We start from the raw sequence: 54,865 nt of genomic DNA on the forward strand, positions 1-54,865 counted from the left end.
GCCCGGGTTGCCGGCTTGATCCCCAAGAAGGGGCATGCAGGAAGCAGCAGCCTGATGTCTCTATTGATGTTTCTCTCTATATATATCTCTCCCTTCCTCTCTCTCTAAAATCAATAATAAAATTAAAAAAAGATGGCCTTAACATTCTTCCTCCTTGGGATTCCAGTAACTCCTCTCTCTCCTTGTCCCTTTGGACCTAGAGATTGTGACTGTCCTACTGCTGCTATTCACAGGTCTTCCACCATCGCTTGATTGCCATATATCCCTCCCACACCTTTAAAATTTGTTCCTTTATAGATCATTTGAGTGATAATTATTACCTGTTGGGACTTTGAATGATATACCTTTTTTTAAAAAAAAAATTATTGATTTCAGAGAGAGGAAGGGAGAGAGAGAGAGAGAGAGAAACATCAATGACGAGAGAGTCATTGATCTGCTGCCTTCTGCATGCCCCCAACTGGGGATCGAGCCCCATGTGCCCTGACCGGGAATGGAACCACGATCTCCTGGATCCTAGGTCGATGCTCAACTGCTGAGCCACGCCTGGCCAGGCAATACACCATTTTTATTTTGTCTTTGGTCTGTCACTTATTTGGAAGTTTGTTTTCAACTTTCCAAGTCATATATGAGTTTTTAAAAGTTACTATTTTTAAACTAATTTCTACTTTAACTGATCTTATGTCAAGAACATGTTCTATATTATAAGGATTCTTCAACATTTGTTGAGACTTGCTTTATGGTCAATTTTTATTTTGTTCCATGTGTGCTTGAATAAAATGAGTATTTTCTTTTTCTAAAAAATATGTTTTTATTGGTTTCAGAGAGAGGGAGGGAGAGGGAGAGAGAGAGAGAAACTTCGATGATGAGAGAGTCACTGATCAGCTGCCTCCTGCATGCCCCCTATTGGGGATCAAACCCACAACCTGAACATGTGCCCTGACGGGGAATCAAACCATGACCTCCTGGTTCATAGGTCAATGACCAACCACTAGGCCACGCCAGCTGGGCAAAAATGAACATTTTGTATATCTTTACTACTTTTACCTGAGAGAAGAGGGTTGTATAATTGTATATCTATCAAATTTCTTCTTTAAACATTAAATTTTGTTTATATATACTTGAGACCATGTTAAGTATATACAGGTTTAGAATTATTTTATATTCTTGGTGATTTGTTCTTTTCGTCATTATATAGTGACCCTCTTATCTCTGATACATTTGCTTTAAAGTCTATTTTGTCTGAAATTAATATAGCTACTCCAGCTTTCATTTCTTTAACACTACCTCTGTATATCATTTTTACTTTTCAACTTCTCTTTATCCTTATGTTTAGGTATATCTTGTGTCAACAGCATACAGTTGGATTTTAAAAACTATGTAATCTAATTACCTGTTCTTTTAAACAAAAGAAATATTGCCATTTTAATTTATAAGTACATTTATCAAGGATTCAAGGTATTTGGGTTCCAGGCTCTACCCTATTGTTGTGTGACCTTGAACAACTCTCGAACTCTCTGAATCTCAGAAGAGTCATAATAAAATAAAAATGTTTAATCAGTTTATCTTAAATACTCCATCTCATTTACTTTGTCATTCCATTAAATTACAGTAACAACTTGCAAATTGTTTTGAGACAAGGAATCTTAAACTCAGAATTAAAATTATGAACAAAATCCTAGAGTAATTTAGTGAAATAATTCAAATAGTTACTGATGCTTTGGGATATTTGTTCTTTGTCATCTAAAATTTCAATTTTCCATGGGGTGGAAAAAAGTTTGTAAAAAAAATAAATTGCCTTGGCCAGGTGGCTCAGTTGGTTGTGGGTTGGATCCCCAGTCTGGGTGCCTATGGGAGGCAATTGATCGATGTTTCTTTTTCACAACGATGTTTCTCTCTCTCTCTTTCCCTTCCTCTCTCTCTAAAAATCAATAAATATATCCTCAGGTGAGGATAAAATAAAAACTTAAAAAAAACCCCATTTCAATTTTCCATTATTCAATGTATAACATTTTTGCAGTTTAATTTCTTTTCTGATAATAATCTACGCTTTTTTAAAAATCTATTTTCCATGATCTAGGGGATTATTTAAATATATTTCCTTGTGATTCTAAATCTTTTTATGTTTTTTAATAATCAAAAAAAATCTTTTCAAAGTTTCGTTATTTCCAGCATCATTTTCTTTCAGCTGACCTTTTAATTTCTACAAAATGTTACTAGAATTGCAGATACTACAGTCTTTACTTTTTTACAAGATTAATCTAAAAATCACACCACTGTGTTTTTGAATTTTAAGACCTTGGGAAAAAAACTTACAGATCTCATTGTCAGACTTTCCACTCGACAGAGGTGCAGCCATAACTGTGTCTAGTTATTATAGTCAATGGTATTATACCATTTTATTTGGAGCCTGATTTTGCATGGTTGGCTATAGTGACACAGCCTTTAGAATTAAGGCCTTTAGGAAGGGAGAGATCACACTGTTTCTTGCTCTGGTTTTCCCTTCTTTTTGCACCTCTGGGTCAATGTGAACCAAACAGCTTCTCAAATCCATGATTGGTCCCTGGGATTCCTAAACCCACATAAAGAACTGCAGCAACCTGAAAGGTAGTGCCAGGACCAATCTTTGTCACTTAATTGATAATGCTCTTGATCAGGCGTCTGCCTTCTTATACACCAGTCATATCTTCCTGAAACTACAGAAGCCTATAGTTGCCTTAACTTGACTTGGTTATCGCTTCACTCACCCAAAAGCATATTTATAGACTCTTAGGATGGGTCAGTTTACCAGATGACTCATCCCATTTTTTATTGGACCATTTCCTATGTAGATGCAAAATATGTGGGTGGGGGTGGGAGGTGGGAAGCTAGAAACTAAACTGAGTCTCTTTAACTTTATTCTCAAGGTGGGGGATCACCAGATTTCAGTGTACCCCTATAACTGTTTTTAAATATATTTAAGCTCTGGTCAGGTGGCTCAGATGGTTGAAGTGTGTTCTTCTACACCAAAAGGTTGTGGGTTTGAACCCCAGTTGGGGTGCATATGGGAGGTAACCAATTGAAGTTTGTCTCACACATAGATTTTTTTTCTCTCTCTCTCTTCCCCTCTCTCTAAAAAATCAATAAAGACATATCCTCAGGTGAGGACTTAAAAAATACTTAAAATTATGTAAGTTAAATACAAACATCACCTTTGTTTAAAAATAAAGGATACCAAAAAAACACCTCAAAGTGCCCTTTCACTAATCCTCCTATTGCCTCCCTCTCTAGGGGTAACCATTATTGTTTTGAGGAAACCTTTCCACTACCCTTTCTATACATTTTTTCCTCTACTGTATATACACGTTTTCTTTTCACACAAATGACACCTTTTTTTTTGTAGGTGACAAAACTAAGTGAAACCTTGAGGGGAGACAAATTTACTGAAGGAAAGTGGACTGAACAATAGCTTATTAAAACCTACCTTGTGTCATACTCTGCACCCAGTGCTTTACTGGCACAATGGGTTCTGGTATTTTACTTCTGTTGGATGGGCTGCCGCACTAGGTTAGCTAAGCAATTGTTTAGAGGTTGGGAAGCCGGTGCAAAAGTGGCTTCAGTGTGATGATGTAGAATTTTATTTTGATGGGAGCTACAGGAGACCTAGCAGAAGGCTATGGAACTGCAAAAGAAGAAAAAAAAAGTCATGGGCAGTTGGGTCTGTCCAAAGGCTTGTGAAACTGAAACGCCAAAAGCCTTCTGCCAAGCCCGAAGATCTCATTCGTGTCTAGGAGCATGGCCTTGGAGCTTGGAGAGCGAGGCACCAGAGGTTGCAAAGGATGCGGTCGCAGGGAGCATCCAAACTGCCAACCGGTAGAGCAGAGCCCACTCTCAGCCCAGTCTGGAAGCGCGCCTGCGCCTACCGTCGCGGGGGGGCGGGGAGCGAGAGGCGGAGCTTGGTGGTGGTCAATGAGCCTGCGCAGACCGAGCGGCGAGGTGGGGGAGGGCTGTCCGTGTGTGTCTGTGTTGTTGTTCCGCGGCAGCGGCGGCGGCGGTAAGATGGCTGCCCACGGGGGCTCCGCGGCGTCCTCGGCGCTGAAGGGGTTAATTCAGCAGTTCACCGCCATCACCGGTAAGAGACGCGGTTACCGGAAGGCGGAGAGTGGGTTGTGGAGCGGGCGGCCGGTCTGCCCCGGGCTTCCCCTTACCTTCATGCATTCCTCCCTCGGGCTTTACCCGCAGCTCCCGTCCTCTCTCCTGAGGAAGAGGCGACGACGGCGCCAGGTCTCCGGGTTCAGGCGGCAGACTGCCACCCCCTCCCCCTGCCCACCCCAAACCCTCGTTCTCGGTCTCCTTGTAGTGTGGAGGAAGACTCCCCACCCCTTGTCAGCCCAGACCCGGAGAATGGGCCGAGCCCATTCGCCCCCGCCGGCCGAGGGACCTGGGGGCGGTAGAGGTGGGGGGCCGCACCCGGGCCACCGCCCTCTTCCTTCTTCATCATCATCTCTTCTCTGTGCATCCATGGGGTGCAGTGCATCCCCTTACCTCCTTGTTCCTTTCTTCCTCGGCCAGGTCATTCTCCCCCTGTCCCTGGCCTGCCCTTCCCTTTTCTGGGCCCCTCGGAGCCATCGCTGTGGCCCTGGCGTGTTCGGGCCCTCTTGCCTTAACCGCGAGGCTGGTGGGTTCGGCAGCGCCTTAACCGATCCCGCGGGATAGGCCGCCAGAAAGGCGGGGTGCTGAGGAGTACCTTCAAAGACTGAGGTTTTAAGAGAAGAATGAGGGGGACCCCCCTCCCCCCCACACACCTTAAGAGGAAAGGCCTGGGGGAATTCTAGGTGGCGTTTCCCACCTCCCCATAATAAAATCAAGACTGAGACCATGGCGCCGGGGCCTCCTGCTGATAAAATAGGGATGGCGGCAGAAACTTCTTTGAGAAAAAATCAGTTTCTGGATGTCAGCATCCACCAAATCCTCAGTTTTTCTTTTCGTTTGGACCCTTGCAAAAGGCACACGCAGAACCTCTAACCGCCTGGAGGAAAGGCCCTAAGCCATTCTATGAATTCTCTATGACTTGTTTCTCTTTGATGGTGCTGAACTTTTTTTGCATGAGTTATTAGAGGGCGGAGCAAATGATGAAGTTCTCTGTGGAGTGATTTGAGAGAAGTGTACTCCATGTGCCGAATGTAATTTTGCCGTTCTAGTTTGTCATTTTGGAAGGAGGTCAGACAGAATGTTAGTTCCCTTCCTTAGCAGATCTTATACTTTATCTGGTAATTTGTTAGATGCAGAGAAGGATTCCACTGTTAATGTACGTAGTGTTTGACGTGCAAGATCTGGTTAAGTAAAATTTTACATTGTTTTAACTACTGCAGGTTGTATGCAAGTTGCTGTTTTATAATTAAAGCTAGTTTTATTTTTTTTGCTCTGCAGTACTAGGTAGAAGATGTTTTATGCATTAGCTTGTGGGCATGAAACATTACATCAAAGTTGGTGAAGTAAAATTTGTAATTAAATTGGGATGAGGAGTGGAATAACTTTCCTTAATATTTTTAAACTTTTTGATTAAAGATATAATGCATTTCCCAATGGCTGAGCAGATCATTGTTATTGGGAAAATTTGGAAATTATTGTTGATAAGTTAATATTGTTGATTATGTTTATATAGAAAAATTTTTGTAGTGAATTAGATATTGAAGATGATTAATCTTAGTTTTTTAGAAGTGGTTTAATACGCTACCTGTTTAATTTCAGTTTTTATACTATCTACCACCCCTTCAGGAACTCAGATTGTTTTTTGTGTGTGTTTTTTTTAAAGAGTGTGGAAGGGAGGGGAGGAGGGTGAGAGAGAGAGAGAAAGAAAAAGAAACATCAGTGTGAGAGAGACATTGATGGGTTGCCTGGGATCAAAGCTGCAAGCCAGATGTGCCCTTGACCAGGTATCAAACCCACGACCCTCCAGTGCGCAGGGCAACGCTCTAACCACTGAGCCATGCTGGCCAGGGCAAGAACTCAGACTGTTTTAACTTCACATTATTTCTCCTAGCACAACATTTTTGTTAGATATAGACAAAACCCAGAGTATGGTGAGATGTAGTGACTCACTTAATTGCTTTAATTCTGTTTCTGTCTGCGAGTCTTCATGGCTTATTTCTTGGTCACAGGCCTTTCTATTTCTGAATTAAGTTGGAGACCCTCAGTAGACCATGGTATCTGGAAGTCTGCAAAAGGGAAAATACCTTACATTGTTCTTAGTGTATTATAAATTTCTATTAATAATTTTTGGGATTTTTTTTTTTTTTTTACAAATAGTGAACTATTAGAAACGTGATTGACTCTGTTAGTCTTTTTTCATGTATCTTAAAAATAAAATTTGGGTTCTGTCCACAAATATTTTAAATTGTATTTATGATAAAAGGGTATTTGATATTTATTCATTGCTGGATGAATTAAACTGACCTTAAGAGCTTAGGCTCTGATTTCAAAAAGATTTTACTTATCTGGAAGTTCTGGTAAAAGCAATGCATTTTTTAAAATGTGAGTCTTACCTTTTCTGTAGCATTTAGAAATAGAATAGAAAATTGAAAGAGTGTTGAGTCTTATTTCTCACCAAATAGAACAAATCTCTCTTTGTATGATACGTGAGTATGAAGCAATGACTATGATTTTTAAAAATTATTAAAAAGATATCACAACATGAAATACTTTTGGGGGAAAAGAAGAGGAAAAACTAATCCACTCGCACAACATTATTTATTATACATTTTTCCAATTCTTGTTTACATACTTTTACTTTTTTTTATTATTTTTTCATTGTGGATAATAGTATACATAATTTAGAATTCTGAAATATTTTTATATTTGTTTCTTTTTTAAAAAGAATTCTGAAACTTTTAGTTAACATGATATCAAAAACATTTTTTCCATGATCAAACTCTAATAAGCAAGTAGCCAATGGAAATGATGATCTTTGAATTAATCACATTGAGAATCTATATACCTTTACCATTGATGCTGTTAGAATAATTTGAAATTACATAGAAAATAGAAGACCAGTCCTGTTACTTTATAGTCTACTACATTTTATAATATTACTGTTTGATCTCCCTTGATACTCATCATACATGGCCTTGAATGACTTTTGACAATGCAATATAAGATGACGTATCATAGAAAGGTACACTCAAAACCTAATTTAATTAAAAGAAAATGAAAAGTTGTGTAAAAAAAGTCATATCAGTTCCCAAAATATGAGGAAAGCATGTGCTGCTGGGTCTGAAGGTAACACCAAAAGTACTGGTTTAAAAAATGTTTTGAACTGTGGCATTATCCATTAACACCAACTTGGGCTGGCATCCAGCCACACAGATACAGAATGCACAGGTGTAATCAGAATAATTCTTTTTTCCCCCCCTGCCTTACCGGAGGATGGATGGATGGATATATATATATGTACACATGTGTGTGTGTGTGTATGTGTGTATGTGTATATGTATATATGTATGGATTTTAGAGAGGGAGGAAGGGAGAGGGTAAGAGGAAAACATTGATGTGAGATTGGTTGCCTCCTGTACGCACTCTGACCGGGGATCAAACCCACGACCTGGGTATGTGCCCTGACTGGGAATCTGGGAATCCAACCCTAGACCTTTTGGTGTACGGGATGACACTCCAACCAATTTAGCCACACTGGCCAGGACAATCAGAATAACTTTTGAGATAAGGGCTACACAGACACAATAGAATAGGTAAAAATTAATAGGTAATTAGAAGATAAGGACAAAGTGTGAGGGAATAGAAAGTACTCTGAGAAGACGAGTTTGCGAATATAGAATTCTAAAGCTTTGTGCTTAGTAAGGCATTCACATATTTAATGCAGGTATAGAACTTCAGCTGTAAAAGAAACCTTAGTTCACTATTTTTCTCAAGTTGTTGAATGAATGTATATTTGTTATAGAAATTAGAAACTGATGTTGTTGTGTTTGGTTTTGTGGCCAATTTCCATTCATAGTCTTTTCTACAATACATTTCTCTTGGTTTAGTATTAAAATGTGTTTAAGTTCTCTTTCAGGAAACGTGGCTGCAAGTGTTCTAGATATTAAAAGAAAACTCTTTTGGAATTTTAATAACTATTTCAAAAGGTGATAATAGCATTTGAACAGAAATTTAGGGAGGCCCAGCCGGCGTGGTTCAGTGGTTGAACATTGACCTATGATCCAGGAGATCCTGGTTCGATTCCCGGTTAGGGCACATGCCTGGGTTGTGGGCTCAATCCCTAGTGGGGGGGGGGGCATGCAGGAGGCAGCCGATCAATGACTCTCTCTCATCATTGATGTTTCTATCTCTTTCTTTCTCTCGCTTCCTCTCTCTGAAATCAATAAAATATATATATACATAAAAATTAAAAAAAAGAAATTTAGGGAGGTAATTTATTTTTGAGTTCTGAACAGAATCTTAATAAATTCAGTATTTATTGATAGACTGCTGTGTGCCAGGCATTATTCAGATCCAGGGGAAAATGCTATGAGGAGGACAGGGTGTATGTCCTCAGAAAGCTTAAAGGTTAATGGGAATGCAGACACATATATCAGTATTGTAATACAGTGGGAAAATGGTAAGGAGCAATTATAAAGCACAAAAGTGGGAGGTCAAGAAAGTGTTCTCAGAAGAAATAACTTCTTAGCTAAAACCTAGAGGAGAGATGTTTTTAGCAGGAGGGGCATGTGCAGAGGCCTGGAGGAGATAGGGACAGACATATACACATACAGAGACAAGAAAGCAGAGACAATAGGTTTAGGAAATTGATAATTCCAGTGAATAGAGCATAGCTAATGGGAGATGCAGTAAATGGAGCTGAATAGATTAATTGGGTGTCAGATTAGGAAGGGCCTTGTAACCCATGTTAAGAAATCTTGGATTTATTCTGAGTGTAGTGGGAATCAATGAAGTTTTAATTAGGAGAGTGACATAATCAGATTTGGATTTTTTAGAAAAAAATAGTGAAGAAGAGGCAGGCAAAGAGATCAGTAGAAGACTTTTGCATTAGTCCAGGAAAGACAACTGGTGTCCTGAAATAAGTTAGTGGCAGAGAAGTGGACTCTGAAAGATATGGGAAAAAGTCAGAGGAGTCAGAATGAAGCATAGGATTCTGTTTTGGACATCGAAGCACACAATGCTGCTTTTTGTGAAGGTGTGGGATAGTAGAAGTTTGGGTGGGAGATGATTAGTTCAGTGTTAGGTTAGTTGCTGCCTGTGGGACTTTGGATTGGATCTGTTGAATAAGCAAATGAATATTTGGGTCTGGAAGGAGTAGTGACTAAAGAGTCTGTCATGTTGATGGCAGTTGAAACTTTAAAAGTGGATGGCAGCTTGCCAGGGGAGAGTGTAGTATGAGAAAATATTAGGCTCAAGAACACAAAGCCTAAGGAACACTAGCATCTGACAGACGACAGAGATAAACCAAACATGGAGGAAAACCAGGGTAATGTGATGGTACTGCCAACATCAGGAGTATGGAAATACCTTAAATATGTAGGCACTTTAGTAAACCAGAAATCACTGATTATAAATACGTATCTGTATTTTTTTTTTGGTTAGAGCTGGATGGTATCTTAGAAACCATCTCGACCCATTTCTGAGTTAATCAAATGAGAAATTAAAGGTCCAGAAAAGTGACTTAGGTCAGTGCTTCTCAAACCTATTAGTAGGAAAGGGACCTTTAAAAAATAAAATAAAATCTTGATGGACCAAAACTTTTGTAAAAAAACTAAAATTAATTGCTTGAGCATGAAATAAAGATAAGAAAAATACAAGCCCAAATCTTTAAAAATTAAGGTATAATTTGCATTCAGTAAAATCTAACCTTTTTAGTGTATAGTTATGAGTTTTGATAAGTGCATACAATCATGTAACTGTAAGATGTGTAACCATAAGGTGTACAGGTTCTAGTATCATTCTCAAAAAATTCTTCCTGTCCCTTTGTAGTTAACTCCTCCCCCGACCTATAGTCCAATCTTTTTGTCTGTTGCTTTTCTTTTCCAGAATGTGATATAAATGGAAACACAGTATTTAACCTTTTGAGTCTGGCTGCTTTCACTTAGAGTACTGTATCTTAAATTCATTTATTTTGTTGTGGTGTGAGTAGTTCCTTTTTATTAGTAAATAGTATACCATTGTATGGATATACCACTGTTTATTTATCCATTCATTAAATGATTGACTAATTATGTTATTTCCAGTTTGAGGGATTATAAATAAAGCTGCTAAAAACATTAGTGTATAAGTGTGTGAATATAAGTTTTATTTCCCTTTGGATAAATACAGAGGACTGGGATTATTGGACCATATGATAGGTGTATAACTAAGAAATTGCCAAACAGTTTTCCAAAGTTATGACTACCATTGTACGTTTCCATCAGCAATGTATGATAGTTCTAGTTGCCCATTTGGTATTTTTAATTTTTTTGTAGCCATTTTAATAGGTGCATAATGGTGTGGCATTGCTTTTCTTTTTTTAAAATATGTTTTGTATTGATTTTAGAATGAGAGGAAGGGAGAGGGAGAGAGAGAAACATCGATGTGAGAGAGAAACATCCATCAGCTGCCTCCTGCACTCCCCCCATTGGGGATTGAGCCCATAACCTGGGCATGTGCCCTGATTGGGAATCCAACCAGCGACCTTTTGGTGCATGGGACTATGCTCAACCAACTGAGCCACACCGGCCAGGGTGGCATTGTGGTTTTAATTTGCATTTCCCTAGTGATATTGGTCATTTTTTCATATGATAATTTGCCAGCCTTAAATATTTATTAGATTCAATAGACATAAAATTACTCTCTCAAGTTACGGTAAAAGTTTCTAAGTTCTTACACTGGAATTTCTGTTTTTATCTTCTCATGGGCTAGTAATAGATAGCTGTTCTGCACTGGTCTAGGTAATGGTGGAACAGGGATTAGAACTCTGGTGTCTTTACTCCCAGGCCCAAGCATTTTCCTCCATGTTACTGCTTCTCTCACTATAGGCTCCTTTTGTTGATCCAACAAAAATTAGCTTTGTTTAATTATTTCATTTCCCTAAGTTAATAATTTCATTCCTCTTGTACTTAATAAATTTAGTTTTCTGCATATAAGGTTATTTTTTTATATATATATAAAATTTTACACACACACATTTAAACAACTCCTTATTCTTTTCTTTTAAAAATATCTTGCCTGGACGGGCATTGCTCAGTGGTTGAACATCGCCCTAGGATCCAGGAGACCGAGGTTCGATTCCCGGTTAGGGCACATGCCCAGGTTGCGGGCTCCATCCCCAAGTGGGGGCGTCTTTATTGATTTCAGAGAGAGGACGGGAAAGGGAGAGAGAGAGATAGAAACATCAATGATGAGAGAGTTGTCATTGATCGCCTCCTGCACGTCTCCGCCTGAGGATGGAGCCCGCAACCCGGGCATGTACCTGGACCAGGAATCGAACCTCGGTCTCCTGGATCCTAGGTTGACGTTCAACCGCTGAGACACGCCCGCCCGGGTAGTTATTTTTTCTTTTAATGTTTTCTATTCCTGAGTGCTTCAAAACTCCAGGATGGGAAACTGATGAGGTTAAACTTTCACCTTATTTCTTAAATTATCACCCAGTGAGATCCTAAGATGCAAAAAGAGAGGCAAAATGTCATCATGTGCTTTTCTTTGTGCAATCTTGCCTGGAGGAGCAAAAGATGAAGCACCAGATGCTTCAGTCAGCGTTGCAGAGTTTTCTAAGTGCTCAGAGAGCTGGATGACAATGTCTGCTAAAGAGAAAGGAAATTTTGAAGACATGGCAAAGGCGGACAAGGCCTGTGATGAAAGAAATGAAAACTTATGTCCTTCCTAAAGGAGAAACATAAGGAAGCTCAGGGATCGCAATGCACCCAAGAGGCCTCCTTCGGCCTTTTTCTTGTTTTTTTTGTATCACCCCCAAATCAAAGGAGAGCATGCCGGCCTGTCCATTGGTGATGCTGCCAGGAAGCTGGGAGAGATGTGGAATCCCACTGCTGCAGGTGACAAGCAGCCTGATGAAAGGAAGGCTGCTAAGCTGAAGGAGAAATACGGAGAGGAGACTGCTGCATACCATGCTAAAAGGAGAGCCTGGTGCAGCGAAAGGAGTTGTCAAGGCTGAAAAAAAGCAAGAAAAAGGAGGAAGATGATGATGATGAATGTTCATTGTTCTAGTGCAGTTTTATTCTTGTCTATAAAGAATTTAATCTCTGTACACAATTCACTCCTTTTAAAGAAAAAAAAAGAAAATGTAAGGCTGTGTAAGATACGTTTTTAAACTGTACAGTGTCTTCTTTTTTTGTATAGCTAACACTGTTGAATGTGTCTTTTATTTTTTTGGATTTAAAAAATATATATATCTTTATTGATTTCAGAGAGAGGAAGGGAGAGGGAGAGAGAGTTGAAACATCAATGATGAGAGAGTCATCATTGATCAGCTGCTCCTGCACACCCCTGACTGAGGATCGAGCCCGCAACCTGGGCATATGCCTTGACTGGGAATTGAACTGTGATCTCCTTGGATCCTAGGTCGATGCTCAACTGCTGAGCCATGCCAGGCTGGGCTTGAATGTGTCTTTAGATAGCCCTGTCCTAGTGGTATTTTCAGTAGCCACTAAACTTGCCTGGTGCAGTATGGAGGTTTTAAATTGGCATGGAAATTTAAAGCAGGTTCTTTTTGGTACACAGCACAAATTAGTTGTATATGGGGATGGTAGTTTTTTAATCTTCAGTTCTCTCATGCAGCTTATGTGAAATAATTGTTCTGTTAACCGAATACCTCTATAATTGCAAAAAAAAGTAGCAACTGTTTTGTTGACAATTCTGAATGCTTCTAAGTAAATTTTTTAATTTTAAAAAACACACGAGTGTTTACATGTTCATGACATCAGATGAACAAGGGAAAGAAAACTGTGATGCCCTGGCAGGCTGGGTAGCTCATTTGGTTAGAGAGTTGTCCCAATACACCAAGGTTGTGGGTTCAATCCCTGGTCAGGGCGCGTACAAGAGTTAGCCAGTGAATGCGTGAAAAGTGAAACAATAAATCTGTGTTTCTCTCTCTAAAATCAATTTAAAAAAAAGAAAACAGATGTCTTACTCTGCCTGTTTACTATCTGACAAAATGTTGATCTCCATAAGCTATATGAAAATACTTCCAGTATTTTTCATTTGTCATTGTTGTAAACCTTGAGTACCAAATAACTTTTTTAAAATTACTAATAGCCAGCTATTTGCCAGTAAGGAGTTGTGCCAAGTTATTTTAACGTGATTTTTCTTAATCTACTTCATGAAGTTGGTAATATCCCCATTTTATAACTGAGGAAACTGAGGGCTAAATAAATTAGTAACTAGCTCAAAGCCACACAACTAGTGAATGACAGAACTAGGATTCACACTCAGGTTTATCTGAGTACTATCCAGGCTCATAATGTCTATACTATCTATAGTCCCTAGCCTGAGAACTGAAGGGAATTTGGAGAGTGTTTTCTCTTCATTACTGGGTATAGGACTGGCCAGAGGGAAAATTTTGATACCTTTATTCCAGCTGTTTGGTATTTCTATCCCCAGGATACCCTGTATCTTTTTGGTGCTCTAAGTGCACCTCTCCCCTGCCCCCTCCATCCCACACCAATGTGGTACTTCATGTAGGCTTTCTTACCTCTTTCCCAAAAGGCACTTGGGATGCTAAAGCTTATTTACATCCCTTGTTTCCGATAATCTCTTATCTTACCCTCAATTTATTGTTACTGGGTTTTAAGGGGAAGCAATATGTTTGAATTAATTCATGCATTGTGAAATAATTGATACATCCTTACCTCTTCAGTAAGTTTATCGTTTCACTTTTTTTTTTTTTTTTTAAATCCTCACCCAAGGATATTTGTTCCCATTGATTTTCAGAGAGTGGAAGGGGGCAGGGGTGGGGAGAGAAACATTGCTGTGAGAGAGATGTGTGAACCCTCCACCCTTCCCTTTGGTGTGGGGGGCCAATGCTCTAACCACTGAGCAACACTGACCAGGGTGTAAGTTTATAGTTTTAAAAAGGATGTCTGCTTACCCAAATTAATTTCTTAAATGGCAGCATTTTAGGCAGCATAATAAAGTGAAAATAAATGTAGGTAGTTAGAAAAAGACTTTTGGGACAGGCAGACCTGAGGTTTGGCTTAACAAGTTTCTGATTTTCATAGCATTTTTTATTTCATTTCAGAACCCACAAATTCTCTAAATGGTTCCCATGTTAGTGGCATGGGAGTTGTGATAGTTGGAGAGTAGTGGAAAGGAAAGGATGACAACTATTTGTATACAATTATTTGTATTTTTAAGTTGAATTTCCATATGAACAAATAAACTTAAAAAAGAGTGAAAACAGCCAGCATTGGTTACTATTATGGCAGAAGGGCGTTTCGCTGTCCATCAGCATGCTCTTCGTGTTTTTTTGTGGTACTGTTAATACAGTGTGAGCATCCAGAGGGACGAGAGCCAAAATGGTATGAACTCATCTAGTTAATTCTTTGGGAAAAAAAAAAAAAGAGATCAGCACATGCCTTGAGAAACTAGTTTTAGGGTTCATTATGAGGCAAATGTAACAGTTCATTCATCTCTGTGCTAGAATAGGCTACCAGAGTAATCTACCTATTGGAACCTTTTAACTTTGAAAAGCTGCCATGTAGATAAGTGCATCAAAATGGTTGAGTACAATAGATACTGAACTTTTAATCCTCACCTGAGGATATTTTTTCCATTGCTTTTCAGAGAGAGTGGAAGGGAGGGAAGTGGAGGTGGGGGGGGGGGGGGTGGAGGGAGATATTAATGTGAGGAGAGACACATCGATTGGTTGCCTCCCGCACTTGCCCCAACAGGCTGGGGATCCACCCTGCGGATCCACCCTGCAACCGAGGTATGTGCCCTTGGCCTGAATCGAACCCGGGACCCTTTAGTCCTCCGGCTGAGGCTCTAACCACTGAACCAAACTGGCTAGGGCAACAGTGAACTTTTAGACTACCATTTAAGAAGTATAATAATACAGCACAGTATAATGACATGGTGTAAAAATATTGGGGAAGCACTGAAAGCCTCAGGTTTTATGACAAATAATATAGAAGTGCATGAATCTTGAAATTGTTCATCAAATTTGTGCTGTTTTTGCCCAAAGGGTTTGTATTTAATTACCTAACAAAGTTGGTTATTGGGATATGTGAACTCCTCCTTCCCTTTGTTGACCTTAAAAATGAAACAGTTATTTTACCAGCAAAAATGGGTTTATTCGGGAACAGCAAAGACTTGCAATTTGGGACAAGCAAGCTGTAGCAAAAGCCACAGGCAAGTGCAGCAGACAGAGAGGAAAGTTATGGAGAAAAAGGAGAAAGTTGAGAGGGGTTGTTTTGAAAGTCCATTGGAGAAAAGCAACAAATTGTTCAGGGAGGTGACAGTTCAAGAACATGAAGGTTTTTTTGTTGGCAGAGTTGCTGTGGTGATCAATTAAAAAATTTTTTAAATCTTTATTGTTGAAAGTATTACAGATGTCCCCTTCCCCCCCCCCCCATTGACCCCTTCCACCCCACACCCAGGCCTCCCCCACTATTGTCTGTGTACAAGGGTTATGCATATATACATATAAATTCTTTGGTTAATCTCTTCCCATACCACCCTCCCCGATAATCAATTTCTTGTAGGGGATGCATTGTACATGTTTTGCTGTTGAGGCCTATAATCTATTTTTTCCTGTTGAAGATTTCTTTTGTTGGAGTCTGTAATTGACAATTTCTGTAATTGACATGGAATGGTATTGTGGGAGAGTTCCCCCTTCTGGCCTTCCAGTTCCATTTTAGTGGGGTTTCCCTTTATTAATTTTTACACCCTCAAAAAGTTTCAATTGTTTTTGAGATTTCATTTCTTTAAAGTGTGTTTTCTAATGTTGAGAATGTAAATTTGTACATACTAGAACTTGAGAACTTTTGGTTCAGCTTGACTGAGAACTTAAGAGATCACTAGCATGAGAAAAGTAAGAACTGTGCCAGTTCAGTGAGGGTTTTATTTTATTTTATTTTTGTAAGATTTTTTTTTTTAATTGATTTTTGGAGAGAGAGGGAGGGAGAGGGAGGGGGAGAGAGAAACATCGATGTGAGAGTGAAACAGATTGGCTGCCTCCTGCATGCCCTCAACCAGGGACTGAACCAGCAACCTTTCCGTGCAGGGGATGATGCTCAACCAACTGAGGCACACTGTCCAGGGAACATGTTTTTAAAGTTTGCATATTAGAAAAGGTAGCAGAGACAATGATAGAGATTAAGACCACTTTGGAAAAGAGTATATCTGTTCCTGTATCTACTTCAGGGTGAAGAGGGAGGAGGGAAGTCTAAAACTTAACAGAAAAGTGGGTACTTGGAGAGGACTGATACCACTATTCATATCATGCAAAGGCATGGCATTGTCAGGTACCACCAAGGGATCTGCCTAGATTGCATAGACCAGTGTAACTGGAGGGAATGAGATAGAAGTGAGATGAGAGCACAGGGATATAAAATGGGAGCAGTAAATAATGACTAAATCTTGTATGCAACCCAAGAGAGATGAAAACTTTTCCAGTCAGCAATGCAGAATTATTGAACAGGGAAGACAATTAAATTTACATTATTTGAAGTATAGAAGGTATATCAAAGTGAAAACAACCAAGAGTGGAGAGATGTGATAGTACAGGTAAGAGATGTTGAAAGCTTGAACCAAGACTATATAATGGACTTAGGACAGAATGGATAGGATTAGATGGAAACTATAGGATTTGTTGGTTTACTGATGGGATATTTGCCTTTGAAGGAGAGTGAAGAGTTGGAGAAAGTTTCTCCAATTTTAGCAATGTATGTAACCCCTTTAAAGGAAAAAACATTCCTGGTCCTATGTAACTTAAATTACCGTATATACCGACATGTAAGGCAAACCCCAAGTAAAAGGCAATTCTATATTTGTCCAGTTCCCCAAAAAGATTTTTTTGGCCAACACAAATACGTAAATTTCTAGAGGTTTAAGTGAAATGATCAGATGCTTTTTTAGTAATATGTTTTTATTGATTTAACGCTAAATCATAATATTGTATATTAATGCTTTTTTCCACTCAGTGTTTCATGAAATAATTTTTGTTCACTCACATCATAGGAATATGTCTTTGTCAGCTATCAGACAAAGCTGTAGCTACTCTGTGTCATCTGACAGTTTTTGGGAGCATATGATTTTCACTTTATATTGAGATATAGAACTTTTAAAATTTGTATGTGATGGTCTTGTTGGAAATTTTATCTTAACTCCATTTATCCTAAGTATCCATTTGCAGTTTGTGATTTCCACAGTGTAACCATCTTGCTTTATAAATGAAATTTAAAATACGAATATATGCACACAATATAAAATTCAAAGGATACAGAAGAATTGTTTTGGCTGAAGCCTGGCCCTTCCCTGGTGTAATAACTGGTGAGCTGAGTACTATGCAGTAGCTTTAAGTCAGGTTATTAGACATTGATCACATGCAAGCAAACGTGCTAGATGTTGGCGATACCAAGACAAAAACCAGTCCTTGTGTTCAGGAAGCTTCTCTTTTGGAGGAGCCAGAAAGTAAACCAACATTTACTGCTTAGTAGTATATCCATGTGTATTATATTATAGAGACTGTCGGAGGGATAGGAATGGAGAGGTAGTGTAGAGAAACCTTTGCACACAAGTTGACACAGTGACATGTAGGGTGATTCTTGAGCATACATGAACCAGATGAAGTAGGTGAGAGGGCTGAGGAGGATAAGGATATTCCAAGCATGAAATTCAGTGCACTGAATTGTGTAGGGTGTGGAAGAGGAGAGGCAAAGCCTGAGGGATAAGTTGAGACCTGATCACAAAGGACTTTCCAGATCATAAGGACTTTGTAGGTGTCAGAAAGTCATTAAAGAAATTGGGGTGTGATACAGTCAGACTTGTATTTTGGAACATAACCTCAGCAGCCAGGTGGAAGATAGAATGATGATCAGTTAGGAGCCTACTGCAGTAATCCAAGTAAGAAGTATTAAGGGCTTGCTTTAAAGCTTTAGAGATAGTAAAAAAAGAAACAGAAATAAAGCCTTAGAGATAGTAGTAGAGAAGAGATATTAAGAGTAGAACCAGCACTTCCCTTTCTGGCAGTAGGGCTGAACTAGAGAGATATCACGGATAACCCTCTTGCTGAGAAAAAAATCTGGGGGAAAATGTGTATTTAAAAAAATCTTTCAGAATGTATCATTGGGCTGGCAAGAAAATAAGGAGTACACAGAGACTAAAAATGAAATTAAATCAGGAATGCAGGTGTTAGCTAGATTTAAAGCAAGCCTTCATCCTAGTGGAATCTGCCCAAACTGATTGGCATTGACCTCCTTTGATAAGTGTGTTAAGGCACAGGATACAGGAAACAAAGCCTGTGGCCTTCCTAAGGAGAGGAGTCTAAAAGAAGACCTCTGCCACTTAATGAAGTTGAGACATTGACTCAACTTTGGTAGTTGGGGAGTGGCAGGTGGTAGCTTCATTGAGAATTTATAACAGTGGTCCATATAGGGTCACATTTCCCATGTGGTCTTGTAAAATTTCAAGTCAAGAATGTATTTGAAGTGGTCCCTGTTTGGTAGTGCCCACAGGTGCCTTACAAAATCTATCAAGTCATATCTGCTTAGGCTTCAAAAATCTACAGGTCAAAATTCCAAGGCGCATGAGATCTCAGTAAAAAAAAATCACAAAATGAACAAAAACCATGGCACAGTAAGCAAGAGCCAGCAGAAACAAGACAGTGTGACCACCTAGAGACTGCAGAAAGTTTGTTTTGTCTTATTAACTCTGATAAGTTTAATTAATGTTGACATATGAATATGAAGTAAGGCTCTCTGAAACACGACCAAGCAGATTAGGAAAAAATAAAAAACAGAACTTCTAATTATAAAAAATTAACTGAAATTAAAAGCTTAGTGAGCAGATAAAAACAGTTTAGCACAGCCTAGAGTGAAGAGTTGTAACACATTTACTTGGAGTTTCAGAAGGAAATAAGTGTGACTGGAGGAGTAAGGTAATTGTTAAATAGAAATGGCTGAGAATTTTTCAGAATTTATAAAAGATAACAGTACTTATATATGGTGGAAGTCCAGCGAATCCCAAGGAAGACAAATAAAATAAGCCATGACAAATTAGGGTGAAACTGCAGAAGACCAAAGACAGAGATCTTAAAAGCAACTGGAGAGAAACAACAGATTGCTATACAAGTGTTTTTCTTTAGCAACCGATTTCCCAGCAGCAACAACAGAAGCCAGAGGACAGTGGAATGCAATCTTCAATGTACTGAGAGAAAATAGCTGTTAGCCTTAAGAAAATAGAACACGTATTCAGTAAAACTGTATTTCAGGAATGACAGCAAAATAAAGACATTTTCAGACCCTCTGCTCCCCCTATACTCAAAACCAGCAGACCTTACTGAAGTAGATTGTAAGGGACATCAATCAGGTAGAAGAAAAGTCATCCCATTGGAAAGCTGAGATTCTTTTTAATGACCACAAAATGTTTCCTCAAATAGATTCTATAAATCAAACTCTACTATTGGACATTTATGTTTTCAATTTTTCATATTAAGTAAAGTTATACTGGACATGTATGTGGACATGTTTATGTATGTATTATTTTATGTAGGGTAAATAATAAAAGTATATGTCTTTTTACTAGAAGCCCATATTACTGGGTCAAAAAAGGAACAAGTATTTTTGTTTCTTGATACATGTTGTAAAATTGTTTTCCTAAAGGGCTTTACTAATTTGTATTGCATCTAGCAGACTATGCTGGCTTTACAGATGAGTAAGTGTGTGATAGGGCCAGGTTTAAATGATGAAGATTGACATTTCTTACCAGGTTTTGACTTATATCTTTGACAAAAATGTTCTGTCTCACTTCTCTCCCACTGTTAAGAAAAATGCTTTCTTTTTCATAGAAATTAAATACTGTTGGCTGGAGCGTTGTCCCATACACCAAAAGGTTGTGGGTTTGATTCCTGGTCAGGACACATACCCAGGTTATGGGTTCGATCCCTGGTCAAGGTGCATATGAGGAGGCAACTGATGGATGTTTCTCACATCGATGTTTCTCTCTCCCTTCTCTCTAAATCAATAAAAGCATATCCTCGGATGAGGATTAAAAAAAAAAAAGAAATGAGAACTGAAATGTATTCTTTCTAATAATTTCTAACCTTCTAGAATGTAGTCTGATTTTTTAAAATCTTTTTTTGTTTATTAACAAATATATTGTTGATCCATTTAAAGAAATGTCAGATAAATACTTTAGTTTTTATTATGAAGGAAGACTATTTTAATGCTGCTACTTCTTTTCTAGCTCAGTATACCACACTATAGCAACAGTGTAGAAAGTTATTTTTTATTTAATTTATTTATTATTTTGAGAGTACATTTATTAAAGCTGGGGACAGTGAAACAAGGAAGGGCTTAGGATAGACAAAGCAACAGGAGAGAGCCTAGGTAGAGCTGCTTTGGCTCACTGGAAGTCAGAGAAAGTGCCTTGGAGGCAGGGTCAGGGAATTAGCCTGGGATGAGCTGCCACTGCCCATTGCTCCCCTGGTTGCAAGTCTGGTGGGGACTCTTAGAGTTTAACAAATGCATGCCTGTGGGGAAGAAGAGGGGGAAGGGAAAGGTACAGGCATGCTCCTGAGACGGGGAGAGTGCCAATAGTGTAAAAGTTTAAATAAGTTTTTGTTTTTAAGTTACTCATTCTTAAAGGGAAAATATATTGTTAATTTGCTTGGAAATTCTGTATTCTAAGAACTGAACATAAGAAGGTGTTATTTTTTAACCTTTAACCTCTTTCTGCTATTTCAGGTGCAAGTGAAAGTGTAGGGAAACATATGCTTGAAGCCTGCAATAATAATCTGGAGATGGCAGTCACAATGTTTTTGGATGGTGGTGGAATCGCTGAAGAACCCAGTACCAGTTCAGCAAGTGTCTCCACTGTTAGACCACACACAGAGTATGAATTTATTATTTCTTGTTAGGAGCAACCCCCTGCCTAAATTCAGTAGTTGCATTTTTATCAGGTTAATTCTCTGTATTTGAAAAAAATTATAAGTGGAAAGCTTCTGAAAAAGTGTCAAATAGAAAATTTTACACTTACATGCTTTAAATTCTCTAAAACATTGTCATGTCTATTATTTAATCTTCAAAAGAACCCTGTAGGATGGCATTATTATGGGTTTTACATGTTTTACAGCTGAGGAAGCAGAAGCATAGCCATTTTCCCAAGCTACACAGCAGTTAAGTAGCAGATATGGAAGTAAAGCCCATAAAGTTCAGATTTCCCAATTCTATTTCTTACATTGTCCCAGGAAAGTTTTGAGCTGCCATGAAAATTTTTTGAAAAATAGTTCTAGTCCTTTAAACCTTAAATAGTTACATGTAGTTAATTATTAGAAGCACCTTCAGTATATGGAACTGTACTATATAGAGAATAGTAATAAATGGTAAACAGATTTGGGTTTTTTTGCTCTTTACATTTCATACTAATAGGAGCTTGAAATGAATACCTTTTGGGCAAAATTCCAACAGTTTGGAAAATATTAGAAATGAATGTTACTCAAAGGAAAACCATTGATTTTTTTTTTAAACAAAATTTAAAGGATTCTTAAATAATACGTAAATACTTATAGTCCTTTATAACTCATTGTTTATAACATGAGGTTCAAAGTAGAGGAATCCCCTTAAATAGGGATAGACAGAAGACGAAGATTTTATTTTTACTAAATTAGACACAGATTTAAGAGGCCAAATAACATTCAGGACATTCTTGCCTCTTTTTATTGATATAGTTCCACATTTTAGAATAATACTGTTTCCACATGAAGCATGAACTTTAGAGATCATTATTAATATCTTGTAAAGTTTTTTCTCTCCCAATGTTGGTCATATATTTCAGGTGTGATATCCCATTCTCTCTCAACATAGCGTGTAAATCAATATGAAAACATTTATTTTACAGAAACTTGAGTAACAGTTATTCACAGCAGATTTGGGAAAACATCTGTCCTCACTATATAAAACATGTTTTCTTAATTGTGTTTAAAAATAGTGTTGATAAATTAATGTCTTTCCCTATTGAATTACAGTATAATTTGACTTAGATTATCTGTTTTGTTAATTGGTTCACATTTGATAGTGGCTCCTAATTCCTAAACTATAATTTTCATTCTTTATAGTTTAACTTTTTCTGTTCCATTTTTCCATCTTGTTAGGTAGTTAACAGTCTTGGAACAGATACCCTCAAATATGTAGTAATCATGTCTTTCTGTGTAGCCACTACAGCTGATTGAGATACTTATATTTAATAGTGAGGTATGTCAGTAATGGAAAGATTTAGGTAAAAGATATCTTTTAAATTATTAGTTTTCTTAAGATAATGACCTGTTTTTCTTAGATGAAAGAAGATTAATAGAGCTTCCTCTTACACATTGTTCCTTCAGATTATTGAAATTCTGTCTGTAAGTGGTGACAGATATCTAGTAGGAAAGAGTAATTATTTAGGATAATTATAAAGGATAATTTTGAATTATCCTTTATTCTTTAGTTATTTGGTTTATTGTATATTTCTTTGTCTAGTTATTTGATTACAGGATGTTAGTTCTTGTTGACAAATGAATGTTCATACTTTATTTCATAAAGTATGTTTAGATTTTCTACTCTTAGATACCAAAAAACAGGGCCTCCAGTTCAGTTATTACTATTAGAAATGCCTGAATGAAAAACACAGGGCCTAACTTAACATTAATTATAAGCAGAAAATAATAAATTTGGAACTTACTATTTGCTATGAACATTAATCAGAATGTAATATTTGAGTTAAAACTATAAAATAAATTGATATTTAAAGGAACATACACCATTTTTACAGTATATCTAAATGAGTATTTTTTTTTTACTGGAAGAGATGGATTATTAGTAAACCCTCTAGAAGTAAACTTTGAAGAGTTTACAGGCTTTTATAAGATAAGTAATTACTTTTTCTGTTCTGTATGTAGTAGGGTCTATTTATAAATAATCCAGGGTAATACCTATGTTGGCCATCTTCATAACTAGTATAAAATTCACTGCATATTTGTTTAAGCTTATTTTACTATATCTGTGTAATTTAATTATTTATTTGATGTGGTAGTAATAGTGCTTTTATTAAGCCAATATTTTTAATTAATTTTTTGCCTTTTTTTTTTTTTTTTAATTCCCTCTCTTTTTTTGGAAAGAATTTAGGTTAGAGAACTTGAGAGGAAAGGGGTAAACACTTTTTATATTTGTTTGTTCTCTTTCTTTGTAAATCATTTGAGATATCTGTGCCATGTACTTTATTCCAATTAGTCTCTATATGGAAACTATCTAACAAGCATTCATCACTGTGGTTCCTAAAAGTCACTAAGACTGGTATTCATTTTACTTTTTAGTTTGAATATTTCACAGTAGTTACAGAGAAAACAGGTAACAAAAAAACAGTTTTCATGTTGATATTTTCCCACTTTTTTTTAATAGAGAAGAAGTTCGTGCCCCTATTCCTCAAAAGCAGGAAATATTGGTGGAACCAGAACCTTTGTTTGGTGGTAAGTTCCTCTTTTTTCCTTAGCTTCATTTGACGTTGCTGTTGTCTCTAGGATTTTAATGAAGCTATCAAAAGATGTGAAGGCTTGCTCAGATTGTTACTTCAAGTATAGAGTCAGTTCTTATCTTGTAATTGTGTATTTTCAGGAAACTTGCACAACTGATCTTTCCAAGGAGTGAACCAGTGTAAAAAGTTATATTTGTTGCAGAAGGCCAAGGGAGGGAAATTAGCAAAAAGAACTCCTGCCTTCTAATGGAAACCAGTTAATCATTAAAGATTCCAGCTATTTTTATGTTCTGTATACCTACCTGACTGTCATCATCTTGCTGTATTGATATGCCTTACTTTCACTCTTTCTTAATTTCTAGACATGCTATTCCTATTTTGAACAAAGGAGAAGAAAGTGATACCTAATCCGTGTAAAAAAATGTGGTATCAATATGGGTGCATAGAGAAGATGATAAAAAATAAGATGTTTAATCAGATTTAAAGAAAATTTATAGTTTTAGTTTCATAAACACTTATTTACTTTTTGTGAGCCAACTATTTTAGCATTACCAGGTATATTAAAAAATAGAAGATAAAGTAATCTAGTTGGGCAGACAAATGCATAGAAATGTATATTGTACATATTGAGAACAGTAATGCAGAGAAATAAGCTTATGAAAAGTTTATAGGTAAACTAGACTAAAGGAGAGCAAATAAGTTGTAAGACAAGGATGAAGAAAAGTATATAAACCATATCTTTTTTTAAAATTGAATTTATTGGGGTGACATTGATTAATAAAACTATGTAGGTTTCAGGGGTACAATTCTATAATACATCATCTGTATATTGTATTCTGTGTTCACCACCCCAAGTCAAGTCTCTTTCCATCACCATTTATTCTCCCTTTACTCTCTCCTACCTCCCCTCAACCCCCTTTCCCTTTGGTAATCACCATACTGTTGCCCATCTATGAGGTTTTTTTACTTAATCCCTTCACCTTTCTCTCCCAGCCCCCCCCACAGTTGTCAGTCTGTTCTCAGTATCAATTACTGTTTCTATTTTGTTTGTTAGTTTTATATAAACCATATCTTTTTTTAAAATATATGTTTTTTATTGATTTTAGAGAGGAAAGGAGAGGGAGAGAGAGAAACATCGATTGATCGGTTGCCTCCTGCACATCTCCCATTGGGGATCCAGCCAGGAACTTGGGCATGTGCCCTGACTGGGAATCTGTCAGGCAACCTTTTGGTGCATGGGGCAATGCCAGCCAACTGAGCCACACTGGCCAGGGCCATATTTGATTTGAAAAAGCACCTTAATTGAGAGTTTTTTTTAAAGATTGATCTTTAATTTTAGTTTTGGAGGTTACTATAGCAAGAAATAAAAGAATATACAGTTTAGATTCAGAAATAGAGATGGAAGGAAGAAAACTATAAGATCTCAATATTGAGGAATAATATGTGCTTTCTATATTGTTCAATTCAGCCAGTCATTGTGTTGTTAATATACTTACTTTTCACTCTTTCTTAATTTCCACTGTGAAGTAATAAAGCAAGTAATAATTTTAAAATGTATATAAATGTTATGAATCGATTTTTAGAGCCAAGGAGTAATACACTTGGAAGCTTTGTCTTTTCTTTTTTTAAAGAAATATATTTTATTGATTTTAGAAAGAAGAAGGGAGAGGGAGAGAGAGATAGAAACATCAATTATGAGAGTCATGCCTCCTGCATGCCCCCTACTGAGGATGGAGCCCACAACCCAGCTATGTGCCCTGACCGGGAATCAAACCTTGACCCCCTGGTTCATAGGTAGACTCTCAACCACTAAGCCATGCTGGCTGGGCTATTTTTTCTTAATTGCAAGGAAGAAGGCAAGATCTTTGAGTGGAGAAAGACTACAGGAAATACATTCTGTGCTGTTTTACTGTTGAACAGAGGCAGAAGAGTTCCCATTTGAAATCTCACTTTCCTCCTTTTACTTCTGGTTTGATATACATTAGGAGGAGGATGAGAATGACTTGTACAGTTAGGAATCACTCTGAATTATCATTATTGGACCTTATTATAACTTAAGAAAGGTCTTTGGAGAATTATTTCTTTTTAGGACAATATTAATTTAAAGTGTGATTCTTAAAGTGTGGTCAGCAATTCCTGAAACCCTTTCGGGGGGGTCTGTAAGATGAAAACTATTTTCATAATAATACTAAGAAATTATTTGCCTTTTTTATTGTGTTGATATTTGGACTGATGGTTCAAAAGTAATGAACTGATGGTTCAAAAGTAATGGGTCAGATTGCTGCATCTTAATTGAATCAGGACAGTGGTACCAAACTGTACTACTACTCATTGAAATCTTCACTGCCATACACTTGCAGTTTTAAAAAAAGGCAATTTTATTCAATAATATTCTTGATGAAGTGATAAAAATTAATTTTATTAAATCTTGGCCCTTGAATACATGTTTTCAAACTATTCTGTTTGATGAAATAGGATGTGTGCACAAAGCACTTCTGCATATTGAAGTACCGTGGTTTTAAGGAAAGGTTCTTGTACAGTTGTTTGAGTTATAAGCTAAACTAGCTGCTTTTTTCATGGAATATTATTTTTACTTGATGGATTGCTGACAAACTGTAGTTTTTTGTTGTTGTTAATCCTCACCTGAGGATATTTTTTCCATTGATTTTTAGGGGGGGAGGGAGAGAAACATTGATGTGAGAGAGACACATCCATTGGTTGCCTCCCACACCCACCCTGACTGGGATCAAACCTGCAACCCCGGTGTGTGTGCTTGACAGGGAATCAAATCTGCGACTCTTTGGTGTGGGGGCCAGTGCTCTAACCACTGAGCCACAACAACCAGGGCAAACTGTAGTTATTTTAAAATTTATTCAATTTCCTTTTAATTTTATTTTTCAATTACAGTTTACATTCAGTATTATTTTATATTAGTTTCAAGTGAATAGTGGTTAGATAATCATATACTTTACAAAGTGTTCCCTCCAATATTTCCAGTACCCACCTGGCACCACATACATAGTTATTACAATATTATTGACTATAAACTCTATGCTGGACTTGATGTCTCCATGACTATTTTATAACTACCAATTTGTACTTCTTAATCCCTTCACCTTTTCACCCAGTCCCCCAAACCCCCTCCCCTCTGACATCCATCAGTCTTTTCTCTGTGTCTGTGAGTCTGTTTTAGTTTTGTTTGTTGCTTTATTTTCTTTAGATTCCACATATAAGTAAAATCATATGGTATTTGTCTTTCTCTGAACTGACTTATTTCACTTAGCATAATACCTCTAGGTCCATCCATGCTTTCTCAGCTGGTAAGATTTTATTCTTGCCCGGCCAGGTGTGGCTCAGCGGTTGAGCGTTGACCTAGGATCCAGGCGATTGGGGTTCGATTCCCGGTCAGGGCACATGCCCAGGTTGCGGGCTCGATCCCCAGTCGGGTGTGCAGGAGGCAGCCGATCAATGACACTCTCATCATTGATGTCTCTATCTTTCTCTCTCCTTTTTCCTTCCTCTCTCTGAAATCGATAAAGATATATTTAAAAAAAAAAAAAAAGATTTTATTTTTTTTATGGCCAAGTAGTATTCCATTGTACACACACCCCTGCAGCTTTTTTATTTACTCATCTATATCTTGGCTATTGTAAATAGCTCTGCATTGAACATGGGGGTGCATATAGTCTTTTTTTTTTTTAAATATGTTTTTATTGATTTTTAGAGAGGGAGGAAGGGAGAGAGAAAGAGAAAAACATCAATGTGAGAGGAGAGCATCAATTGACTGCCACCAGGGATCGAGCCGATAACCTGGGCATGTACCCTGACTGGGAACTGAACCAGCAACCTTTTGGTGCACGGGACAGTGCCCAGTGAACTGAGCCACACCAGCCAGGGCAACATTTTTATTTTTTTGAGGAGCCTCCATACTGTTTTCCATATTGGTTGTACCAATCTGCATTTCCACCAACAGTGCATGAGTTCCCTTTTCTCCACATCCTCGCCAATACTTGGTGTTTGTGGATTTATTGATGATAGCCATTCTTACAAGTGTGAGGTGACATCTCATTATGGTTTCAATTTGCATTTCTCTGATGATTAGTGACATTGAACATCTTTTCACATGTCTATGGGTCATCTGTATGTCCTCTTTGGAGAAGTATCTGTTCATGTCCTCTGCCCATTTTTTGATTGGATTGTTTGTTGTGTTTTTGGTGTTGGGTTGTATGAGTCCTTTATAAATTTTGGATATTAACTCCTTATCAAATGTACCATTGGCAAATATCTTCTCCCATTCAGTAGGTCGTCTTTTTGTTTTCATGGTTTTCTTTGCTGTGTAAAACCTATTTAGTTTGATATAGTCCCATTTATTTTTTTCCTTTGGACAGACTATGGTTATTTAGATTTAGGCATTTGGCAGACATTTTTTTTAAAAATATGAACAAAGCTCGTTATTGCTTCCAGGCAAACAACTGATGATATTTGTTACCAGTGATTTTTTTTTTTTTAAAAGCTTTCAGGTAGAAGTTGGAATTTTAGAAAGTTTATATCCATGACTGTGAGCTTAGTAGTGCTTCACTACTTAAAGACTTTCTGATGAGATTATTGGTGACATTAACAGATGGTGATTTTTAAAATATTGTATAATGAAATGGTTAATATTTGAAATGTTTGCATAACTCAGTGAACAAATATTTTCAAAAGATCAATGCATCATATTACAAAAATTGTGCATAGGTAAAAAATCTATTCATATTGTAAGGTGGATTGCATATGTATAGAGAGAGATTACATATCTATTACTGTGTAACAAATTGCTCCAAAATTTAGTATTCTGAAAAAAACAAACATTTGTTATTTCTCAGTTTCTGTGGGTCATGAATCCAGGTGTGGCTTAGCCAGGTGCCTTTGATTAGGGTCTCTCACAAGGGTGTAATCAAGGTATGAGCCAGGGCTACAGTCATCTCATAGCTTGAATAGAGGAGGATATCTCTTTCTGAGCCCACTCATGTGGCTGTTGGTTGGTTGGAGACATCTGGTCCCTGCCACAGAGCATATGAGTGCCATAGAGGGTATCCCAAGATAGAAGCCACCATTCCTTTTTTCTTCTTCTTTTTTAAAAAAAATATATCTTTATTGATTTTGGAGAGAGGAAGAGAGAGGCAGAGAGATAGAAACATCAATGATGAGAGAGTCGTCATTGATCGGTTGCCTCCTGTACGCCCCTAACTGGGGATTGAGCCCGCAACCTGGGCATGTGCCCTGACCAGGAATTGAACCACGATCTAGATCCTAGGTCGATGTTCAAGCACTGAGTCGCACCCAGCTGGGCTATCTTTTTAAATCTAATATTGGAAGTGACATACCATCTAATCCTATCACCTCTGCCTTATTCTGTTCGATACTGCCCATACTCAGGATATTCACACACTGGCTATGAATATCAGGAGATAGAGGTAATTGGGGGCAATCTTAGAGACTGCCTACCCCATAGGCCTATGGATTTTAATGGAGCAGAGTGTGAAAAGTTCATTGATGAGATTTCAGATTCCACATTGCAACTAATCTTTAAGAAACTACCACTGGTTGAATTTTGGTGTAGTATCAGAAGAGAATATTCACAATTTTTTAAACACTATTAAAATATTCCTTTTTACAACTACATGTCTATGCATGGTTGAATTTTAATTATATACTTTAAAGGAATAGCTGCAGATTGCAGAATAGAATGCAGAAGCACATCCGAAAATCTAGATATCTTCTCTTAAGTCAGTTATTAACAGATTTGTGAAAATGTGTCACTCTTCTCACTAAATTTTTTTCTCCACCTGTCCCACTCTCTCTAACTGTGAAGCTCCTTACAGCTCTTTTAGCTCTTTGTAGGTTTTTAGCCTCAGTGACTACCACCCCTATGATGTAGCAGCAAAGTGAGAGTACAGAGGACTGATGTTTACTTTATAGCAGATGGTCTGGAAGAGTCAGGAAACCATATACTGAAGAGACAGGCAGGAGTAATGATGGTTCTAGGGCTAGAGGTGTTGTGGCCTGGGGAGAGTTTCTTGGTTAGACTTAGGATAAATAATGAGGAAAAAGATGGGAGCAGGTTATGAGCCCAAGAAGTAAAAGGGTTTGGGTAGAAGGCTAGCAATAAGAGGAACTAGTGAGAACTAGGAGATCAAGTGCCTGATAGAGAAGGGCTAAATTGGGGGGGGAGGGGGGAGGGAGAAAGAGACTGGGAGAGGGAGGGAGGGAGGAAGAGAGAGAGACATATGTAGAATATTGACTGGCCTGCCTTTGGCAATTTAAAAGTAGAAGAAAACCAACTTCATGTACTACCTCCCCAATAGTAGGATGCTGTTTTAGGTTGTTATTCTGTCTTAAGATACTCTTACTTCTTTAATTATGGTTAAAAAGTATCCAATAATGAGTTTTAAGAAGGCATTCTTGAAAGACTATATTATTCCTGCTAGAAACATACACATTTGACATAGGACCTCTTGATCAAAAATAGTTTCAAGATTGAAAAGAATAACATTCCTCGATTCTTTATGAAGGAAAGGAGGGTGGGAAAAATAATGCAGTATTTAAATTTTTAAAAATTCAATTTAAATAAATGTAATACAACTAAAATTAAATTTAGAAATTCAATACAAAACTAAAACGTGAAAGTTTCTTTTTTTTAACGAAATCCATTTGCTAGAGATATTGTACTTTTTAAATATAAATACTCATATATGTATGTGCATAAGTGATATGCAGCCAGATTATGCTTTAAAGGAAAATGAGAGTTTTTATGTGTGGTTCTGCATTTTTGTTTGTTTATTTATTTATTTATTTATTTATTTATTTATTTTTGAATAGTTCTTGGATAGAAAGAATTATCCTATGTAATAGCAAACACAGGCTGTTGGGAAAGAAGCCTTGACATGGGGTGGGGAACTTTTATACTTTCTAATTTTGCTACTAGTCATCATTAATTAACATGGAACATTGTTCTGATTACATGTTCGCCAGGAATGTATAAGCCAACAATGACTATTATCCATATTGAGAGAGTCATTAAATGTCCTTATTTATTGTAATTATATAAATGATCTGGCAAATTTTTTTAGGTTTGAGAACACATACATATAGGAAGATAACATTTTGACTATTGCTTTTTAGATTTCACCTGTAGAAGGATCGGATAATAGACACTGTACAGGGGTATAAGAAGACCTTGGTTCTATTAACTTTTCTGTTACTAAACCATTGTGTAAATGTGGAAAAAATTTTTCTTCCAAAATTAAAAATTTTTTTTGGTATTTATAATTTTACATGTATATCCATTTACTAATGAGTAGTTTTCAAATATTATGGTTTAGAATTTAGTTACTCAAGTGTTATACCAAAGAATAGTCAGATCCCTTAGCCGAGCTATTTTCAACCTTTTTCATCTCATGGCACACATAAACTGATCATTAAAATTCTTCGGCACACCAAAAAATATATTTTTTGCCAATCTGATAAAAAAAATAGGTATAGTTTTGATTCACATCGAATGGCTGTTGTTGTGTTGGCTGTTGTCATATTTTTTATTTGACAATCTAAGGGAAAAGAGGTCAGTGCCCCTGACTAAACAGTCAGGTAGTGCATGTTTTAAAAATTCTTGTGGCACACTGGTTGAAAATCAGTCTTAGTCTAACCTGAATTGGATATTGGCAACATTTGTAGCTTCATCTCCATGGGGAGTCATCCTTAAAATCTTCTTTCTTCCTATCTTTTACACAGGTTGGTCAAGTCTCTTTAACTGGACCTTAATTTTCTCATTTGTAAAACAAAATTGTTGGGCTGAAGATGGTTGAGCTAATTATATATGAATGACTTGAAGGTTTTTAAAACACTTCATTTTTTGAAGGAGGGCACCATTATGAATCTATGAGTGTTTTAAAACATACTTATAGATAAGGAAGCTTTTAGAATTGTTTTAAAATTAATGTTTAAATTTTTGTGTCAATTCTATTTTTCCCCCTAAAGCTCCTAAAAGACGGCGGCCTGCACGTTCAATATTTGATGGTTTCCGGGATTTTCAAACTGAAACTAGTAGGTATCTATGGATCAGTTTATCCTCCCTCTGTCTGTCTGCTTGTCTCTCTCCCCTTGTCTTCCTCTCCTTTCCTTTCCCCTCTCTCTCCCACATATAAAACCACAAGGTAGAAAAGTGCCCATACACTCCCCTACAGGTCAGGATCTTAGTTTTATTTATATCCTTTTTCTTAAAAAGAAAAAGATGATTAATATGAGTTCTAATTACTTTGAGGAGTCACCTTATTTTAAAAGTAAAAGTATGAATTCAGTCTGTGATTGTTATTAATTCCTCCAGAGCAGAATTGTTCTAAATTTTAACCTAGTCAGTGATGGGAGAATAATAAGAGAGGTGGAGATAATGTAAAAATTAGGCAATTTACAAACTTAATGAGCTTTTGAATGAGCACTTAAATACTGACTATAATAAAATAAAAAGCTCATTACCTTCAAGATCTGTCAATTAAAGTAATGACCACAATGAAAACGGTTATTGTAGGGGAATTGAAAAATAGAAGAAAAAGCCACACCACCCAAAGCAGCCAGTATTAACATTTTGGTTACAGTTGTTTAGAATAGGTTTATATCTTTCTGTGGAATAAGTTAGAATGAGAATCTTGACCTTACACTTTTAGAGGAATTACTACTGATTTAGCAATGGAATTCTAAAAAGGACAGTTATGCTTAGAGAATATGTAAGAAACTCTTGGACCATGTTTGATTTTATAGTTGACTTATAATAAGCTCACTGAGGCACAAATAGGTCTTGTAATTTTGGAGAGTGTTGAAGGGGAACCCAAACTGACTCAGGTCATCCAGGGAATCCTGTGCCCTGCCAGGAGAAGGTGATAGCAATGGTCATTCTTGCCTATTGCCAGAAACTTTAAAGATTGGGAATATAGCTAGAAACTACAGATAAATTAGGATCACTTTTAGAACTAGATAAATGGAGTTGACAGTTTTCTTCAATGCTAAAGTTAATTTTGAATATATGAAGGGAATATTTTGATTATGTGACTGTAATATATATTGCTGCTTTTATCCTTACCTTTGGGTAGAAAGCCACCACTGAGACTTAAGACTACCTCCCCACCTTTCTTTGTATTATTTTCAGAATCAGCATTTAATATTTGCGTTTGAGGTCAAGCACATTGTTCAGTAGTTCTTGCAATTGATAACATGTTTTTTATACTGTGAGATTTATGCTTTTTATTTATGGTTAGTTGAAACTTTCACATCCTCCTGTGTTTCAGTTCGGCAAGAACAGGAATTAAGAAATGGAGGAGCCATAGATAAGAAACTAACTACCCTTGCAGATCTGTTCCGGCCACCCATTGATTTGATGCATAAAGGCAGCTTCGAAACAGTAAGTAGTTGGAAATTCTAAGCCTTAGCTATGAATTCTTTTGCATTTTCAATGCCATTTTTTTTCTTTTTAAGAGAGAAAAAGTTTTCAACATACCGTATAGAGAATTGGCATCTTAATAAGTACGATATGGATTATACCTAAAAGGTTACATAAACTTATATTTGTACCAGCAGTATATAAGATTGCTTGATAAAATCATTTTATTAGCCTGTGTGGTATCATTTTAGATAGTTCTTTTTTAAATATTACTTTTTAAAATCTTACTCTTATGCCATTTTGATAGTTCTTTTTAAAATCTTTTTCAAAAGCTTATATATCTTTGATTACTACTGAGAATAGTGTGCATGTGTTTGTTGGCTATTTGTGGTTTGTAGGTATCTTTGCCCACTTTCCTAGGGGGTTCCTAGTGTATTTTAAAAGAATTATCTCTAGTTGCAGAATACATTTTCACTCACTTCTTGGCTTTAACTTGGCTAATACCAAAGAAAAACTTTTCAGAGCAGATTTATTTGATTATCTGCTAAATTATAAGCTTAATAAGGGCAGGGGGACTGTACTTCTTTTTCTTTTTTTGTAAACCTTGGGACCCGGTCTCTAGAATTTAATAGGACCTAGTATTGTTAAATGACTGAGTTTAGTTAGGATTTTAACTGTTCTGTTGAGGTGTTCAAATAGCTTGTGACTAGCTTATTAATGCTCTTTTGCATTAGAATGGCATTTGCATAAATGTAAATCACTTAAATTTCAGGTAAAGTCTTATCTGTTAGGATAAAGTAAGCCAAACAATAACCACAAAAATGATGTTAGTAGCTACAGCTACATATTTGAAAGTGAATTATGATGGTTTTAAAAAATGTTCTTTCCTTCGCATGCTCTTATACTAGCCTAAATGAAGTATTTAGGGTAAGAAATTTAACCATAAGCTTGTTCTTCAGTTTTAATTTTCTGAATTGTAAAAACTGAAAGTGTTTGGATACATGTAACAGAAAATCCAAATGATGGTGATTTGACCAAACAAGGGTTTCTTTTTGTCATGTAAAGAAATCTAGAGTTGAGGGAGTCTTCGGTGTTTATTTATCAGCTCAAAGATGTCAGGTTAGATGCCTCCTCAGTTTTCTTCATCTTTCCCTCATGATCTTAACATGGCAGCCACCTATCCTTTCTAGTGTTCCAGGTGCTTATTTGCCTATCCTTTCTAATGTTCTGGCGATAATACAGCTATTGAGAGAGAAAAGCAGCAATGTGAAAGACAAAAATGATCTGAGTTTGTTCTGACATGTTTTCCTTTTCATTAGCTTTTGAGTTGCTCTAGGGCTTAATGAAATAACTCTGAGCTTGATTTAATATGGTCACTTTGGGCTCATGAAATGCAGTTATTCTGATGCTTGTTCATTGAGGGAAAATGTGAATCTTTTTTGAAATTGTCATCTGAAGTTTGATTCATTTTTTAAAGTTATATGACCTTTTTTTCTTTATTTCATGACCTGTATTGTTTGCAATAATCTATTTATGTTTTCAGTAATACTCAACTTTATCATTTATGAGTCTTTACATTACATTAACACTCCCAGAAAACGTAGGCATTTCATTATAACTAATGATATATCCATTAATTTTATATAAATTAGGGAGGTAATATGCAAAATTAAGTCACTGACGTTTAGAGAGGTGAATGTTAAAAATTATAAGGACCCTCTTTGGTTGCTCAGGCAGGGCCCAAATGTAACTAGAGGTAGACCATATTTGAGGGTTTTGAAGAGACTGATTAATTTACTTGTTCATTTAATATTTATCGAGGCCTCCTTTTGTAAGGCCTTGTTCTAGGTGATAGGGATTATATTTGTTGGGCTAAAGATATTACTGCATGTGGGATAGACCAGGAAGAAAACAAATAGTTTAAACAAAATAGAAGTCCAGGTGATTAGGATCATTCTACTCTATGAAGTTACTAGCAGTGTAGTGTCTTTGTCTTTTTCTTCTATATCCTAGGTCTTGTATGCCTTTGTCCATATGATTCCAGGTGGCTTACCATCGTGTTTCCTTTCTAGCCAGAATGAAGGAGGGAGGGGGTTGAGAAGGGTATACCTTTTCCTTTTAAAGGCACAGCCAAGAAGTTGAACACATCACTTCTGCTCACATCCCATTGACCAGAACTTGGCAATATGGTTACACCTAGCTGCAAGGGACACTAGGAAATCCAGGTGCTTAGAAAAAAATGGATATTTGGTAACTATAAGCAGTTTCTGCCACAGGTAGATAATGATAAACAAATTACACAAAGTTCTTGCCATCAAAGCGTTTATAATCAATAGGGAGAAACAGACTATAAACAAATAAAAAACAAATGTGTGTCTATATATATATATCTGTATATAACATTTAGTATGTATATATGTCAAGTATGTTCGATGTGTGTGTCTAGAGAGATAGGGTGTTATTTTAGGTTACAATATATAGGGGGAGAAAATAAAATAGAATAAGGGAAGGAGAGAGGGCAATTTTTTGTTTGGAGCCACTAAGGTGCATGTGTACTTAAAAACAAAAGCAGGGTTGATTTCATAAGTTTCACATATGTTTGTAAATGTAAGGAGAGAGGACTGTTTTAGATAGGAAGACCAGGGAAAATTCTGAAGGATGAGATTTGAATAGAAACCTGAATGAAGTGAAGGAATGTGAACCATAGGAATATCAGGGGGAAGAGCAGGTAGTAAGGAACTGATGTTGGAAGGAACTAGGGTGTATTTCTGGTACAGCCAAGGAAATCAATATAGTTGGAACTGAGTGACCCACTTAGGATGAATGATCTGACCTGGGCAAGGGAATATTTTACCTGTAAGTTCCATGAACACAGGAACTTTGTTTTATTTGTCATCTTATTCAGTGCCTAAAAGAGCTTTTGGCATGTAATTGGCCCTCATTAAATCTTTGTCAAATGATTGAATGGCATAATCTGGCGTATATTGTACAGAAAGAATCAGAACAATTTTCATAATATTTCCTTAGTTTCATAAGAAATGCATATTTATTTGTTGCCATTTAGTTACACATGCACCTAGTCCTAATCAATAAGAACACTTTGTTAATTTCAAAAGTCCTGCTGTGTATGCAAGTAAAAATATTTTACTAAAAATGTAAAGAACCAATTCAATAACAAAATATGTAAGATAAACTTTTTTTTTTTTAAATATATCTTTATTGATTTCAGAGAGAGGAAAGGAGAGGGAGAGAGAGATAGAAACATCAATGATAAGAGATTCATTGATTGAGCCCGCAACCCGGGCATGTGCCCCGACTGGGAATCGAACCCCGATCGCCTGGATCCCAGGTCGACGCTCAACCTCTGAGCCACGCCCGGCCGGGCAAGATAAACTTTTAAAAAATAAATTTTATATGTAGCTTATATTTAGTTTTATTTAAATTTGGCAAATTAGAAAACTAGTAAGGAAAAATAATAAAATAATAATTTCCATTAATGTGCATATTTTAATATATTCCCTTCTTGACTTTATGCATATCTATTATTGAAACATAATTTTTCCTCTGTATCTTTTTTTTTTTTCTTAACTTTACTGATCTGGAGAATGGGAGAGATAGAAGTCTCCCACTGTTTCCCTGTTGTCACAGATAAGCTGTATCTATTTGGTGTAGCCACACTTGTCCTTGGGTCTCCATGTAATGGCTTTTGAGTGTTCATTCAGAACAACCTAATAGATTCCGAGAGGGAAGGCTCATCAGTTGTCCCGTGGCTCACTCTTACCTCTAGTCCTTGACTCATATAATTAGTGAGATTGTGTATATAAGACTCTCATTCCCTCCAAACATTGTTGCTTTTAATAAAATTCATGTCTTCTTTGGGCCTTTCTTCTAGCAATAATTTCTTAACAGCATCTTCAGTTTCTTGTACTGATTGATACAAAGTTTCTCCCCAGTGTATGCTTTATGAGGGCAGGATTTTTTATTCTTTGGTAAATGCTATAATTCCATCATCTGTAGCTGTGCCTGAAACATGGTAGGCACTCAGTAAGGTATTTGTTGAATGAATAAATCTGAATTAATGAAAGCATGAATAGGAATAAATGAATTTTTAAAAACGAAAGCAAATCACTCTCCATCATTTTTAAACTCTTGACTTTTTTCCCCCTTGTCCCTATTGTACTTTAGGCAGACTTATGTAAATTTACCGTTATAGGGATAAGTACTCTCCAATCTGTTTCTCTAGAAATGTGTATTATTTTTTTTTATTCTCAAATACTTTTTCTTCAGTTAAGGCAGTATAATTACTCATTTATCACCTATCTATTAAATTCATGTGTATGCTGTAGGTAAGGAAATTGAACACTGTTACTTCCTAGGAGTAAGGAGTAATTTTATTACATTTGTATACTTTAAAATAAGCGTTTGATGAGTTAAAATTCAGCTTTCTGGCTCAATACAGGGGTATTTAATTTCATTTAAAAAAAATTATCTTTTAAAAAAATTTATCTTTATTGTTTAAAGTATTACAGATGTTTCCCTTCCCCCCCCATTGATCCCTCCACCCAATACCCCTTCCCCCAGGCCTTCACTGCACTATTGTCTGTGTCTATGGGTTATGCATATATACATATAAATTCTTATAATCTCTTCCCATCCACCCCTTCCTTTCCACCCCCGGCCGGGCACCATTTGTTTTGAATGATAGCCTTGCTGGATAGAGTAGTCTTGATTTCAGATCCTTGCTTTTCATTACCTTGAATACTTCATGCTATTCCCTTCTGGTTTGTAGAGTTACTGATAAGAAGTCAGCTAACAGCCTTATGGGAGCTCCTTTGTAGGTAACAGATTGCTTTTCTCTTGCTGCCTTTAACGTTCTTTCTTTTTCTCGAATTTTTGGCATTTTAATTATGATGTTTCTGGGCATGGGCCTCTTTGGGTTCTTCTTGCTTGGGACTCTCTGTGCCTCCTGAACTTGTGTGACTTTTTCCTTCACCAAGTTAGGGAAGTTTTCTGCCATTATTTCTTCAAACAGGTTCTCTAACCCTTGCTTACTTTCGACCTCTTCTGGTATTCTTATGATGTGAATATGGTTACATTTCATGTTGTCCCACAGCTCCCTTAAACTATCCTGTTTGTCTTTTCTTTTTGGTTCTCTGATTGAGTGACTTTTTTCTACCCTGTCTTCTGATTTGCTGATCCGATCCTCAGCTTCCTCTAATCTGCTGTTCATTCCTTCCAATTTTTTTTTATTTCTACTGTGTCATTCTTAATTTCTTTCTATATGCTTTTTCATGCTGTTGAACATCTTTATGATCAGTGTTCTGAACTCTGTCTGATAGATTGCTTATCTCCATTTCATTTTTCTCTTCTTCTGGAGAATTCTTTTGTTCTTTCATTTGGGACTTGTTTTTTTGTTTCCCCATTTTGGCTCCCTGTTTTGGCTTGTTTCTTTGTATTAGGTAGATTTGCTAGGACTCCCAGTCGTTTGGATGGTCTCTGGTGCAGGCCAATGTCAGATGCTGTTTGTGACTTGCCTTCAGTGCCCTATTTGAAGTTTTCCACACTCCACAGCTTTTGGTTTCCTCTGCTGGGTCTGCGTGTGTTTGGTTTTTGGATGGGACCAAGATGTGCACCATGGTCTGCTTTTCCAAGCCCTGGGTCCAGAAGCAAATCAGGCAGACTCAAAGCACCCAGAGGCTGTTATTCAGTCTCTTAATGAGCCTCAGGTTGTAGAAATTCCATAGGGTAGGGTGGCTGATTGTTATCAGTCTCTTAAGGAGCCTCAGGCTGTAGAAACTCCGCAGGGTGGGGCCAGAGGTTTCCCAGCAGGGTCAGCAGTTGCTACCTCTCTAGGCAAAAGCTGCTTGGAAGTAAAAGTCTGCCTAAGAAAGATGTCCTCTGCCATATGGGGGGGATGACTCAGCACCAGAGTCCAGATGGGTCCCCTGTGAGATCTGCTCACCCAGCCAGCCCTACTGGATTCTCCTCACACTGCTCTAGTCCACTCTGCCTCCGCCAGAGCACAAGGTGAGTGGCTGCACCCGAAACTTTGTGTGTTGGCCCTTTAAGAGGGTGTCTGCATTTCCAGCTATCTCTCCCTGGCAAACAGAAATCCTGCTGCTTTTCACAGCCAGATGTTATGTGGGTACCTTTCTCACTTCTGGTGCTCTGGACTGGAAGCACAGCTTGGGGTTTAGACCCCAGAGTCCTCAATGGGAACCCCCAACACCTGAGATACCCTCCGCACCTTCATGTGCTGTCCGTGGGAGTGCAGCCAGCCCTCTCGCACCTCCGCACTTTCTACTAGTCTCTCTGCATTCTCCATGTTTCGTTCTTGAATATGAGGGTGCTCCCCAGCTAGTCTTCAGTTGCAGTTGATTATGCAGGGTGGTTTTTCTGTATTTTAGTTGTAATTCTAGTTTCCTCCTGGGAGAGTGTCAGTGCAGCTTCCACTCAATCTGCCTTCATCTTGGATCCTCCAGAGATATTTCCTGTTTGAACTTGTGTTTTCACCTGTGGAATCAACAGTGAATATTAGAAAATGATTTTCTCTGGGGGATTTATACCAAAAAATAGGATAACAGTATTTGTAAGACTGTGTAAACCTTCTTAAAGAAGAAGATAGTCTTATATTGTCTAATACCTCCAAAATGATGTGTTCAACTGTTATTTACCTGAGTTAATTGAAGATTTTTCTATTTTAAGCTGATATAGAAAATAATATTGTTACAAAACAAAATTACTCAAAACTATAGCTTTCATTTCATTGTTCCTATGCAAAGGTTTAAGGAAGCATTTGCTTGCTCATTTGCTTTTCTGCCAATCTTTGCATTCAGCAACCCTTTAAGGTTTTTATAGCGACAAGGTACTGTTAGGCGAAAAGTACACACTCATGATTAGTATTTGTCCTATAAATTGGGAGGTCTTTTAAAGATAATTCTGAAATATTCTTTGATCTATAATCTCATTTTTTTTAATATTGATCTATAATCTCATTTTTTTAAAAATCTACTCCTAAGAAAACAACCGGAAGAGAAAAAACCCTCAGCAGCTTTTATTGAAATGTTTAGGGTGATTCTATAAAATAGCACATGCCTAACAGTTGAGATGAATATGATAATTTGGAAATGTGGATAGATATGATGTTGAAGAAAATAAAACAACATAAAGTGATATACACACACTGGTTACATCTATTAAAAAGGAAGTGGTATATTTGTGGGTAGGGGTTGAAAGAGACAATGCAATAGAATTATGTGAAATTAATTAAATTTCAGATGTTTAAATTGTACAATAAAAATTCAGCTATTATAACAATAACAGTTTACTTAAATTTGAAAAATACTTGAAAATGGACAGTATAATTATGTATACCTATGCAAATTAGTGTAAATAATGTATAAATACCAAAAACTCTAGATGTCATACTTAAGGAAAAAAACTTAGTAGTATTGAAATGAAAAGATCACAGTTTCTGAGCTCTGAAACATATTGGTTACTAAGTAGAAATTATTTCTAACAGGTGTTGTATAACTTTACTCTTACAGGCCAAAGAGTGTGGCCAGATGCAGAATAAGTGGCTGATGATAAACATTCAAAATGTGCAAGACTTTGCATGCCAGTGCCTCAACCGTGATGTATGGAGCAATGAAGCTGTGAAGAATATTATCCGGGAACATTTCATTTTCTGGCAGGTGAGGAGAGTTAATCCGAGTTTTAGTAGTAGTTTACTTTTGTAGTATGGAATGCTGAGAAGGAGGAATTTAGTTACAAACTGGAAAAAAATTAATAACTGAGTTAAATTATTACATGAAAAAGTAAAACCACCCATAATGGCTGAAATAGTAAGGACAAGTGAAAATTAGGGCAGCAAGGGAAGGAAAGAACGAAACAAGTTATGTAACCTTATAATATTTGTATCTCAGAAGAGCTTAAATATCTTGATAGAGTGTACAACTGTGCTGTTTAATAGGAATATAATGTGAGCCACATATGTAATTAAATATATTTTAGTGGTCACATTTAAAAAGGTTAAAAGAAACAGGTGAAATTAATTTTAATACATTTTAAAATCAATAATTAAAATATTAATGATGTTTTGATTTTTGTGTGTGTAGGTGTTAAGTCTTCAAGATCTGGTGTGCATATTTTATACTTACAGAACTGCTCAGTTTGGACCAGCCACATTTCAAGTACTTCATTAGTATATGTTGTAGTGGCTACTATAATTGACAGTGTGGATGTAGAAGATCTTGAATAATGGAAAAACATTTGACTAAGACTTGGATTTTAGCTTGAGTTTGATACTTTTTAACTATATGTTCTTAGATGTGTCACTTAATCTTGCTGGCTGTACTTTCTTTTTATATAAATTATCAAGCTAAGGTTAGATAATCTTGCTCAAGTTTTTTATTTTATGAAAAATTATAGAAAATAAAAATGTCTGAATGAACTTAATTTTTTTCCACTCTAAGGTATGCTGTTATTGTTATTAATTTACTCATTCATGTTTTATAGTTCCCCTAAATTCAGTATTATTCTTTCTGAATGGTAATCTTTTATTCCGAAACTATTAAGTATCTCTTTGCACGACACTATGCTAGTCACTCAAGCTTATCTTAATATGTGATTTATTAAGATGAATATGATAAAGTTAGGAATGACATAGGTGAACAGATAACTTCAACAAAAGGAGCAATAACTTGATCAGAAAGAGTAATATCTCTTCTGAACTGGGAAGGGAGGAAAATGGATTGATATATAAGGTTCCAGAGGGACTGAGGGCAGGAAGTTGAGGGAGTTCATGCCAGATGACCTTCATTTTCCTCTTTAATGTAGGAGTGAAATCCTAACATATACCAAAGGTATATTTGGATAATTAATTGTTATTGGTATATAACAGGGATATAGTTAATACTTTTTTTAGAGGCTGACTTTTTTTATATCAATGATTTAACAGGTTTATCATGACAGTGAGGAAGGTCAGAGATACATACAGTTTTATAAGCTAGGGGATTTCCCCTATGTTTCCATCTTGGATCCACGGACAGGTAATATTTATTTTATATCAGCTTACAGCATTTGACTTATGACTTATTTTTCAGTTACCTAAATAATTGATCTTTAATATTTGACTGGATTCAGTTTCAGAATTCTTTGTAATAACTTAGGTGAAGGGTTTTTATTCATGTCCTTTAGAATTATTTAAACGTCTATTGAAATGTGTTAGGGAGTCTGTTTCTGACAATTTGGGGAGACGATAGTATTTTATATTTTTTCAGTTCTGTACTTTCAAAAACTTACTGTTTTATCTTTCTTGTTATATTATAGGGATCCCCTTAGGTTTTCTATTATTAAAATATTAAGATTATTCAGGTACTGGTTGTAATCCCACCAGAGAAGCGGAGTGTAGAGCTGGTTTATTATTAATGAGTTAAGTTTTATTAAGATTTTGCTTCGTTTGAATCTCTTCTTCCTAAATGGCAATAAGTGGTATCAGCAGATAAAGAAGTTGCCTGATGGCTGGGAATCTTAGGTTGGCTATAATTTTAATGTATTATTTGAGTTATGAAAATGCTGTGTAACTTAAACTGGTGAAGGATGGAGATATGTGTTCCCAAAATTTTAATTCTGCAAATGCCAAAACTTTTAATTATGCGTTATCTCTTAATGAGAATGTTGAGCCTGCATGTTGATTTTATTATATTTATATATCTTGGTTTTTAATTTTTAGGTCAGAAGCTAGTAGAGTGGCACCAGTTAGATGTATCTTCTTTCTTGGACCAAGTGACGGGATTTCTGGGTGAACATGGGCAACTGGATGGACTTTCTAGCAGTCCCCCCAAAAAGTGTGCCCGTTCAGTAAGTATGACTAAGAAGTGATAATGGGCTATTAAGTGTAATTGTATATGGATGTCTTGTGTAAAATGTTTGAGGTTAAGCTCTTAATAATGCAAGTATTGCACAGTTATAATCTGTGGCTGTACAACATCTTTGATGCCCTCCTTATATTTTGATAATTTCCCACATGTGGATTCTGTCCTCTAAATGAAATCATAAGATTCATATTCCCAGTCTCCTTTGTAGTTAGGGTACAGGCATGTGACCTGAGACCTCGGTTTAGAAGTAAACAATGTGAATATGTAGCGGTGAGGAGGAAGATTGATTTGGCAAGCCCCAGTGATGGAGGAATCCACTTCTTTCAAGGGCAGCATTGCCAGGTCTAAGCAGCAGTAAAAATGATATTTTGCTAGATAACTCTCATGGTATAGTTGGTCATTATTACTGGTTATATAGCTTTAGGGCCTGGCTCTCTAGCCCACCCAGAGATTATTTCTACACTTAATTTCTTTAATATGCTGTTATTAGCCAGACCTATTTGATAATTGGTATAAATATTAATTGCAAATAATGGACCTACAAAGATGTCAGAATTTCACATTGGTTGTAGGAGCTGTTAAAATTTGATTGGCAATGAGGATAAAATTAGTTTTAGAAGATAAGACTTAACAGTCCATATGATGCAGTGATGAAACTGTTACTTTTAAGTAATCACCTAGAATAAAGTTAGTGCCCATTTAACGAAAGGCTGTGGGTTGCTTGCCAAGGGGTGGTATAGAATGGCCCCCATTATGCAGAACGTTTTTATTTAGGGGGACACAATAGTGCAGAACTAAAACATTGTTACACTTTTATCTATAGACTGTTTGTTTTTTTCATTGCTAAGAGAAGTTTTATTTACGTAGAAAGTCATTAAAAAACCCAGAGTTTCTATAATTGTCCTAAGAGAGTTTCTTATCTTTTGTAGTCATAAGGCTGATATTGTCAAAAACCAGAGCCTGAGTTTGTGAGTTGCTGAATTTCAACATAAATTGAGTTTACAACCTTACCAGTTCAGTTCTCTTATAAAAATTAAAGGACTTAGTGGAAAAGAGTGCAACCATAAAAATTGGACAAATACATAGGGATGGTTTGGGCAACTTAGTACCTCAGACTTCACTTCTTATACTAAATTCTCTGATTATTAAAAATTTTGATCAACTGTGTGCAAGAGAAACATCAACAAATAATGGCTTAAACAAGGAAGACATCTATCTGCTTTTCTCAGCAAGAAGTCCAGAAGCTAGCAGTCTAGGGATTGACTTTATGTATGTCATCAAGGAACCAGGTTCCTCCTCTTTTATTTCCCCCCTCCATCCCTAGTATTTGTTGGTTTTGTCCTCATGGTCACAGTTATATGCTAAGCTCCTAGGTCCAAGCATGGACAAGGAGGAGTGGGGTGATGCCTCTGTTATAAAGGTAAACAGCCACAGATAAGAGTTCTGCTTGTTTTAGCTGGACACTTTCTTGCACAAACATAACTGAGGCTCTGTTAATAAGGAAGCAAAGAAGACAGGATGAGAGATAGGAAACTAGCAGTGTTCCTCAGTGTCGTTCTTTAAAATCAACCTATATGGTACATAGTGTTATTATCTGCAGTCTCTCCAAGCCATTGCATGTCATATGGGCACATCTGTTTGCTTTTCTGTGTGTGTGATAAATTAGCCTTAAGTTTATTATATTTAAAATTTTTTATTGCTTTATAATTACTGTGCAATAAACTGAACACATTTAAAATGACAAATTTTGATATGAGTATCTTTTCGTGTGCTTTTTTTGCTATCTCTTTTGATGAAGTGTCATTTTAGATAGATCTCTGGCATCTTACTGAGTCGTAAGGACTTTTTTTTAAAAAAGGTTTCTTTTTTAAAAAATCCTTACCTGAGGATATGTTTTTTTATAATTTTAGAGATTGGAAGAGGGAGGGAAGAGAGAGAGACATCGATCAGTTGCCTTCTGTATGCACCCAAACCAGAGACTGAACCTGCAACATAGATATGTGCCCTGACTGTGAATCGAACCCACAACCTTTTGGTGCATGGGACTATGCTCCAACTGAGTCACCTGGCCAGGGCTGCAAGGGTTCTTTTTATATTCTACATATAAGTCCTTTCTTGGATATATGGTTTGTAGATATTTTCTCCCAGTCTGTTACTTGCTTATTCATTTCATAATAGTGTCTTTTGAAGAACAAATTTTAAAATTTTGATGAAATTCAATTTTTTAACTTTTATATTTGCTTTTTGTCTTAATGTAATAAATCTTTTTTTATAGTTTTAGCTCTTAAGTCAGTGACTCTCTTTGAATTAATTTTTGTGTTAGGGTAGGGTCTAGTTGGGGTTTTTTGGTGGTTCATATGTGGCTATACACTTTTTCCAGCATCATTTGTGGAAAGATTATCCTTTCCCCATTGAATTGCCTTTGTACCTTTGTCAAAAATTGATCATATATGTGTGGATTTATGGACTCTATTCTTTGCAGTGACTATTTATTTATTTATTTATTTATTTATTTAAAATGTTTTTATTGATTTCAGAGAGAGGAAGGGAAAGGGGGAGAGAGAGAGAAACATCAATGATGAGAGAGTCATTGACTGGCTTTCACCTGCACGCCCCCTACTGGGGATTGAGCCTGCAACCTGGGCGTGTGCCCTTATGGTAATTGAACTGTGACTTCCTGGTTCATAGGCCAATGTTCAACCACTGAGCCACGCCAGCCCGGTGATACAGATTTCTTTATACCAGTATTTCACTGTCTTAATGATTATGGTAGCTTTATAAATCTTGAAATCTCGTGCTTAAGTTCTCCAACTCTGTAGTAGTTCTGGTTTTTTCAGGTCCTTTGCATATAAGTTTTAGAATCAGCTTGTCACTTTCTACAAAGAAAGCTACTAGGACTTTGATTAGAATTGCATTGGCCCTATGGATCATTTTGGAGAGAATTGGCATTCTGAATCTGCAGATCTGTGAACGTGGCATATAGTATATTTCATTTATTTAAGCCTTGAATTTTTCTCGGCAATGTTTTGTAGTTTTTAAATAATGACCTTGTAGCCCGCAACCCTGCTATACTCACTAGTTCTAATAGCTTTTTGTAGATTCCTTTGAATTTTCTATAGAAACAGTCATATTATCTGTAAATAGACTTATTTTATGTTTTCCTTTACAACCTCTTGCCTTTTATTTATTTTTTCTTAGTTAGAACCTCCAGCACAAAGTTAAACAGAAGTAGTGAGATATTAGACATCTTTGTTTCTGGTGTTGGGGTGAAAGTATTGTCTTTCACCCATTAAATTTGATGCTAGCTATATGTTTCTTGTACGTATACTTTATCAGATTGAGGAAGTTTCCTTCTATTCCTAGTTTGCTGAATTTTTATTAAAAGGGGATTTTGTCAGATGATTTGTCACATCTATTGAGATGATCGTACAGTTTTCTATTTTTAGTGTATTTCATTGGTGATTTTTTAATGTTAAAGCACCCTTTCATTACTGTGCTAAAACCCACCTGGTTATGATGCATTACTTTTTAATATATTTCTGTCAAAAATTTTTGTGTGTATGTTCATGAGAGATACTGTTTGTAGTTTTTGTGTGTGTTTGTTTTGTTTTTCTTGTACTATCTTTGTCTGGTTGTGGTATCAGGTTAATGCTGGCCTTCCAATGAATTGGGAAGTGTTTCCTCCTGTTATGTTTTCTGGAAGAGTTTGTGTAGAATTATGTTTCTTCCTTAATATTTGATGACATTCACCATGAAACAAACCACCTGGGCCTAGAGTTTTGTTTGTAGGAAGTTATAAACTACAAATTCATTAATAGATATAGGACTGCTCAGGTATCTATTCTTTAAATCCTCACCCGAGGATATTTTGCCATTGCTTTTCAGAGAGAGTGGAAAGGAGAAGGGTGGGAGAAAGCATTGATGTGAGAGAGATACATCGATTGGTTGCCTCCCAAACTGAAAGGGTCCAGGGATGGAATCTGCAACTGAGGTATGTGCCCTTGGCTGGAATCAAACAGGGGACCCTTCAGTTCACATGCCGACACTCTAACCACTGAGCCAAACCGGCTAGGGCTTTAATGAGCTTTAGTAGATTGTGTCTTTCTAAGCATTTGTCCTTTTTACCTAAGGTGTCATTCCTTGTAATTCCTTTAATGACTGTAGTGTCTGTAGTGATGTGCCCTCTCTCAATCCTGTTATAGTGATTTGTTGCTTCTTTTTTTTCCTCACAGTTTTATTCATTTAAAAGCTTTTGGTTTTATTGATTTTTCTTCTGTTTTCTAGGTCATTGATTGATTTCTGTCTTTTCTCTTTTTCCTTCTGTGTAGTTGAGTTTAATTTTAGTTTCTTATTCTAAAGAAACTGAAATGGGTACTTTTTAAAAATTTAATCTGGAAACTTAGGGAATTAATTGAGAGCATCTTTTTTTAATATAGGCGTTTAGTTCTATACTTTCTCTGTAAGTGCTGCTTTAGCTCCATACCACAAGCTTTTTCTAGCTGCAAGGGAAACTGGTAAATGGAATTTTTTAGCTTGTTATGTTTTCTTTTATGGACATTATTAGGATTCTGTAAGTAAGGAATTAGGAGAATGGATATTGGCTAGGAAGCCAGCAATGTGTGCCTTGGTGACAATCTTTAAAATCAAGCTATGTGCTGTGCATTTTTGTTTGTTTGTTTGTTTTGTTTTGTTTTTTAAATATATCTTTATTGATTTCAGAGAGATGAAGGGAGAGAGATAGAAACATCAATGAGGAGAGAGTCATTGATCATTTGCCTCCTGCATGCCCCCAATTGGGGACTGAGCCCACAACCTGCTCATGTGCCCTGACCAGAACCGAACCACGATCTCCTGGATCCTAGGTCGACACTCAACCACTGAACCACGCCTGGGCGGGCTATGCATTGTTATGTTATAAACCTGCAGTCCACCTAAGCCATTGCAGGTCACGTGGGCACATGTACTTGCTCTTTTTTTTTTCCGGTGATAAATTAGCTTCAACTTTATTTTTTGCTGTATTATTTGCAGCTAGTGAAAGCCAAAATGAGATCCCTTTCGTTTTTTTGTTTGCAACCCATACTTTTTTTACCTTTTTATTGTGGAAATTTTTAAGGATATTCAAAACTCCAAGGAATTTATTGAACCTGTATGTATCCATTAACTGCTTATCAACAAGTAGCCTGTCTTGTTCTACGTATATCCCATCTTGTTCACATTATTTTGCAGCAAATCTCAGAATTTGTTGTTTTGTTCATTATACTTTGGTATGTGTCTTTAAAAGACAAAGGCTATTTTTTTTAAGGCCTTCAAGTAAAAGTTTTATTTATTTATTGAATTTATTGGGGTGACATTAGTTAATAAAATTATATAGGTTTCAGGAGTACAATTCTGTAATACATCATCTGTATATTATGTTGTGTGTTCACCACCCCAAGTAGTTTCCTTCCATAACCATTTATCTCCCCATACCCTCTTCTACTTCCCCCCACCTCCCTTTCCTCTGATAATCGCCATACTTTTGTTTGTGTCTATGAGGTTTTGGGGGATTTTTTTCCTTACGCCTTTCACCTTTTTCACCCAATCCCCTGACCTGGTCCCCTCCCCTCTGACAGCTGTCAGCCTGTTCTCTGTGGACAAAGGCTCTTTTTTTGTTGTTTTGTTTTTTTAAATATCTTTATTCATTTCAGAGAGAGGAAGGAAGAGGGAAAGAGAGAGAGATAGAAACATCAATGATGAGAGCGTCTTCATTGATCAGCCCCCAACTGGGGATCGAGCCCACAATCTGGGCATGTGCTCTGACTGAGAATCAAACTGTGATCTCCTACATCCTAGGTCTATGCTTAACCGCTGAGCCAAAGGCTCTTTTTAAAAACAATCACAATACCATTAACACACCCTTTAAAAATTAATAGTAATTTTTTAACATCATGAGATGTAACATCCAGTGTTCAGCTTGTGGTTATCTTACAGATTTTATTTTTTGTATAGTTTTGTTTGAGTTAGAATCTAAATAATTTCCACTCAAACAGTGCTTTTTTATAACTGGAAGGTTATACTTTTTTTTTTTTTTTAAATATATCTTTATTGATTTCAGAGAGAGGACGGGAGAGGGAGAGAGAGAGATAGAAACATCAATGATGAGAGAGTCATTGATCGGCTGCCTCCTGCACGCCCCAACTAGGGATGGAGCCCGCAACCCGGGCATGTGCCCTGACCGGGAATCGAACCCTGATCGCCTGGATCCCAGGTTGACGCTCAGCCGCTGAGCCACGCCCGGCCAGGCTGTACTTCTTAATCTTCTCTTTTTTTGCTCATCCCCTCACCCAATTCCCCTCTGGCAACCATCAGTTTGTTCTCTATTTATGAGTTTGTTTCTGCTTACTTTTGTTTGTTTGTTTTAGATTCCACATATAAGTGAAATCATATGCTATTTGTCTTTTACTGACTTATTTCACTTAGCATAATACTCTCTAGTTTCATCCATATCACAAATGACAAGATTTTACTATTTTTTTATGGCTAATATTCCATTGTATGTATGTATCACATTTTCTTTATCCATTCATTTATTGATGGACACCTAGGTTGCTTACATATCTTGGCTGCTATAAACAATGCTGCAGTGAATGTAGGGTGCATATATCTTTTCGAATTAGTGTTTTTCATTTTCGTCGGATGAACACCTAGAAGTAGAATTGGTGGGTCACATGGTAGTTCTATTTCTAATTTTTTTGAGAAATCGGCAGACTTTTTCTCGTAGTAGTTGCACTAGTTTATAATCCCACTAACCGTGCATGAGGGTTCCCGTTTTTCTACATCCTCGCCAACACTTGTTCTTTATTGTCTTTTTGACAATAGCCATTCTTTGTGGTTTTGATTTACATTTCCCTAATGACTAGTGATGTTGAGCATCTTTTCGTGTGTCTGTTGGCCATCTGTATGTCGTCTTTTGAGAGATGTCTGTCTATTCAGGTCCTCTGCCCATTTTAATTGGATTGTTTGTGTTTTTGATGTTGAGTTGTATGGGTTCTTTTTATATTTTGGATATTAACCCCTTATCAGATGTATCAGGTCTTACATTTAAGTTTTTAATCCATTTTTAATTTATTCTTGTATATAGTATAAGAAAGTGGTCGTTTCATTTTTTTGCATGTGGGCATTCAGTTTTCCCAGTACCATTTATTGAAGAGACTGTCTTTTCCCCATTGTATATTCTTGCTTCCTTTGTTGTAGATTGACTATATAAGCATGGGTGTATTTCTGGGCTTTCTATTCTGTTCCATTGTTTTCTGTGTCTGTTTTTATGCCAGTACCATACTGTTTAATTACTGTATCTTTGTAGAACAGTTTGAAATCAGAGAGTGTGACACTTTCAATTTTGTTCTTTTTCAAGATTACTTTGGCAAACAACCCATATTTTGTGACTGAATGAGTTTAGTGAAATCTGTGGCATTAGAACTTGACCAGAAGGAAGACTATTAAATTTGCATTTCTCATGATCACAATGAAAATCTTATTGTAATTAAGTTTGGGAAAATATAGTTGTTTTTCCCAATTTACTGTATGGCATTTTGTTTTGTTTTGAATGTTAGAGATCTGTTAGGTTTTGTTTTTTGTTTTTCCCCCCAAAACAAAAATTACTGTGTTATTTATTGATATTCTTCTGTGTGGCAAAACAGTGCTAATTGAAAAATATAATGGTGAGCAAGGTAGACATGCCTCTTTGTATAGTCATGTTAAAAACTAATGTTTTTGCTTTATATTTAAAACCTTAATTCTTGTCTTTTTCTGGGCAGTCAGTAAACTGTTTTCTTAATTTTATTCATTTTGATTTTTAAAAAATCCCCTGTGCTTGCAACATCATTATGCCAGGTGGTATGACAGTTTTTATTTTTGTTTTCAAACTATCCATTCCAACTTCGCTGTGTAAGACAGAGTCATTGCTCTCAAATAGCTGGAAATTTAGTAGAAGAGATACATTTAATAGAAATAATAGTGGCTAACTGACATATTTCTTATGCCTTGTTTGACTTGTCTATCTATTTTTTGGTTTAACTGTTTTCTTTCTCTTTCCACCCATGTTTTATGACTGCATCTTGCAGGAGAGCCTTATAGATGCAAGTGAAGACAGCCAGCTAGAAGCTGCCATCAGAGCCTCCTTGCAAGAGACACATTTTGATTCATCACAGACAAAACAGGATAGCCGCTCAGATGAAGAATCTGAATCTGAACTTTTTTCTGGCAGTGAGGAATTCATATCTGTTTGTGGCTCTGATGAAGAAGAGGAGATAGAGAACCTTGCCAAGTCCAGAAAGTCTCCCCACAAAGATTTGGGGCATAGAAAAGAAGAGAACAGAAGGCTGCTGACTGAGCCCTCACCCAGAACTGAGCCTGGAACAACTGCAAACCATCAAGGATTGCCAGCCATGGATTCAGAAATATTGGAGATGTCACCTGAAAAATCTGATGGAATAGTGGAGGGCATAGATGTAAATGGTGAGTTATGTTCTAGACTTACTTTACTTGAAACTTCAACATTACTGAAGGGATGTATTTATTTGTTTAAATTAGTCTTCCATCTTAAGCTCTTGTCTCTTTTTTTAACCCCAGGACCAAAAGCACAGCTGATGTTGCGGTATCCAGATGGAAAAAGGGAACAGATCACTCTTCCAGAGCAAGCTAAATTGCTAGTAAGTATACCTAATTGGAAGCGCTTGCTTGAAGGAGAGAAACTAATTAATTGATGTAATTGGCTTGATGATTCTTTGAAATAAGTGTTAGGTATTCAGTCTGACCTCTAACTGGAAATTTAACTGAGGTTAATCTTAATTCTAATTAGTATATTTCCTTCCTGAATTATCTTAGGCAGTCAAGGCTTTTCTATTCCATGGCTGCATTTTATTTTCCAAATGAAATTATTACCCAGAATAGGGGAATGAAAACTATAATGGGGCTTCTGGCTTTCTTGTAGCTGGAACTGCAAAGTGGTTAAGAACGAAGGCCATTTTTCTGTTCATTTCTCTCATGGGGCCTGTTCGGTTTCCCCTTTGTAATTCTCTGCTTCATGCCATTGTTCTCTCTGTATACTGGTGGCTTTTCTTTACTTCTAAGTTTGTACGTGGTCCATCATAGTGATGCTGAGGGCCTTATCCTCTAAAGTCCATAGCTGATAGACCTTTCCTCTGTCTTTTTTAACTCCTGGAAAAGAAAAGGAGTCTGACTAGCTTAGCTTAGCCTATAAATGAATCCCCCTTTGGTCAGGTGTTTTTACCTGGCCATTTTCTGTGACGAGGTAGTCAGATCTGGCTGCTGATACCCAGACTGTTTCCTAGGTCTCATATTTGGAAGGAAATGTGAGATGAGACAGTGGATGGAGCACTTTTTTGAAAAGTTTGGTTGTGAAGCTATAGGGGGGAAAATGATTGAAGGAGAGACTGAGCATGTTTAAGTCTAAGAGGAAGCATCTGTAGAGAGGGAGATGTTGAAGGTATCTATAAAAGCAGGGATGTTCTGTAGTGGCATGGTTTCTGAGAAGGCAAGAAGGGGTTGCACAGGTGGCAAGACTGGCTATAGGTAGAATGAAGGATGTAACTTTGCTGATAAAAAGATGGAAGGGAAAATGAATCAAATGTTTAAAACCAAGGATAATAATTATATATATAGATAGTGGGTTTGTTTATTGAGGAAACAGTAATAACCTTTTATATTTCAGTATCACTTACTGGCCCTAAATTACTGGATACAGGTTTATTATCTCCCCATCCAACAGGTTATATTGCCCTTCCACAAGGTTAAACTTCAGTTATCTGAAAGAATAAGTTCAACTTCATATCTAATATGATAAAAATGAATGTTATAAATGTAATTCTTTAGTATGCTCTTTCTATTTCTATCTAACTGCCTTGTCTTCCTTTGGTTTTTCATAGGCTTTGGTGAAGCATGTCCAGTCTAAAGGATATCCAAATGAACGTTTTGAACTTCTCACCAACTTCCCTCGAAGAAAACTCTCCCATCTGGACTATGACATTACATTACAAGAGGCAGGCCTTTGTCCTCAAGAGACTGTCTTTGTACAGGAAAGAAATTAACATCATGGCCTGACCTCTCTCAGCTTACCCCTTTTTTCCCTTTTCCTGTGAGATACCATGTCACTGAGTATGCACTTTGGCTCATAGGACCATAGAGCCAAAGTTGGGCAAGCAAGTCACCTGCCTTCTCTTTTATTCCTTGCTCTCTCATAATAAGTCTCTCTCACTCCCTATCCCCCCTTTCCCCCCCTCTCCTCTCCTATATTTTCTTTTTCCTACTTTTCTTTCTTACCTAATCAGGTGACCAAATGGAAGTGTAAGGATAAGACCTCCTAGTACTGGCAGCAGGAAATGTGTGTTCCAATAAGTGGTCTCTTGCATGGCACTTTTTGGGGATCAAATGATAATGTTACTACTCCTCAGACTCCTTTGGTAAAGGAATGACTAGATTCAGAATAAGAACAACCTCCCTTTTTTATAAGCCCCATTTTTAGTAGGAAGAAATTCTCTAACACGTTTTGTTTTGTTTTATTGTTCATGTAAAAAATATCACATAACAAAATATCCAGGCTTTTGTTTACATGGAAAAAGCATCCCTCCTAATTATTATTCATCATATTTTAAAATTACTTTAAAGGGTTCCCATCCTCCCGGCTAGAATTATTTCCATGAGATGTGTTATTGGCAAAATGAGTGTTAAATGTTGGGTGAGTAGCATGGGGTGGCTTTCAAATATCCTAGCCTGAGACAGCTTTCTTTGTTACTACTCTACAAACTATATTGATCCTGCTAGTCCTGGAATGGACTTTTAGTGAGTATATTGTGGTGCCTGGTATAGGAAGGTGCTTGCTGTTTTTGCCAGTACAGCATATTAGTTCGTTTGGCCCTTCCGTTGTTTGGGTCCACAAGTGATCTATAGGAAGGCAGCTATTCAATAATCATGCAGTACAGTGGCTTGTAGTTGTAACCACTACGGTTATTGATTGTCCTATGTGCTTTAGGCATACTTATGTATGTCCTGAGGGAAAAAGAAAAAGATGCAGCTGAGAGTAGCTAACCATGTTCCTTTGGTTAGAAATAAAATGATTCATTTTTTACCCCTGGTTGGAACAGTCTCTAAAAGGCTCTGGTGACTAAATGAGCTCAATTCCTCATGCTTTTTCTTGCAAAAGGTCTCAAAACTGAATGCCTGTCTAAGAAGACTTTTAAATTCAATTCATAAGACAACATTTAGTAAGGGCGGTGGGGAAGATTGCCAGTAGTCTTCAGATGTGGGGTTTTTTTTTCTGCCAACAAAAGCCACATTCAAATTGTAGTTGGTGAAAGTTTTTTTTCAGTATTGTTTAAAAGATGCCATCTTGAATCTACATAACACTATTCGACTTATCAGCTTCACTATATGCTCAGTTCTTATTTTGAGCTTTAAATAGAGTCTTCTGAAAAGGTAGTGGTGATTCTGGTGGCAAAATCAGAACTTTAACTTGCTATAAAATGGACCTTATTTCATCAAATTGGGGATTTAGATTGATTGATTTTTCTGTTTGAGGAACATAAATTGCTGTTGCTCAGAGACCTTTAGGTTCCCATCTGTTTTAAGATCACTCTCTTGGTAACTAGGGGATTTTTTTAAAAGATGCTTATGTGTTGCTAGTACTCAATTAGAGAATATGGTTTCTAATGGTTGACTTTTGAGGGACCCACCCTAAAGAACGAGTAATGTTTCTCCTCAAGGAAATCATGGAAAATTCTGTTTATTCTTCAGTGAGTCCTTTTGGATTAATGTTCTTACATTTTTTCTAAGTCTGTGTAAGTGCTTATGTATAAGTATATAATTGTATAAATATTTATAAATATATTTATATAATTACAATTTCATTTATACCTTGAGTCAAAGTTCTCTCTTTAGATTGGTG

At 36.7% G+C, this 54,865-nt stretch overlaps 1 protein-coding gene and 1 pseudogene across 2 annotated transcripts; both read left to right on the forward strand.

The window, feature by feature from the left end:
• Positions 1-3,972: 3,972 nt before the first annotated feature.
• Positions 3,973-53,977, forward strand: UBXN7 (UBX domain protein 7). The gene is made up of 11 exons (XM_081139024.1): positions 3,973-4,108; positions 20,877-21,024; positions 23,565-23,632; positions 31,654-31,719; positions 32,955-33,067; positions 40,594-40,740; positions 42,006-42,096; positions 42,780-42,907; positions 51,027-51,420; positions 51,535-51,614; positions 52,851-53,977. Exons 1-11 carry the CDS (start codon positions 4,036-4,038, stop codon positions 53,010-53,012), a joined length of 1,470 nt encoding a protein of 489 aa, XP_080995150.1. The 5' UTR covers positions 3,973-4,035; the 3' UTR covers positions 53,013-53,977.
• On the forward strand, positions 4,855-12,180 carry LOC308557896 (putative high mobility group protein B1-like 1 pseudogene; annotated as a pseudogene). The gene is made up of 2 exons: positions 4,855-4,982; positions 11,608-12,180. The product of its transcript is annotated as a putative high mobility group protein B1-like 1 pseudogene (transcript).
• Positions 53,978-54,865: the final 888 nt, after the last annotated feature.

Source organism: Miniopterus schreibersii (assembly GCF_964146895.1).
Source record: "Miniopterus schreibersii genome assembly, chromosome: 5".
Lineage (NCBI taxonomy): Eukaryota > Metazoa > Chordata > Mammalia > Chiroptera > Miniopteridae > Miniopterus > Miniopterus schreibersii.

Coding starts and splice junctions, on each gene's coding strand:
- UBXN7 (XM_081139024.1), top strand. CDS start 4,036: ATGGCTGCCCACGGGGGCTCCGCGGCGTCCTCGGCGCTGAAGGGGTTA. Junction 23,633..31,653: donor ACCAGAACCTTTGTTTGGTG/GTAAGTTCCTCT, acceptor TTCCCCCTAAAG/CTCCTAAAAGACGGCGGCCT. Junction 31,720..32,954: donor GGATTTTCAAACTGAAACTA/GTAGGTATCTAT, acceptor CCTGTGTTTCAG/TTCGGCAAGAACAGGAATTA.